This window comes from Musca domestica, unplaced genomic scaffold, assembly GCF_030504385.1.
Source record: "Musca domestica strain aabys unplaced genomic scaffold, Musca_domestica.polishedcontigs.V.1.1 19, whole genome shotgun sequence".
Lineage (NCBI taxonomy): Eukaryota > Metazoa > Arthropoda > Insecta > Diptera > Muscidae > Musca > Musca domestica.
Window position 1 is genome coordinate 2,090,757 of NW_026712245.1, and position 66,299 is coordinate 2,157,055.

The 66,299-nt window shown below is 33.5% G+C and overlaps 2 protein-coding genes across 2 annotated transcripts; both read right to left on the reverse strand.

Moving 5' to 3' along the window:
• Window positions 1–25,180: 25,180 nt before the first annotated feature.
• LOC101893753 (glutamine synthetase 1, mitochondrial) lies at window positions 25,181–26,940 on the reverse strand. The gene has a single exon (XM_005181766.4). The coding sequence runs from the start codon at window positions 26,623–26,625 to the stop codon at window positions 25,414–25,416; it is 1,212 nt and encodes a 403-aa protein (XP_005181823.1). The 5' UTR covers window positions 26,626–26,940; the 3' UTR covers window positions 25,181–25,413.
• Window positions 26,941–42,884: 15,944 nt separating this feature from the next.
• LOC101893922 (glutamine synthetase 1, mitochondrial) lies at window positions 42,885–44,728 on the reverse strand. Its single transcript, XM_005181767.4, has one exon. The coding sequence runs from the start codon at window positions 44,365–44,367 to the stop codon at window positions 43,162–43,164; it is 1,206 nt and encodes a 401-aa protein (XP_005181824.1). The 5' UTR covers window positions 44,368–44,728; the 3' UTR covers window positions 42,885–43,161.
• Window positions 44,729–66,299: the final 21,571 nt, after the last annotated feature.

The following is a 66,299-nucleotide window of genomic DNA, read 5'->3' on the forward strand; positions in this document are numbered from 1 at the left end:
CTCATGTCAGACCCAACAAAGTATATATATTCTTGATCAGCGTAAAATTCTAAGTCGATTTAGCCATGCCCGTCAGTCAGTCTGTCCGTCTGTTGAAATCACGATATCTTTCGAACGAATTGAGATAGAAGGCTAAAATTTTGCACACATGTTTATTTTTCCAGTAGGCAGGATAGGTTCGAAAATGGGCTATGTAGGTCCACGTTTTCATATAGCCCCCATATAACGGTACCTCCCGATATTTGGTATTTTGATGATTTTAGCGACATTATTCACCGGAATTGTTTCAACTTTGGTATTTGAAGTTCGAAATGGATACTACAGCCTATGACAGAAAATTATCTGGGCAGGTCCACGTCTTCGTATAGCCCCCATATAACGGTACCTCCCAAAATTCGGTATTTTGATGATTTTAGCGTCATTATTCACCGGAATTGTTTCAAATTACGTATTTAGAGTTCGTAATGGGAACTACAGTCTGTGACAGAAAATTGCCTATGCAGATCCAGGTCTTCGTATAGGCCCCATATATCAGTACCTCTCTATATTCGGTATTTTGACGAGTTTAGGTACAATACCCACCGAAATTGTTTGAAATAACGCATTTGAAGTTCGTAATGGATGCTACAGCCTATGACAGAAAATTGTCTATGCTGGTCCAGGTCTTCGCACACCTCCGATATAACGGTACCTCCCTATATACGGTATATTGATGATTTTAACAGTATTGTTCACCGTTCATTTCAAGTTTCGAATTTGAATATGGTAATAGCTAATGGCAAACAATGCCTATGTAGGTCCACGTCGTATAGACCCCAATTAAACGGCTATGTTCGGTATTTTTAAAATTTTAAAAGAATTTTTTAAGGATTTTATTTTTTGGAAATTTTTAAATGCGTTCCAAATGGTGGAGGGTATTTGAAGTTCGGCTTACTGCTTTTTAACTTGTTTTTAAATATAGTTAAAAATTCTGCTAGAAATTTATTATACCTTCCACCATAAGAAGGAGATTATATAAAATTTGTCGCTTATAACTCATCGAAGTAATCATTTTAAACCCAATTACAGGGCGAGATAAAAAAAACTACAAAAAAGTCAAACGACATGATTTTTACATTTTTTTTTTCAATTTTATTGAATAAAAGCAAAAAATGTCGGAAATAGAATCACATTTTAGAATAAGTTTAGATTGACACTTTGGTATTTTTTTGTGCCAACCTTGCTTTCCAAAATACTCCAGACATAATAGTCTAACGGATTGGTATCCGGAAATTTTGGTGGCCATTGTGCGCTGGAAATAAAGTGTGGAACCTCATTTTGTAACCATTCTTGGGTGTGCGTGCTGAGTGTCCTGTTGGAATGTCCAAGGTCTGCGGCCAAAATGTTTGCGTGCCCAAGGCTTTATACACTCTCCAGAATATGTTCGCGATAATATTCAGCATTTATTCTGATGCCACCCACGGTAGATTAATTCGAGCGGAGAGCGATCATCGGCTGTTATGGCGACCCAAACCATCTCCATGGCCGGCGCTTGATTGCCGATGGCCAATCGAAGGTATACATTTTCAGCTGACCTTTTTGGCAAGTAAACTCGATCATATTGTTTGTTTACAAACTACTGGACAACGAATGTTCGCTCATCGGAGAAAACCTAATTCGGCAGTTCACCACTTTCGGCCAAGCGAAGCAACTCTTTAGCTCTTTTGAGTCTATTTTCTTTATGTTGCGGTGTAAGTTCTTTCACTTTTTAAAATTTCAATGGCTTTAAACCGAACTCATTTTTCAATATTTGCCGAATGTAATATTGCGATATGTTCAGCTCGCGAGCCATTTTTTGGCCACTGCGACGCGGGTTTCAATCAAGTCGCTTCTTCATTTTTCGAACCATTTCTGCTGATGTTGTTGTTTTCTTCCGTCCATTTCCTTGACGTCGGGCTACGCTACCAGTATCACGGTAAGGATCGATGGTACGAAACACAAAAGATTTATTCGCATTTAAATGCTGGAGTGCTCTAACGATAGCCACTTGTGGTTTTCCAGCTAAATATAAAGAAATCACACTATCACGCTGGAATTCCATCACGAATAACTTTTTTTCTGGAAAATTCTCACAAAAATGCTATTGTACGCTTGTAAACAATATAATGAGCTGTCACTGGAATAATTTTAACAGCTGTCGGACGAGTGGCTTAGGAATTACAGCAGTCTGAAGTTGATGGCAGTTTTTCCATTTTACCCTATATATATATACATACATATTCACTGATCGAATGCTGAAGGCAGAATTTTGAAATTTGCTATGAGGGTCACTGATGGAGATTGATATACAAAAGGATTTTTTTTTGGAAATTCGAACTTTAAGGTAAAGTTGTGAGAACTGTGAACGGGTGTAGCTTGGACGGGTAAACGGATGTAGCTTAAATTTCCAAAATTTGTGTTGGGGTCCCTGTCGGTGGTAGGTTTGTAATAAAAGGGTGGTTTTTCAAACTGTGTATTTCAAGGACACGAAAAGTACAAAATAGTCCTTTATTTGGTACAATTTAGTATTGGGTGAACAGATAGTGCTTCAAATCTTAAACTTGGGGTCAGGAAAAACATTCGGATTATTTGATAGTTAGACTACTAATAGTATGTTTAAAGATTTGGCGGTGGTTTGGAAATGTGTACTATATTTGTACAAAAAGAACTAAATGGTACTAAATTTGGTATTGAGTGAATATATAGAGCTGGAATCTTTAAATTTAATATAGATGTCACTGTTGCTATCTGGAATTGAGATAAGGAGGCGGTTTTGGAAATGTATACCATAATTATACTAAAAGTACCAAATGGTACTAAATTTGGTATCGGGTGACGGGATAGAACTGGAATCCCGAAATTTGATATAGATGTCTCTGTTGATATCTGGAATTGAGAAAGTGCTAAATAGTACTAAATTTTTTATTAGCTGGTGAAATGAAACGTTCAAATTTGATATTGAGGTCTCTGATGATATCCAGTGATCGATCACTGAAAAAATGGAGAGATGTAGACTGTTTTCGATATGCGTACTAAATGTTATAAAATTTGATATTGGGTAAAGGCATAGGGCTGGAATCCTCAAATTTGATATTGAGGTCTCTGTTGGTACCTGGAATTGAGATATGAAGTTAGTCTCGGAAATGTGTACTATAATTTTACGAAAAGTACTCAATGGTATTGGGTGAAACAACTGAGCTGGGATCCCGATATTTGATATTGAGGCCTTTGCTTGTATCTGGTGATGGTTTTGAAAATGCATACTATAATTACTCGAAAAGTACTAAATGGTACTAATTTTGGATCACTGTTGGTCTCTTGGATGGAGAGATGTAGATTCCTTTGCAAATGCGTAAAAATGTTATTAAATTTTGTATTGAGTGAAGGGATAGATTTGAAATTCTTAAATTTGATATTGAGATGACTGTTGGTTTCTGGGGTTTACATATGGAGACGTTGAAATAGTTTTGGATCGAAAATTGAATGTGGGTCCATTGTGCAATGATTTTATTAATATCCTCATAGGTAATTTGAAAAATGAAAGATTTTGAAGAGTTTTTAGTGTAAAAGGTAAACATTTTCCTATAATTCTATCCGACAAAAGAAAAAAACTTGAATAATATAAAAAAAGTCTGAAATTCAGCAAAATGTATGAAGCTTTGATTAATCAAATTTACCAATCTGAACAAATTGCGAATTTTGAATAAACGAGGCTAAAATTTTAAGGTGGAATTTTCGCTGAAGAAGTAGTGGGCCCTTTTTATATAACGATGTATTTCAAATTGACTCTGTTTTCCTGCGCAAATTTTTCAAATTGCATTTCCTAATTTCCCCCCTTCCAGAATTTCATTTTCCGTTTTGGGAACATTCCAGATATGTTTTTTGTTGGATTTAAATTTAATAATAGTTAATATAAGAAAAACTTATTTGGAATGGGGGTTTTTTTCACATTCATTTTCACATCGTCATAGAGAAACCGGCCCTTATTGTTCTATAGAGTCTTTAATATTTATTTAGACTCCCATTCTATTAAATGTCTCTCACAAAACCTAAGATCACTGACAATATTCCCACATTCAATTTCTCCCACTCTCTTCAAATTTCTCCCCGTCATGGAAATTTCCACTTAGAAATTATTGAGCTGGTCAGTTTTCCTTGGCAGGGTCAGAGAATACAAAACATAACTAGAATATTCCAGACTCTATGCGCTTTCATATCTTGCCTTTGTTATCATTTAAAATTCTGGGCCATAGCGAACTGGTCTTCCCAGTGGAATTTTCCACAAGATATCAAATCTGGAAATGCGCCTACTTAAAAAAAACCCAACCAAACAAACAAAACAAAAAACAATTCAAAACAATAACTTATGTCCTAAAAAAGAGAAGAAATGACCCAAAAAAATATTCCATGGCAATCAGCTGTTTTGAAAGAAAGAAAACAATAAAGACGTCAAGAAAAAAAAAAAAAAAACAACAGCAATAAAAAAGGTTTCTCTTCTAATGCATTCTTAATGGAGGAGGTGTGCATGGTAGATTAAGAGGAACGGCACCCATGGTGCCTGATATGATTGGGTTCGTTGAGCCTATGTCGATGGATGAATGTTGTTTATGGGCATAACAGGTAGAGATCTGAGGGCCATTGTGTTGTTTTTTGAACAACAAATTGGAAAAAATATAGAAAAAAATAGTAATGATAGAAATTTCCAATTAATGGTTTAGTAGAAGGAGAAATATTGTCCGCAAGTCTGTAAAGCAAACGACCTTTTCTTGAGAAATTTATATATACGATTTTTTATTTTGACATCTCAAAAATTGAACCACGATATTTTTTATTAAAACTCTATCATATCTAAAAGAAGAATTTCAAACCAATCTTCTTACTATAAAAAAATTTTGAAAGAAATTATTTAAAAAACTTCAGAAGATCGTGAAGATCTATTGAAAGTTTGTTAAATCCATCGAAAAAGGTCTGACGTTCTTTAAAAAAATATTTTTAAAATTGTCCACTTTGTTAGATCCGATTCTGTTCAAAAAAATTGTCCGCTAATTCCTTAGCGAAAAGTCCACCTTAAAATGTTGGATTCTTTGCAACAGTGCGTGTTAGGCCTTTTTAGTACAAACAAATAAAAAGCTGTAAGTTCGGCCGGGCTGATCTTTGAATACACTGCACCATTTGAAACGATTTTGGCAATTTTCGAAAAAATAAAATTCTGTTAAAATCTTAAAAATGCCGAATGTAGCCGTTATATTAGGGTCTATACGACGACTTGCATAGGCACCTTTTGTCATAGGCCATTACAATATTCAAATGCGAAACTTGAAAAAAAAAAAATACGAAGACGTGGACCTGCACATACAATTTTCTGTCTGTGGCTGTAGTACCCATTACGAACTTCAAATACCAAATTTGAAACATTTTCGATAAATAATGTCGCTTAAATCACGAAAATACCATTATATGGGGCCTAAGCCAAAACGTGGACCGACATGACCCATTTTCAATACCAAAAGTCCTGCAGACATAATACATATTTGAGTAAATTTATCGACATAGAATTTTATGCTGATCAAGAATATATATTCTTTGTGGGTGTAAAATGTATATTCCGAGGTGTTACAAATCGAATGACAAACTTAATATACCCCCCATACTATGATGGAGGGTATAAAATGAACAATTAGTTAAGCTGGACAATTTTTTAAATCAAAACTTCATATATCGCTTTAAATTTTCAGATTCTTAAGGTTTGCTTTTATTGAAAAAAAAAAATTATAAAATTTTAAAACCAAAAAGTCTTAAACATTTTCTATTTAGAAGTTTAATCAATTCACAATGGGTCAACATCCAATTTTCCTGTCCAAACCCATTTCAACGTCTGCCTATGTAAACCCTAGATACCAACAGTGACTTCAAAATCAAATTCCAGGACTTCAGCACGGTAGTTTCTACCATTAACAAAATTGTACCATTAAGTACAATTACAATACGATTATCGAAAACCAGCTCCTTCTCATAACACTAAAAGACACCAACAGTGACATCCATATCAAATTTTAGGATTTCAAACCTATTCCTTCACCCAATTTCGAATTTAGTACTATTAAGAACTTTTCGTACAATTATAGTACACATTTGCAAAACCTACTCCATATCCCAATTTCATGTATCAACAGAGATCTCAATTTCAAATTTCAGGACCCCAGCACATTCCCCTCACTCAATACCAAATTAAGTACCGTTTAGTACTTAAAATTATACTACACATGTCCAAAACCACATCCATATCTCAATTCCGAGTACCAAAAGAGACCTCAAAAGCAAATTTCAGGATTCAAGCCTTATCACTTCATCCACTACAAATTTAGTACCATTTAGTAGATTTCGTACAATTGTAGTACACATTTCCAAACCACCTCCATATCTCAATTCCAGATACCAAAAGGGACCTCAATATCAAATTTGAGTATTTCAACCCTATTCCTTTACCCAATACCAAATTTAGTAGCCTTCGTATAATTATAGTACAGTACACATTTTCAAAAACCACTACCACACCCTAAGTCAAGCTGTTGCAAATTTAGAACCATTTAGTATAATTCGCACACTGAGCACACATTTCCAAAAACCAACCTTAATTCTCATACCAAATTTAATGTTTTTAATGATATCTAATATTTCTTGAAAATAAAAATTTAAGGTTTGATAATAAAGATTTTTTTTTGAAAATCTCATTCCTTGAGAAATCCACCTTAAGAGGTCTAATATTCTTCGAAAAATATTTTTAAAAGAGTCCACTCTGATAGAACCGATTTTTCTTAAAAAATATATTTTTATAACGAATTAACATTCCACTTGTTATAAATATTAAAAAACACGTTTTATAGATCTGACAGACTTGAAAGTTATTTAAAATACGTTTCCTTGTGCTGATAGTCCTTGAAAAATATTATAAGTCCAAATTTTATAGTTGTAAATTGTGTTTAAAAATGTAAAATATCCACGTTTTGTAACTCAGATAGTGCTTGAAAAATATTTTTCAAGTATACAGCTTTTGTAGGTCTAATATTGTTCAAAAATCCATGCTGAATAGCTCTTAAATTTTTCGGAAAAATTACTTTAAAAAGTCCAGGTTGAGAATGTTTCATATTAATTGAAAATGTACTTCATAAATGTTTTTTTTTCAAATTCCAGATCCATTTAATCGGAGCAAAACGGATCTGATACTTGATGCTTTGCCTCTATCACGCCTATGATTGACAGTTCAACTAAATAATGTTTTTCTTGAAAAATAAGAACAAACATTACTGATTATAAAATCTTGTTTTTAATGTGTCACAGCTTGTCACACAGACACGCACACACACACTCCTACATAGACTTCAACAGAAACTTACAGCGGCCTAATTAATCTTGCAATCTTAAAAGTTACTTAATCTTCTGTTGCTGTTGTTGTTGTTTATTCGAATTCAGAATGAAAAACAAGAAATTGGGTCAAGTTTTGTTGCCAGCTAACAGAGTGCAGAGCAGAGATGGATCGGTCATCAGTCGGGGGAAATCTATCAACAAGTGAGAAGCCCCACTATTGCTATGCTGTTTCATTCTCTCTCAAGCAGCGTGTTGTACTGATCTGACTGATAATTGTTTTTTTGTTTTTGACTCGACTTTTTTTTGTTGTCTTATTAATTTCATTTGTTATTTGTCTCACTTTTGTTTAATGAACGAGCGAACGTGATATGATAAGAATAAACAAAAAACCGGCGAATATCCACTCAACATTTGTTAAATTCAATTTATTTAATGTCTGAAACTGAAAGTGTCGAACAAAAGTTATTCATCATTTTTTTTGAGTGATATTCTATTTTGGCTTTAGAACCACTTGACCACTTGGCCCGTCCGCACATTGACAGACTGGCGTGCTCTGTTGGCCATTCCAAATTCTCGAGGGTCTTCGTGTTGGCCGATTACAATTCTAGATTGTTTCAGGTGATTGAGGGAGTGATGGAGTGAGCGCGTGTGTGTGTCCGACTTGTCTTGAATGTCATTTGGTTTTCAAGGTTAATGTGACCTTGAAGAATAAATTCATATTTAATTATGGATATGTTTAATTGAATTGGTAAATGATAATTCAACTTATGATATCTTCAAAGAACACGTACATATCGTCCGGCATATATTTCTAGTTCTATAGTTGGAACTGTTTTGTGGATTTTGTAGAGAATTTTTTTAACTACAAAAGAGTTACAAGACTTACAGTACGTTTATATATATGAGGGTTAACCCACTGGATTTGGATTTAAATTGTCATTTCCATTACTTTTACTTCAAATAAATCCTCTCAAAGTAGGTTAACCCTACAAAAAGTTCTAACGTAAACATGGCATTAGATTTCAAGAAATATATTTTGAAAGCTATCGGAGATATCAAACATGGATTGTTGAAGAATGTATATTTGAGGGAATTTTTTGTGGATTTACAAAAATATTTTTTCAAGAAATATCAAAATAATTAAAGTATTTTTTTTTGTCTCTTATGTCACAGTATTAAAAATTTTCAGGGTTTATCAGAGTTATAAAACATGAATATTTTTCAATAGTTCGTCGAAGACTATACGTGGATATTTATACCCTACAACACTATGTGTTGGGGGTATTATAAGTTTGATTGGGCCAAAAATTATGTAACACCTCGAAATATTGATTTCCCACATAGGAAAGTATATATGGATCTTCCTATCTCGCCGAGCTGAGTCGATCTAGCTATGTATGTCCGTCCGTCCGTCTGTCCGCCTGTCCATGTTAATTTGTAATCACTCTACAGGTCGCAATTATGGCCCGATCTTCACGAAATTTAGAATGGAGGTGGGGCTAGGGTCAGAATAGAACCCTATTTCTTTTGGAGATGATCGCATAATATTTAGGGGTCGAAATGGACCAAAAACTGAAAAATGTCGGATTTTGCAGTAGCTATACAGGTCGCAATTATAAACCAATCGACGCGGAACTTCGCATGTAGCTAGAGTTTAGGGAGGGGAAGAAGCTTACCAATTTGGGTGGTCATCGGATAATATTTAGCGGGTAAAATAGACCATATCTTTTGTGTTGAAAAAATTCAAAATTTTTCATTAAACCGCGAATATTTCAAATCCTGGCGAAATCACAAACCCATGACAAGGTTACTTCTGATCTTTACATTGATGTTAACATCCAACAAAACGGATATATAGCAAAATATGTGTGATATATATGTCTATCAAAGAAGATATGCTTGAAAGATCTCTTATATGTCGAGAACGGCTGAACTGATTTCGACAGTTCTCATTAATTCAGAATGGCCTCTTGGCAGGAAAGAAAAAGCGTCTAAAAAATCTCATAAAAATATCTCTCTAAAGATGAAAATATTGATTTTGTAAAATTTTCTCATATTTTTTCAATTTTGTCATATTTTTGGCATATTTTCATTTTGAATTAAACATTTGGTAATATTTCTACAGCTAACAAAACTAAGTAGTTATGACATCAGAATATCATATACAGATCGCATTTATGGCCCGATCCTTACGAAATTTTGCATGGGGATAAGATGAGGGTCAGAATAGAAGCTTACTCTTTTTGGAGATGATCGCAATATATTTAGGGGTTGAAATGGACCAAAAAACGGCAAAATTGTCGGCAGGTCGTAATTATCGCCCGATCCTCACGCACATTTGAAAGGGAGTTACCGGACATTGCAAAAGCCAAGCAGTTTTGGATGGCCATCCAAAAATATTCAATGTGTGAAATAGTTTGCCAACTTTTGTAGACAAAATACGAAAATGACCATTCCAGTGACATTTTGGAGAATTCACAAATACAGGAAAGACGCACTTCTGACTATTTCGTTAACGCTGATTTCGTTGAAGAACATAGTCAAATGACTGTATCTCATATAGATGCGTTTCAGTCAAAAACCAATAATAAATGTTAATCTTTTGCCACTTCTGAGAGATTATAGGTCTTTGGGAAATATTGGTTCCAGATCTAGGAAGACCATTTACGTGCAACATCTACCAATAAATTGGAAATGAGCAAATTAGTTTAAGTTGCTATTATTCGAAAATTAGAGAACGAAACCTGATGGTGTTCTTTTATTATTTGTCACAATATCTTGTGGAATTCTTTCGAGTATCTTGCCTATATAAACTGTATCGTTTATTATAGTGTTGTAGGGTATTCAACGGTCGGCCCCGCTCGACTGTAGCCTTTGCTTACTTGTTTTAAATATATTCTTGAAACTTTCTCAAGCTCTATTAGAGCTTCAATGCGAATAAATTTTTAAATAAAATTTAAAAGGCCATAAACAATTTAAAAAGGAGCATTTCTTAAGTATTTTCGATGGAAAATCAGATTTTTTTTAAAATAATTTTTATGAAAGGAGCTAAGGAGAATTTTTTTTGGAAATTTATGTAAAATGTGTATTTTTTATAAATATATTGCAAGGACTATTAAAGCAATGAAACAGTGTTTTCTTTTAATATTTTTTTAATGACCAAACGTAAATATTTGTAAAACATGTATTTTTTAAATATTTGTTTTTAAAGATTAGATATTTTTCAAGGATTAAACGTGGATATTTTTTCCAGGACTAAATGTGGATATCCCTAAATATTTTTTTCAAGGACTATCAAACTGTAAAATATTTTTTTTTACTAAACGTGTATTTTTAAAAAAAAATTTTTCAAGGATCAGACCATGATATTTTCAAGGACTAAATGTGATTTTTTTTGAATAGTTTTTCAAGGGCTTAATGTGGACATTTTTTATACCCTCCACCATACTATGGAGGGTATATTAACTTTGTCATTCCGTTTGTAACTCCTCGAAATACTCATGTCAGACCCAACAAAGTATATATAAATTCTTGATCAGCGTAAAATTCTAAGTCGATTTAGCGATGTCCGTCTGTCTGTCTGATGTAATCACGCTATCATTCGAATGAATTGAGATAGATGGCTAAAATTTTGCACACATGTTTATTTTTCCAGTAGGCAGGTTAAGTTCGTAAATGGGCCATGAGGTCCACGTTTTCATATAGCGGTTTTTGATGATTTAAATGACATTCTTGTCCGGAATTGTTTTAAATTTCGTATTCGAAGTTCGAAATAGATACTTTAAGCAACCAACCACGTCTTCTATATTCAGCTCCATATAACGGTACCTTCCTTTTTCGATTTTATGAAGATGCCAACAGAATCGTTTTAAGTTGGTCTACATATGGAGGAATTAAATAGTTTAGAAAAGAAAAATGCTATGTGGGTGCATTACGCAGTGGTTTTACTAATTTTTGAAATATTTTAAAGTTATAAAAGGTAAAAATGTTCCGATTATTCTTTCCGAAAGAGGAAAACTGAAAAAAATTTTAAAAATAAATGGATCACAACTTTTGTGTGAAATTTTTTCAAATACCTATCAGCACGAGAGAGGGCTCAAACATAGGGTCAATGCCACCGGTAAGAAATCAAAGGTAACATTTTTGCAGGACCGAATGGAATTATTTAAAAAATTATCTACCAAAATGCATTTGGACCAAAGGGGGTTACAAGGTCGGTTCGTACGGCTTAGCCTTTGTTTTGTATGAATTATTTCACGTGCATTTTTAAGAATAATCTTTAAAACATTGCTTGTCGGCTTTTGAAAAAATAATCCTAAAAAAAAACTTGTAATAGTGCTAACATATCTTTGTAAATATCCTAAAAATTAAACATTTTTTTAAACACTTTATGGTAATTTTAAAGCCCCTATTTTACATATTTTGATTTGTTTAAATATACAATTTTAGTTTTCTGTGTTTTTACAAATTTCAATTCCAATTCTGATATTTACAACCTGTTGTTGTCTCGCATTTTATGTGTCGCAACAATTTTTCTTCTCTTCTCCTCTTTTCTGTAATTATTGTGCAAGAACAAAAGCGTGGAAAAAAACTATATTTAAATCAGCTGATCATCGTAAAATATGATTTTTTATTGCACTTTTCCTCTATTCCCAGCGATACACGCTTATCGAATCGAACACCACAAAATAAATAATGTCTCACAAAATGGACTGTAGATATAAACAAACAAAATAAATATGTATAAAACACATGTCTACTTTTGTTTCTGTTCTGCTGGTTCTGGTTGGTTCATGGACGGACGGACGGATGGAGGGACAGACAGACAAATTTTTGTAAACAAAAACCAATAAAGAAACACGACGGAATCTCCCCATCAAAAAAATAAGGGAAAAACATACTTAAAAAACAGACGCAGCAACATAAATTTATATGTGGGTCACACAACTAAATACGTAGTGACAGTGGGTGCTACATAATTAAATTTTCGGATAATTAATTTATTTTAACCTTAAGTAAATAAAAAAAAATAAAATATAATACTTATGCTTAATAATAAATAATAATAAAAAATTAAAAAAAAATGTATAATAATTATAATTAGAACAGCAATAAACAACAATGATCTAATAAAAATAATATAAAATACAGGTTGAAATGAAAAAACTGCAACCAACTTCAGACTGCTGTCATTTCTAGGCCACTCGTACGACAGCTGTTAAAATTATTCAAGTGACAGCTTTTTATATTGTTTACAAGCATACAAAAAAAAGTGAGAATTTTCCAGAAAAAAAGTTATTAGTGATGGAATTCAAGCGCGATAGAGTGATTTCTCTAAATTTGGCTGGAAAACCACAAGTGGCTACCGTTAGAGCACTCCATCATTTAAATGTGAATAAATCTTTTGTGTCTCGTACCATCGCTCGTTACTGTGATAGCGTAGCTCGACGTCAAGGAAGTGGACGGAAGAAAACAGCAACATCAGCAGAAAAGGTTCGAAAAGTAAAGAAGCGACTTGATCGAAACCCGCGTCGCAATGACCGAAAAATGGCTCGTGAGCTGAACATATCGCAATATTTTATTCGGCAAATATTGAAAAATGAGCTCGGATTAAGGCCATTTAAATTTCAAAAAGTGCAAGAACTTACACCGCAACAAAAAGAAAATAGACTCAAAACAGCTAAAGAGTAGCTTCGCTTGGCCGAAAGTGGTGAACTGCCGAATTTGGTTTTCTCCGTCTCCGATGAGAAAACATTTGTTGTCCAGCAGTTTGTAAACAAACAAAATGATCGTGTCTACTTGCCAAAGAGGTCAGCTGAAAATGTGCACCTTCGATTGGCCACAAGAACTCAAGCGCCGGCCATGGTGATGGTTTTTTGCCGCCATAACAGCCTATGGTCGATCTCTGCTCGTATTAATCGACCGTGGCATCAGATTAAATGCCGAATATTATCGCGAAAATATTTTTGAGGGTGTATTAAAGCTTTGGGCACTCAAACATTTTGGCCGCAGACCTTGGACATTCTAACAGGACTCATCACCATCGCATTTAACACGGGCCACCCAAGAATGTTTACAAAATGAGGTTCCTCGCTTCATTTCCAGCGCCCAGTGGCCACCAAAATCTTTGGATACCAATCTGTTGGACTATTGTGTCTGGAGTATTTTCGAAAGCATGGCTGGCACTAAAAAATATGAAAGTGTCGATCACCTCAAGGAAGCGTTTCGCCGGGAATGGGCCAAAATACCGCAGAGCAAAATTCGGGCAGCGTGTAACGGTTTCATTGGCCGTTTGAAGGCCATAATTCGTGCCAAAGGTGACCAATTCGAACAAATCTACACTTATTCTAAAAGTTGATGCTATTTCCGATTTTTTTGCTTTCATTCAATAAAATTTCAAAAAAATGTAAAAAATATGGCGTTTGACTTTGTTGCGGTTTTTTATGTCGCCCTGTAGGAGGGTACTTTTATATGGGGCTATACCAAAACGTGGACCTGCACAGACAATTTTCTGTCATAGGCTGTAGTATCCATTTCGAACTTCAAATACCAAATTTAAAACAATTCCAATGAATAATGTCGGTAAAATCATTAAAATACCGAATATAGAGAGGTACCGTTTTATGGGGGCTATACGAAGACGTGAACCAGAACAGATAATTTTCTGTCATAAGGTGTAGTGTTCATTGCGAACTTCAAATACAACATTTGAAACAATTTCGGTGAATAATGTCGCTAAAATCATCAAAATACCGAATATGGGGAGGTACCTTTATATGGAGGCTATACGAAGACGTGGACCTGCACAGACACTTTTCTGCCTTAGCCTGCAGTATCCATTACGAACTTCAAATACTAAATTTAAAACAATTCCAATAAATAATGTCGCTAAAATCATTAAAATACCGAATAAAGGGAGGTACCGTTTTATGGGAGCTATACGAAGACGTGGACCTGCACAGACAATTTTCTGGCGTAGGCTGTAGTATCTATTTCAAACATAAAATACCAAATTTGAAACAATTCCGGTGAAAAATGTCGCTAAAATCATCAAAATAAGGGGAGGTACCGTTATATGGGGTCTATTCGAAGACTTGGACCTGCGCAGACAATTTTCTGTCAACTTCGAATACCTAATTTGAAACAATTCCGGTGAATAATGCCGCTAAAATGATCGAAATATGGGGAGGTACTGTTATATGGGGGCTATACCAAAACGTAGATCTACATGGCCCATTTTCGTTACCAAAATTCCTGTAGACTAATATACATTTGAGTAAAATTTTATAAACCAACTTCATTTTTTCGGAAGATAGAGCGATTTCCACAGATGGATAGACGGACGGACATCGCTACATTGACCTAGAATTTTATGCTGATCAAGAATATAAGTACATTGTGGGGGTCTAAAATGTATATTTCGAGGTGTTACAAGCGGAATGACAAACTTAATATACCCTCCATACTATGGTAATAATAATAATAATAATAATAATAATAATAATAATAATAATAATAATAATAATAATAATAATAATAATAATAATAATAATAATAATATAATAATAATAATAATAATAATAATATAATAATAATAATAATAATATAATAATAATAATAATAATAATAATAATAATAATAATAATAATAATAATAATAATAATAATAATAATAATATAATAATAATAATAATAATAATAATAATAATAATAATAATAATAATAATAATAATAATAATAATAATAATAATAATAATAATAATAATAATAATAATAATAATAATAATAATAATAATAATAATAATAATAATAATAATAATAATAATAATAATAATAATAATAATAATAATAATAATAATAATAATAATAATAATATAATAATAATAATAATAATAATAATAATAATAATAATAATAATAATAATAATAATAATAATAATAATAATAATAATAATAATAATAATAATAATAATAATAATAATAATAATAATAATAATAATAATAATATAATAATAATAATAATATAATAATAATAATAATAATAATAATAATAATAATAATAACAATAATAATATATAATAATAATAATAATAATAATAATAATAATAATAATAATAATAATAATAATATAATAATAATAATATAATAATAATAATAATAATAATACTAATAATAATAATAATAATAATAATAATAATAATAATAATAATAATAATAATAATAATAATAATAATAATAATAATAATAATAATAATAATAATAATAATAATAATAATAATAATAATATAATAATAATAATAATAATAATAAAAACAGTAACAAAATATAGAACATGCTTAAAATATACAATAATAATATTACACAATTGTTTATATTATTATTTTTATTATTATAATAATTATTATTGATACTAATATTATTATCATTTATTTACAGTCAACATTTCAATTTAACATTAGTCATTATTCACTGTATCCCACTTTGCTTTTGTTGTTGAAAAACCACACACTTTGTTTCGTTTCCCATTGTTTTTGTTTCATTTTTGTTTTGATCGTTGTATTCTCTTCCTACTTTTAGTTGTGCCACAACTTCGTAAATTAATCAATGTTAGCACACCAAATAAAGAGGGGGAACTGTTGGATATGAAAACGTGAGAAAGACAAAAAAAAAACACACACACACACAAATTGTTGTATATCCAAATGCAGCGGGAGCTCTATACCAATCGAAAAGTCTGAGAGGAGGGAATTTCATTACGACGCAATATCATAATGACCCGAACATTAACTCTAATGTAAGTCGGCCGACCGCCAGACATAGCAAGTTAAAAAGAATAAAAAATGCAGTTTTAGGGAGAGGGGGTTTTTGTAATTTTTTCCTCATGTCCGATGAGCCATGAACTAGTGAATTGATTTAAAATCAAGTCAATAACGGAGATTATGAAGCAGTACGACTTAATGTTTATTGTGTATTGATTCAGAATTCGATTTTATTAACCAAAAGAAAAGAAATCTATATTTCCATTAAAATATGTTTACATTTTTAGCAACAAATCGCCGAAATATGTAATACTGTTTCAAGGAATTTTCTTCAATCCCTTTTCGAGTTGGTGCATGAAACTGACATAAAACGGGAAAAGTAAATGGGCCATGTAGGTCCACGTTTTCATATAGCCCCCATATAACGGTACCTCCCGATATTCGGTATTTTGATGATTTTAGCGACATTATTCACCGAAATTGTTTCATATTTGGCATTTGAAGTTCGAAATGGATACTACAGCCTGAGACAGAAAATTGTCTGTGCAGGTCCACGTCTTCGTATAGCCCTCATATATTGGTACCTCCCAATATACGGTATTTTGATGATTTTAGCGTCATTATTTACCGTAGTAGTCTCAAATTACGTATTTAGAGTTCGTAATGGGAACTACAGTCTGTGACAGAAAATTGCCCATGCAGGTCAAGGTGTTCGTATAGGCCCTCAGTACCTCCTTATATTCGGTATTTTGACGATTTTTGGTACAATACTCACCGAAATTATTTGAGATGTCGTATTTGAAGTTCGTAATGGAAGCTACCGCCTGTGACAGGACAATTGTCTATACAGCTCCAGGTCTTTGTATAGCTCCTATATAACGGTACCTCCCTATGTACGGTATTTTGATGATTTTGGCTACTTTATTCACCGTTTATTTCAAGTTTCGAATTTGAATATGGTAAAGGCTTGTGACAAACAATGCCTATGTAGGTGCTTGTCGTACAGGCCCTAATAAAACGGATATATTCGGTATTTTAAAAATGCTAACAGAATTTTTAGCGAATGTTATCTGTTTCGAAAATTTTTAATTTTGTTCTAAATGGTGGAGGGTATTCAAAGTTCGGCCCGGCCGAACTTCCCGCTTTTTTACTTGTTTTTTTTTTTTTTTTTGAAAATTTCGACCATTTCTTGGGGAGGTGCCAGAAGGAGTAGATCGATATATTCCATCTTAACACCAGACCTAGGGTTAATAAAAATATTGGGATGTGTGAAATTTGAAGACAATCGGACTTTTACCTCACATTTTATAAGAGTTGTAATTATTCAAATTGTTCACCCTTTTTGGTGGAGGTACTCGATGGAGGGGACCGATACTCTCCATTTTTGCACCTGACCTAGAACTGATGCAAATATAAGGATTTGCAAAGTTTTATCTTTACTGTTTTTGTGCAGAAAATATATGTTTTAAAAATTTCGATCATTTGTGGGGCAGGTACCAGAAAGAGTGGACCAATATTGCCCATCTCCGAAATCGATTTAAGTTTGACAAAATATTACGATGTACCAAGTTTGGACCAAATCTGATACTACCTTCTAGAGTTATCGTGCGCACCAGCCACAGAAAAAAAGAGAATCTGATTTCCAATTTTACTAATCTTAATTTTTGCATCAATTCTATGTCAACTGCTAAAATGGACAATATCGGTGGACTCCATCAAGCACCTCTCCCACAAAGGGTCAAAATTTTGAATAATTATAACTCTTATAGACTGCGATGTAAGAGTCCGATTGTCTTCAATTTACACATACAACAATATTTTTATTAACCCAAGGTCTGGTGTGAAGATGGTAGATATCGGCCCACCCCTTCTGGTTCCTCCTTCAAAAAGGGTCAAAATCTTGAATATCTATGAGGCTCATATGATGAGAAATTAACATCCGATTCCATTCAGACTTGACACAGCTCAATATTTCTATCAACCCAAGATCTGCTATAAGGGTGGTAGATATCGAACCATTCTACCTCCCCCACAAATGTTCAAAGTTTCGAATAATAAAACAATTATTAAATCCGAAATAAGCATTCGGTTCTCTTTATATTTCACACATCCCAATATTTGTACTAACACAAGATCTGCTGTGAAGATGGGATAAATCGGTACACTCCTTCTGGTACCTGCGCCACATAGGTTCACAATTTTGAATATCCATGTAGCTCCTGAAATGCGAAATTAAAATCCGATTTCATTCAGATTTGGCAAATCTCAATATTTCTGTCTGTTATAAAAATGATAGATATCGGATCATTCCTCCTGGTACCTCCTCCACAAAGAGTCAAAATTTTGAAAAACCAAACGATCATCAAATCCGAGATAAAAATTCGGTTCTCATCATATTTCACACATGCCATTATTATACCCTCCACCTTGAAAAGGAGGGTATATTAACTTTTTCACTTCGTTTCTAACATCCCTAAATATTCGTTGTAGACCCCATAAAGTGCATATATTCATGATCAGCATGAAAGTCGATTTAACGATGTCCGTCTGTCTGTCCGTCTGTTGAAATCACGATACAGCTCACATTATTTGACGTAGAGCTTCAAAATTTCGTAGAATAATTTGATGATTTTTCGCCACAGTTTTCCAGGAATTTGTCTAAATCTTGGTATTTGTAGGTCATAATTGATTCTAGCTCTGGTGGCGAAGCATTGTATATATAGGTCTACGTTTTTGGTATAGCCGCCATATAACGGTACCTCTCGATATTCGGTATTTTGATAAATTTTTGCCACATTTTTCCACATTTTTTTGTATTTGTAGGTCATAATGGGTTCTAGTTCCGGTGGCAGAACATATATTCGGTATTTTGAGAATTTTTGCCACATTCTTCCATGGCTTTGTTCAAAAATTGGTATTTATAGTTCGCAATGGGTTCTAGCTACGGTGGCGAAACAAAGTATATATAGGTCCATGTTTTGATATAGCCACCATATAACCGTACCTCCCAAAATTCGGTATTGTGATGATTTTTGCCACGTTTTTACTCGGATTTGTTTAAAAATTGGGTTCTAGCTCCCGTGGGGGAACATTATATGTATAGGTCTACCATAGGTACCCACCGATTTTCGGTATTTTGATAATCCTAGTCACATTTATTCACGAAATTGCTTTAAATTTGGTATTTAAGAAGATTTGATAGATGGCAATCCTTGAAGTATAAAATTGTTTATAGAGGTTCCCGCTTTGATATGGCCCCCATATAACAGCCTCACCCACTTTGAAAAGTTTAACAGCATTATCAAAATGGTCTTAATGGTAATTGCAGCTTGAAGTGGAACATGTTTGAATTCAGATACATTTATATAAAAATGATTTCTTTCCCAATGGTGGAGGGTATTAAAAGTTCGGGAGCAAGTTGAGTTTAGGGGCTATGCTCGGATCATTTTGAAATTCTTACTGCAGGTGGGTATTTTTAACTTGATTGAAGAAAATTAATTTTTTCGTGGGGGAAATGCCCGGTTACCCGGCTATTTGACCCGAAAGTTCGAATACAATATCCGGTTTTTATTCGGTTCTACAAAACTGTGAACTGTTTTTATAAGAACTTTCGGGTCGAATAAACGGGAACCGGGTATTCCCCCACAAAAAAATTACTTTGCCGTAATCAGGTTAAAAAGATCTACACGTGGTAAAAATTTCAGGTCAATCAGAGCATAGGCCCTAAAATCAACTGAAGCCAAAGTTCGGCCCGTCCGAATTTAATGTTTTTTTTTTTACTTTTTCATTTTCAATTTATTTTATATTTTATATTTTATAAATTATTCAATTTATTAATTATAATCTACCAACGAAAATTCGATGTACACCCATATATATATTTATATATACATACGTACGTGCAACTAATTAAACAAATAATGTTTGTTGTATATTCTTATGCCAAACACTGAAAGCTTCTCGAGAAGAAATGGCTTTATTTATAAAAAGCGCCAGAAATTCATTGAAATGTCACTCATCCCTCTCTCTCTCTCTCTCCCAGAAAACAACAGTTCTCCCACCACAAAACTTTAAAACTGTTTGTCGTAAATGCAAACAACTGCCTGTGGGTGCATTTGTTACAAACGAGATCATAAATACATAATATTCCAACAACAAACAAATACACATAAATTATTATCAACAGCAACAACCACAAAAAATATTTGTGTTCTGGTTGATCGTGGCCCGATTTTCTGCTGTTTTCGTTTGGTTTTTCGAATTTATGTTTTGTTGTTCTTTTCGTTTAAATCTTTGTTTCTTTGCGACGCCGTGCAGTGGAAATTTTCCGTTTGTCAGATAACCAAAACTAAATGCCTAAATGGAAAATTAATTGTCAACGACGATTGAAAGCCGAGTCGGAAAATTTTCCATGGCAAATGACAAATCACAGGCGAAGAAGCAGTCCAAGAAAAGCGACCGTATTGGTTGCCGGCATGATGCCACCTGCTGTTTGTTCGTTGACTTTTCTGCAGAGATGTCAGTGGGAGAGGTCTCTTCTTTTTGCAGGTAGTGAAAAAAAGTAAAATAGTGTTATTTTGGGAATTATTGGATGCTAGGTAGCTGCTGGTCGTGTGGAATTGATGGATGTTAATTGCGGATTTATGTGCGGAAAAACATTTGTGCGGGAAATTGATATAGAAAAAAGTAAAAAAGGTTGGCCAAGTATATTGGGAATTCGAATGAGATTTCAATAGCGAAATCAGCGTAGTTTTTCCATAAAAATCAATCCTGCTTATTTTTATACCCTCAGCCATATGGCTAGAGAGGGTATGTATCATCTGATACGACCAAAACGTGTCTCATCGAAATAATGGTTTTATACCCTAGGTTTCTTTGGATCAAATCCATTTCAGGACATTTGGAGTCGATCTAGTGATGTCCGTCCGCCCGTCTGTCTGTCTGGCTGGTGCGCACGATAACTCTCGAAGGGAGTATCAGATTTTATCAAAATTTGATACATCGTAATATTATTGTCAAACTTAGATTGAGATCGGAGATGAGCAAAATCGGTCCACTCCTTCTGGTACCTCCCCCACAAAAGGTCGAAATTTTCAAAAACATATATTTTTTTGCACAGAAGGAGAAACGATAATCCAATTTTGCTCCAACTTGGAGAATCGTAATATTTGTGTCAGTGCTACGCCAGGTGCACTCCATCAAGTACCTCCCCCACAAACGGTCAAAATTCTGAATAATTACAATTCTTATAAAATGTGATGTGAGAGTCCGATTGTTTTCAAATTTCACACATCCCAAAATTTTTTTCAACCCAGCGTCTGGTGTTAAGATGGAATATATCGGTCCTCTCCTTCTGTTACCATCCCCAAAAAAAGGTAGAAATATCCATTAAGCTCCGATTCCATTCAAACTTGGCACAACTCAATATTTCCATCTACATAAGATGTGTTATAAAGATGGTATGGATCGGACAATTTCTTCTGTTACCTCCCCAACAATAGGGTCATAGTTTTTGAATAACCAAATCGATCATAAAATCCGAAATAAGCATCAGGTTTTCTTTAAATTACACATCTCACATTATTTTAATCAAGCCAAGGTCTGGTGTAAAGCTGTGATATTTCGGTCCACTCCTTCTGGTACCTACTGAATAATCATGAACCTCATAAAACGCCAAATTAACACCCGATTCCATTCAGACTTGGTACATCTCATCTGTCGGTAAAACTGACTAATACTATTTTACTTGTTATTATTAAAAAAGAAAAATTATGATTTTTTATAAAAATGTCAAAATTTTTTTAAAGTATCTCTCAGTCTCCTCATGTGAAGAAGAAATTGACATCCAAAATTTTCCCTTCGTTAGGTATTCAATTTTTATCAATTTTGACTTACCCATTGATGCATCCCATCTTTTTCCCACGAGGTAAATGTGTATGTCAATTTCTTCCCCCCAACCTAATTTATATTCATTAAAATGTTTCTATTATTTTTTCTTAGGCTCATGCATGGCTTATTGCAGATGGCCATGAAGAAAGGATATTTCTGTCCGCCAGAGCTTGTCTATGGGCTTTGCACACATATGCGGCCATATGGCGTGGATATATTGCAAATGTGTCTTAGTCGGCAAATTTTTTGCCATACCTTCTAAGGATAGATGGTTTGCGATAAAGGTTAATGTAGGTCAAGGGTCTTGTAAAAGTCAATCGATACAGCTGTTGTGGGTGTCAAAACACTTGTAAGCACTTGTGGGAAAAATAGGCATGATTTCCATAACTAAAGGAGGAGGAAAATAAGGAGAATATGAAAAATCGATTTTATTAAAATGTAAATTTGTTTTAAGACATATTTTATACAATATTTATATCATAGTTTTGTTAGGCAATTCGAAATTAGGAAATATGAAATTGTCAAGTATTGACAATATGAAAGTAAGCATCCTGGAACTGAATATCCTCAACAGAGAACGGAAAAAAGTACATTTTTGGAAACTTTTTGTTTAATATGTTCTTTTTTTTAAAGTCAGCAATGGGAAATTCTTGGCACTTAATGTATGAATAACAAAATATAGCTAATTGCGAATATGAAAGTTCTGCTCCGTAAAATTCGGGAACTAAAAAAATGACAGATTTATACCCTAAGTAAATTATCGACTATATATGTTGTCGAAGAAGTAGTCTTAATGGAAAATTCATGATTTTTGAACTGGAAGGTCTTTACACTCACAATGATTTCCTAGAAGACAGATTTACAAAATACAAACATTTTCCCATGAACAATATTTATAAAAAGTCTCTGACTTTGTGCAGAGAAGGATCGTTTACAAAAAAAAAAAAAAAAAAAAATACCAAAAAAAATATTCGAAAAATAATTCAACATTTTTTGGAATTTTAGTCCAAGAATAATATCTTCCTCACAATTTTTTACAGAAATCCTTGAGAAAATATAATAATAATTACATGTTTATTCACAGAAAATTCTTGATTTTTAACAAATTATTAAAAAAAAAAAAACAATAAAGAACGTAGACAGTTTCAGATGGTTCTGTATAATCTTTTCGGGGTATTTTCATGTTTATATTTGGTACATTTCATTTATGACTGCCATGACTACTTAAAGGTTGCTTATCTTGGATTGGATATCCGGAGCCACAAGACTATGCAAAATTCAATGACAATTGCCCTATATTAAAGAACTCAGACACACTATACAATTTGGCTATACATCGGATATATAACTACTAAAAAGTGCCCGAAACTTCGTCAGCTGAAAGTCTACCTTAAAATTTTAGATTCGTTCTAAAAGTTCGCGTTAAGCCTTTTTAGTACTCAAAAATTCACATTTTTTCAGTTTGACATTTTTTTTATTAAAACTTCTACATTTACAAAATCCATCATTTTGAATTTTTCGGAGGAGAATATTAGTCACACCTTTGCACAATAGACCCACATTCATTTTTTTCTGTCCAAAACTATTTCAACGTCTCCATATGTAAACCCAGCCTTCCTTCACCTGATACTCAATTTAGTACCACTTTGTACTTTTCGAACACGATTTCCAAACCGCCTCCATATCTCAATTCCAGATACCAAAAGAGAGACCTCAATGTCAAAATTGAGGATTCCAGTCCTCTCTCCTCACACAATTCCAAACATAGTACTATTAAGTACTTTTCGGACAATTATAGTACGCATTTCCAAAAGCATCTCCATAGCACAATTCCAAATATCAAGAGAGACGTCAATATCAAATTTGTGAATTCCAGTTCTAACCCTTCACCAAATTCCAAATTTAGTACCTTTTAGTACTTTTCGTACAAACATAGGACAGATTTCCAAACCATTTCCTTATCTCAACCAGAGACATCAACAGTGACGTCCATATACAATTTCAGATTTAATCCTTTACGCAATACCTGCTATAGTACTATTTAGTACTTTTCGTACAATTTTAGTACATCTTTTCAAAATCAAAACCATATCTTTATTCCAGATACCAATAGCGATCTCAATATCAAATTTCGGAATTTCAGTTATATTCCTTTTAATAGTGCCTAATATAGTACTATTTAGTACTTTTCGTACAATTTTAGTATACATTTTCAAAATCACCTCCATATCTAAATTCTAGATACCAACTTAATATATCAATATCAAATTTGATCATTCCAACTCTTTTCCTTCACACGATACCAAATTTAGTACCACTTAGTACTTTCCCAACAATTATAATACACATTTTTAAAACTGCCTCCATACCTCTATATCTATATCAAATTTAAGGATTTCAGTTATGTTCCTTCGCCCAATATTAAATTAAGTACTATTAAGTTATCCAACTTTTCGCACAATTGTAGTACCCATTTTCAATATCTCAATCCCAGATGCCAAAAAAGGCCTTAATATCAAGTTTGAGGATTCTAGCCCTATCCCTTTACCCAATTCTAAATAGAGTAACATTTCGTACTTTTCGTACAAACATAGAATAAATGTCCAAACCACCGCCAAATTACAGACACTGATGATTTCAGCCCTATTTCCTCACCCAATATCCAATTTTGACCTATTAGCACTTTTCAAACAATTATGGTATGCGTTTCAAAAATAAAAAAAAAACGTCCTGACCTAAGGTAAGATTGATGTCTTCTGGGACCTATAGTAGAATTTTATAACATTTTATTTTCTAGAATATTTTGACTTGCTACGATGCTGTTTAAGGGAGTGTTTTGGAGAAAATTTCCAAAAAGACCCATTTTGGGACGTGCCTCCTCGTCGTATTGCTGTCGGACATTACATACCTAAAAAGTTGATGATTTTAAGAAATCTTAATTCGAAAATTTGAAAAAAGTGTAAAAGTTGTGTAACGTTGCCACTTCTATTTAGCTTTTTTTTTGATGTGAACTTTCAAAACGCTGATGCACTTGGCTATTATTTTTATCTCTATTTTCAAAATCAACCGAGTTTCTTGTGAATATTTTTTTTTATAAAAAAAAATCCCTCCCCTCACATTACCCCCTAATAGAAAAAAAAAACTAAAATCGGTTTTTCTTCAATATTCTTTTATTAAACTTAAAATAGGATTTTTTAATGGAAATGAAAAAAAAAATAAAAAAAATTCACTTAAATGCTACATAAATGTTGTTTTTTTTTTTTGTTTCATATAAAGCTTAATACTTAATAAAATTAATAATTAATGTGATTAGCATTATTCAGTTCTTGTTTGTATTCTATTTACACAAAGATCAAAGAGGGAGAGCGAGAGAGATCCCGTTATTTACTCATCCAGCAGACATGTTCTAATTAGAGCATCACACACAGCATAGGGATCACAATTGGAACTGGGGCGACGATCTTCAAAGTAACCTTTGCCGGCATTGGCCACACCCTGAGGAACCCTTACGCTGACACTGCGATTGGCCACACCCCATGAGAATTTGTCAATGCTTGAGGTCTCCAGGCGGCCCACCAAACGTCTTTCGTTGTCCTTACCCTCCTTGGGATCATAGGCTTTGATATGGCGCTCATGATGTTTGCTTAGCTTTTCAATGGCTTCCTCAATGGCCTTGATGCCACCTTCCGCCCTGGTGGCTTTGGTGGAGAAGTTGGTATGGGCGCCAGCGCCATTCCAGGGTCCTTCCACCGGTTTGGGATCAAAGGTGACCACAATGCCAAATTCTTCGGCAATGCGTTGTAGAATGTAACGTGATACCCATAGATCATCACTGGCCTTGATGCCTAGACTAGGGCCGACTTGATATTCCCATTGGGCGGGCATTACCTCGGCATTGGTGCCGCTGAAATCAATGCCGGCATAGAGACATGCCAGGGTGTGGGCCTCTACCAAATCCCGGGCATAGACACGATCAGCACCCACACCACAGTAGTAGGGTCCTTGGGCAGCGGGATAACCATTGGCAGGCCAGCCAAAGGGACGACCATCGACATCGAGCAGGGTGTATTCCTGTTCAATGCCAAACCAGGGTTCTTCATGACCCACCTTGTCAATGGCACTTTGTAGGGCATTTCTCTTGTTCGATGGTGTGGGCCTGCCATCAGCCAAATAGGTGTCACACATAACAATAATGTCATTCTTACCCGGCTTGAATGGGTCGCGATATATGGCCCTTGGCACCAGGGTGGTATCGGAATTCTCTCCCTGACTTTGATATGTTGAACTGCCATCGTATTGCCATTTGGGTAGATCGGAAACCTCTTTGGGTATTTTATTCAAAACACGATCCTTGACACGAATATTCTCGCCAGTGCCATCGATCCACAGGTAGGTGGCCTGCAAACGATCACTGGGTGTTTCCAAGTGCCTGTAACGGCCCAATATCGATTTGTCCAGGGCATTGTTGGGGGAATTTTTCAGAAAATCACTGGAAAATAAACGTGACGAGGAACTCAAAGCACGAGTTTGCCGAAGGCCAGAGAAAGAGGCGGAGAGTTCTTTGCTTAGCAGCAGACCAACACAACGAAGAGCCATTTTTTTGGGAATGGGAGGATATTTTTCAAGGATTCAAAATTTTTTTAAATATTTTTTTTGTTTTAAAAAATTTCACTTTTTTCCTTGGTCTCTTGAGATCTTGTGCTTTGCCTTTCACAAAAATGTTCCTTCTTTTTTTGTATTCCGTGGTATTTTTTTTCGAATTCTATGTTTTTTTCTTCTCCTTTTTTTGGGTTCTTGTTTTGTTGGAACAAAACAGATGCGCGACGTTAACACGATAACGTTAAAATGTCTTGTGAGCGCCTGGGCAGTGCGTTGATCTCCTTTATTTGAAAACCCCGAATGCCGTAGAACGCCAAACAAACAACTTTGCCGGCGCAGTGGCCACGCACTTCTTCTTTTCTAGATTTCTTCGTTGCATTCTCAATTGTTCTCTTCTGTTTTTGGGATGGGTACCTGGTTTGGTGCTGAAGGCATATCACTTACATTAGTCATGTTTTGTTGGTGTAAATAAACAAAACTTGAAATTATCAAAAATTTGTATCGAAAAATAAAACAAAAATAAACCTTGTTTACATTGGAGGCATTATTTATGGGAGAGATTAGTATTCTGGAAAATTTTCCAGAAAAATATGGTGATATCAAAAATATTAATATCAAACAAATTTTTCAAATTTTTAATAATATTTATTTTTTATTTTCCAATTAAAGTTCATATATTCATTCATTCAAATATTATTATTATTATTGTTATTATTATTATTATTATTATTATTATTATTATTATTATTATTATTATTATTATTATTATTATTATTATTATTATTATTATTATTATTATTATTATAATTATTGTTATTATTATTATTACTATTATTATTATTACTATTATTATTATTATTATTGTTATTGTTATTATTATTATTGTTATTATTTTTGTAGGCAATTCAAATATTATTATTATAATTATTATTATTCTTATTATTATTATTCTTATTATTATTATTATTCTTATTACTATTATTATTATTATTGTTATTATTTTCGTTTCTAAAATATATAAAATTAGCAAAAAATTTTTTTTAAATTTAATATTTTTTTGAAATTTAAAATTTTTTAATTTAACATTTTTTTCTTTCCAACAAAAAAAAAAAAAAAAAAAAACTCCCCTATTATTGACCGCACAGCATCTTTTTTCTAATTTGAATGCATACATTGTTTTTGACTCTCAAAAAACAAACCACTGGGATCTCCATATTCTCTTACTTTCTCTTACTCTCCCTCTCTCTGTAATATTTCAAGATTTTAAGTGAATAGCCATACATATTTAATATATGTACATACTTGATGTACATAAAAACAGATTTGTTTTTTTATTTTGTTTTTTCGTAGAAAGCCAGATCAGCAAGTCATGGTATTTGAAAAACAAAAATAATGTATATTATTTAATACATTTTGTTTATTTTGTATTTCTTTAAAAGCCATTAACAATTTTATAAGAATAGCAGAAAAGGTCATCAGTATTTTTACAAAAAAAAAAAAAAAACAAGTGAATCGGCAAACATTTTTGGCCGTGAAGAAATGCATTCACTTTGAGAAAAATTTGCAAGGTATTTTCCAACTATAAAAATAATATTTTTAAAAAATGAATCTAATCAAGTAACTTAAAAAAGTCGGTTCTGACGAGAGATGTTTACCTTCAGGATATGACAGTTTCTTATTTCCTCAGCCTAGAGAGGGCATATATCATTTGATTGGGCCAAAACGTGCCCCATCGAAATAATGAGAAAAATAAAGACCCTAGGTCTCTTTGGACCAAATCCGTTTTAGGATATTTGAAGTCAATCTGGCGATGTCCGTCCGTTCGTCAGTCTGTCTGGCTGGTGAGCACGATAACTCTCGAAGGGAGCATCCGATTTGGCCCAAATTTGGTACATTGTAATATTATTATTAAACTAAGATTGAGCTCGGAGATGGGCAATATTGGTCCACTCCTTCTGGTAAGAGCCCCACAAAAGTCTGAACTTTTCAAAAAAAAAAAGAAAAAAAAAAAACAGTACTGCTCAGAAAGCGGAAGGATAATTCGACTTTGTTCCAACTTTGCAGGTAAAAGGTCAAAATTTTGAATAACCGTGAAGCTCATTAAACGCGAAATTAACATTTGATTTCATTCAGATTTGGTATATCTAAATATTTTCATCAACACAAGATCTGTTATAAAGATGGTAAAGATCGGACCATTCCTTATGGTACCTAACCCCAGAAAGGGTCAAAATTTTGAATAACCAAGACAATCATAAAATCCGAAAAAAGCATCCGGTTCTCTTCAAATTATACACATCGTAGTATTTTTATTAACTCAAGGTGCGATGTGAAGATGGAATATATCGTTCCACTTCTTCTGGCACCTCCCCCACAAAGGGTCAACATACTTTGCCCACAAAGGGTCAAAGCTTTGAATAACCAAAACTATCATAAAATCCGAAATAAGCCTCCAGTTCTCTTCAAATTACACACATCACAATATTCTTATTTACCCAAGGTCTGGTGTGAAAATGGGATATATCCGTCCACTCCTTCTGATACCTCCCCCACAAAGTTTCCAAATTTTAAATGCCCATGAAGTTCATAAAACGTGAAATTAACTTCCGATTCCATTCATGCTTGGTACATCTCAATATTTTCTTTTTTAGTACCTCCCCTCCCATTTCTTTTGGTACCTCCGCTACATAGGGTTCAAGATTTTTGAAAAAACGCTGAAAGAAAGCAATATTAGCAACACTACACACCAATTCTGACACCAACCTTCGGATATCTAATATACACTCCCACAGTAATCCCAATTTCAAAGTTCAGCATTCCATCCTTATCGATTTGCCTATAATTGTACCAAATTTAGTACCATATAGTACAGATAAGTATGAATTTCCAAAACTTCCTACATAACTAAATCCTACACTCCAACAGTAATCTTATTACTAAGTTTCAGGTTTCCAGCTCTATCGGTTCACTTAATTCTAAATTGTACCAAATTTAGTACATATAAGTACAGATTTCCAAAACTACCTACATATCCCAATCCTACACTCCGACAGTAGTCCATTTTCCAATTTTCAGGATACCAGCTCTATTGGTTCACCCAAATCCAAATTGGACCAAATTTAGTACCATTTAGTACAAATTTCCAAAACTACCTACATACACAGCCGAATAGAAATCTTATTTTCAAATTTCAGGATTCCAACTCTAACAGTTCAACCAAAATTTAAATTGTACTAAATTTAGTACCATTAAGTCCACATAAAAACGAATTTCCAAAATTACCTACATACCTGAGTCCTACAATGCGTTAGTAATCATATTTCTAAATTTCAGGATTCCATCTCTCTTGATTCACCCAAAATTCAAATTGTACCAAATTTTGTATCCTTTAGTACACATAAGTATGAATTTCGAGCACTACCTACTTTCCTCAGTCCAAAAATGCTATATGTCTTATATCTAATGATAAATTTCAGAATTCCAACTCTATCGGTTCACCCAATTCGTAATTGTATCAAATTTAGTACTATTTAGTACTTTTCGTGCACATAAGTACAAATTTATAAAACTTTCCCCATATCCCAATGCTACACTCCACCAGTCATGTAAATTTCACATTCCAGCTACATCCGTTCCTCCAAATTCAAATTGTACTAAATTTAGTGCCGTTCAGTACTTTTCTTTCAAAATTAAATACTTACATTGACTCTACTCCTAAACCTTGAGTTCCATTCCAAATTTCAAGTTTTTAGTTCTACCCCTTTACATGATATGAAATCATACTAAATATTACATTTGAGTACTTTTCATACACAAAAAGTACGAATTTCCTAAAACTGGTACATTGATCATATACTTCATCAGTGACCCTTAGAGATGAAAAAACTGCAACCGACTTCAGACTGCTGCCATTTCTAAGCCACTCGTCCGACAGCTGTTAAGCATATTCCAGTGATAGCTCATTATATTGCTTACAAGCGCAAAAAGCGTTTTGGCGAGAATTTTCCAGAAAAAAAAATTATTCCTGCTGGAATTCAAGCGTGATAGTGTGATTTCTTTATATTTGGCTGTAAAACCACAATTGTCTATCGTTAGAGCACTCCAGCATTTAAATGTGAATGAATCTTTTGTGTCTCGTATCATCGCTCGTTACCGCGATGCTGGTAGCGTAGCCCGATGTCAAGGAAGTGGACTAAAGAAAACAGCAACACCAGCAGAAATGGTTCGAAAAGTAAAGAAGCTATTTGATCGAAATCCGCGTCGCAGTTGCCGAAAAATGGCTCGTAAGCTGAACATATCGCAATATTCCATTCGACAAATATTGAAAAATGAGCTCGGGGTAAAGCGATTGAAATTCCAAAACGTGCAAGAACTTACACCGCAACCGAAAGAAAATATACTTAAAAGAGCTAAAGAGTTGCTTCGCTTGGCCAAAACAAAATGATCGTGTTTACTTACCAAAGAGATCAGCTGAAAATGTGAACCTTCGGTTGACCACCAAGACTCAAGCGCCGACCATGGTGATGGTGTGGGCCGTCATAACAGCCGAAGGTCGCTCTACGCTCGTATTAATCGATCGTGGCATCAGAATAAATGCCGAATACAAACATTTTGCCCGTAGACCAGCACGCGCCACCAAAGAATGGTTACAAAATGAGGTTCCTCGCTTCATTTCCAGCGCACAATGGCCACCAAAATCTTCGGATACCAATTCGTTGGACTATTGTGTCTGGAGTATTTTGGAAAGCAAGGTTGGCACTAAAAAATACCAAAGTGTCGATGACCCCAAGCAATCGCTTCGCCGGGAATGGGCCAAAATACCGCAGAGCAACAGTTGGGCAGCGTGTGACGGTTTCAATGGCCGTTTGAAGGCCATAATTCGTGCCAAAGGTGACCAATTCGAACAAATCTAAACTTATTCTAAAATTGGATGCTATTTTTTGCTTTCATTCAATAAAATTGAAAAAAAAGTAAAAATTATTGTGGCGGTTTTTTTACTTCACCCTGTATAAAATATTAAGTAAAGAACGTAGTCGATATAGTCCAAACTTGGCACGTCGCAATTTTTATATCATATTTATTTAGTTCCGATACGAAATGGACAATATTGGGTCATTCCTTTGGTGCCTACTCCATAGAGGATCAAACATTTGAATAATCATAACAGAAGTCAAAATATATTGAAATATTCGAACATTAGATGAGGATATACATCTGTCGGCAAAACCGACTGGCCGACTGATTACCTTGTTTTTTTTTTCATGTTTAATTATTAATTCTATATCAGTAGAAAATGGTTCTCCTATTATTGGAAGAAATTTTATTTTCTATAGGAAGGAGGTTGGTTGGTTTATCTGAGAAATACACATCGGAGGTTCTCATCAGCGTAGAGAAGATTAAAACCATCTCCAAACTTATCGACCCCACTGCCTGTTATCCGAACATTATTGGACTTTGATATGCTTATATCTTCCATTTAGTTGTCCATTCCATATCAATTCTAAATCACTGTCCATGATAAGTACAAAGTGCATTTCCAGATATATATTTGCCCCGAGTGCCATGTGCGTCCGTGTGTGGTATTTTCCGCATAGATAAATAATTCGTGGATTTTTCTTTCTTTCCTTTATTCACAATTTATTTAATTTATTACCAATCACATCTCTGATAAGAATTGCATTTGGTGGTCGTGGTGTTGGAGGAGGCCACAACTGGGCAAAGGTTGCCGTTCGCATTAGTCATTCAAAAAAGCAATATTATTTTTAGATGATTCGTATTTTTGCGGTTTTATTGGTTCTTTTTTTCTTAGAAATGAAATTGCATTTCCCATGGCGTTGATGTTTACTTTTGTCATTTCTGTTTTCGTTTCGCATCTATTTTTCGCAAAAAGTGTGCCAAAATTTCTGTTTGTCTAAATATCAATGCATGAAAGTGCGAACTTTCATTCATTTTCTGAGTGCTGAAATTGAGGAAGTCTAGCAGTTATAATTACGTTGCGATAAATTCATCAATGCTATGTGATTTTCCTATCGCAGCTATGTAGATAGATAGGAGAATATAGTAAAGAGATAGAATATAGTATAGAGACATTTATCATACGGAAACCACTTTGACATTGACATTAGGAAAATGTAATTATGGCAAAGCGATCCATAGTTTTCTCATTGATAATACTGCACAGCAAGGAAGGGGATGGGCATGTAGGTGGAAGAAGGGAAGCTTCTATTGGTAGCATTAAAAAAAATGCTCCGAATGGCCTAACGATTTCATCTTCACAACAGATATTGCCGGATGTGCCGAGTTTGAAAGAATTGCTCAATCGCTTTTTATGAGCTTCATGGTTGTTCAAAATATTGACCTGTTGTGGGGGAGATATCAGTATGAGTGGCGGATTCTTTTCGTTTTTCAACCAGATCTTGTGTTGGTACTAATATGTAGACATGCGAAATTAGAACACAATGCGATTCTTATTTCACATTTTATAAGAGTTATAAATATTCAAAATTTTGACCCCCTGTGGATGCACTTGATGTAGTGGGCATTTTCGCACCTGACCAAGCAATGACAAAAATATTAGCCAACAATATGGGCGGACAAACCTCCCAGATTGACTCTAAATGTCCTGAAACGGATTTGCTCTAAAGAGATATGGGGTTGGAAACCTTTATTTCGCAGGATGAGGGTGAGAATCCACTTTGGTCCGTTATTCTTGAAAAAAAGTTCTTTTTATATCCTTTATCCGTGAAAAAAAAAAATAATTTTCAAAATGTTGAAAAAAAACAAACATGTTGATCCTTTATCATTGAAAATATATTATTAAAAATCCACGGTGGTCCTGGATTAAAAAAATTGACTATTCATGATAGACCGACATATTAAAAAAATAGAAAATGTTGTTTGTCCTTTATCCTTGATTATTTATTTAAATCCGTGTTGGTATTTCAAAAAAAAATATTTTGAAAAATCTCCTTTATGTTTTGATTTTTCAAGATACGCAAAAAAAACAATTTTAAAAATTTACGTTGGTCATTGATACTCGTAAAATATTGTTAAATCCCTAAAAAATATCCTTGAAAAAAATATTTTTAAAAATCCACATTGCTCCTATATCCTTGAAAAAAAAAAAATATTTTTAAACATCCTTAAAAAAAATCCTTGAAAAAAATATTTTTAAAAATCCACGTTGCTCCTATATCCTTGAAAAAAAAAATATTTTTAAACATCCTTAAAAAAAATCCTTGAAAAAAATATTTTTAAAAATCCACGTTGCTCCTATATCCTTGAAAAAAATATTTTTAAAAATCCACGTTGCTCCTATATCCTTGAAAAAAATATTTTTAAAAATCCACGTTGCTCCTATATCCTTGAAAAAAATATTTTTAAAAATCCACGTTGCTCCTATATCCTTGAAAAAAATATTTTTAAAAATCCACGTTGCTCCTATATCCTTGAAAAAAATATTTTTAAAAATCCACGTTGCTCCTATATCCTTGAAAAAAATATTTTTAAAAATCCACGTTGCTCCTATATCCTTGAAAAAAATATTTTTAAAAATCCACGTTGCTCCTATATCCTTGAAAAAAATATTTTTAAAAATCCACGTTGCTCCTATATCCTTGAAAAAAATATTTTTAAAAATCCACGTTGCTCCTATATCCTTGAAAAAAATATTTTTAAAAATCCACGTTGCCCCTATATCCTTAAAAAAAAAATTTATTGAAAATCCACCTTGCTCCTATATCTTTGAAAAAAATATTTTTAAAAATCCACGTTGCTCCTATATCCTTGAAAAAAATATTTTTAAAAATCCACGTTGCTCCTATATCCTTGAAAAAAATATTTTTAAAAATCCACGTTGCTTCTATATCCTTAAAAAATATTTTTAAAAATCCACGTTGGTCCTATATCCTTGAAAAAAAAATATTATTAAAAATCCACGATGCCCCTATCCTTGAAAAAATTATTTTTAAAAATCCAGGTTGATCTTATATTCTTGAAAAAAATATTTTTAAAAATCCACGTTGCTCCTATATCCTCGAAAAAAAAATATTTTTTAAAAATCCACGTTGCTCCTATATCCTTGAAAAAAATATTTTTAAAAATCGACGTTGCTCCTATATCTTTGAAAAAAATATTTTTAAAAATCGACGTTGCTCCTATATCTTTGAAAAAAATATTTTTGAAAATCCACGTTGCTCCTATATCTTTGAAAAAAAAATATTTTTGAAAATCCACGTTGCTTCTATATCCTTGAAAAATATTTTTAGAAATCCACGTTGCTTCTATATCCTTGAAAAATATTTTTAGAAATCCACGTTGCTCCTATATCCTTAAAATAATATTTTTAAAATATTCCTATATCCTTGAAAAAAATATTTTTAAAAATCCACGTTGCTCCTATATCCTTGAATAAAATATTTTTAAAAATCCACGTTGCTCCTATATCCTTGAAAAAAATATTTTTAAAAATCCACGTTGCTCCTATATCCTTGAAAAAATATGTTTAAAAATCTACGTTGCTCCTATATCCTTAAAAAATAATATTTTTAAAAATCCACGTTGCTCCCATATCCTTGAAAAAAAATATATTTTTAAAAATCCGTTGGACTATTTTGTCTGGAGTATTTTGGAGGGCAAGGTTGGCACTAAAAAATACCTCAAGCAAGCGCTTCGCCGGGAATGGGCCAAAATACCGCAGGCAACATTCGGGCAGAGTATGTGGCCGTTTAAAGGCCATAATTCGTGCTAAAGGTGACCAAATCGAACAAATCTAAACTTATTGAAAAAAATATATTTTTAAAAATCCACGTTGCTCCTATATCCTTAAAATATATTTTTTAAAAATCATCACATTGCTCCTTTATTGAAAAAAATGTTGATTAGTTATTTATCATTGAAAAAAAAAATATTTTTAAAAATCAACTGCAGTCCTGGATTCAAAAAAGAAAAATCCAGGATCCATGAATATGTCGGACATATTAAAACAATTAGTTTGTCCTTCGTCCTTGATTTTTAAACCTATGTTGATCCTTAAAAAATATTTTGAAAAATCTATGTTGATCCTTAAAAAATATTTTGAAAAATCAATGCATCAAGGACAGGATTCGCAAAAAACAATTTTAAAAATCCACATTGGTCCTTGATACTCGAAAAAATATCCACGTTAGTCCTTGATAAAGCAATTGTTTTTTAATCCGCTTTGATCTTTAATCATTAAAAATAGTTTTTCTAGTCCTTAGAAAATAATGGTGGTCCTTGAGACTAAATAATTTTTTTAATTGCCCAAGGTGATCCTTGATCCCTTTATCAATGATAACATCTGTTTTGATCCTCAAAAATAGGTTTTCAAGTAAAATAATGAAGGTCCTTAAGACTAAATAATTTTTTAATGGCCAAGGTGGTCCTTGATCCATTATCAATGGAAAAAATCTATTTTGATCCTTAAAAATATTTGTATAATCCGTTGGTCCTTGACCCTTGGAAAAATATTTTTAAAAATCCTCGTTGGTCCTTTATCTTTTAAAAATATTATTAAATCTCTTTATCTTTTGGTCCTCGGGAAAATATTTTCATAAAATCCTGTATTTTATTTAGGATATTTTTTAAGAACATATTCTTTCCCATTTAAATTGTTCCTACAAAAAATATTTAATTTTGTTCTTTAATCCTCATCGATGTTGGTTCCCAAGGAATTTCCTACTCATATTTCATTGCGGCAGCCTGCTGTTCTACTGATTTCCCTGTTCATTCAGACCTTTGCTTTTATACAAATATTTTTTTGATACTCGAAAAAATATAGTTGGATCCTTAAAAAATACATCCTTGATTTTTTTTTTAAATTCCACCTTGAAAAAAATATTTTTAAAAATCCACGTTTTCCTTGAAAAAAATATTTTTAAAAATCCACGTTTTCCTTGAAAAAAATATTTTTTAAAATCCACGTTTTCCTTGAAAAAAATATTTTTAAAAATCCACGTTTTCCTTGAAAAAAATATTTTTAAAAATCCACGTTTTCCTTGAAAAAAATATTTTTAAAAATCCACGTTGCTCCTATATCCTTGAAAAAAATATTTTTAAAAATCCACGTTGCTCCTATATCCTTGAAAAAAATATTTTTAAAAATCCACGTTGCTCCTATATCCTTGAAAAAAATATTTTTAAAAATCCACGTTGCTCCTATATCCTTGAAAAAAATATTTTTAAAAATCCACGTTTTCCTTGGAAAAAATATTTTTAAAAATCCACGTAGCTCCTATATCCTTGAAAAAATTATTTTTAAAAATCCACGTTGCTTCTATATCCTTGAAAAAATATTTTAAAATCCTCGTTGTTCCTTTATCATGAGCGGCAATGACACTAGATAATTTTGTTTAAAAGTCCAAGGTGGTCCCAAAATGTGGAACAAATGTTTTTGAAAAATCCATGTTGACCCTTGCTCAATGAAATAATCTATTTGATCCTTTTTATAATTTTGTTGGCCCTTATTACTAGGAAATACATTATTAAAAAACCTCGTTGGTCCTTAAACCTTGAAAAATATTTTTAAGAATACAAGTTATTAGCTCCTAGGCCTCAAAAAAATATTTTCAAAAATTCTGTATTATATTTAGATTATTTTTAAATAAAAAATCCTTTCTCAATTAAACTTTTTCTACAAAAAAATTATTAAATTTTTTATCGATGTTAGTTCCCAAGGAATTTAAGCCTCATCGATGTTGGTTCCCAAGGAATTTCCTACTCATATTTCATTGCGGCAGCCTGCTGTTCTACTGATTTCCCTGTTCATTCAGACCTTTGCTTTTATACAAATATTCTCTGCACTGCGAATACGATATCCTTACAGTTCTCGTGGCTGAATTTTCAATGAAAAAGGAAACATTTTCCTTGTCGGAGGGAGGAGAGGGAGGGTTAAAGACATTGTAACAAAAAAATACAAATATGTACAGAAATATGTGGTGGAATGTATGGGGGTAGGTGGGTGTTATATCGTATAGCTTAGCATATGGCGGTCGATTTTTTGTCCCACATAAATGCGACGCGTGTGAAGTGAAACGACTTGTTGATGTAACCACCAGAGAAAATGAGAAACAAAAAAAAACGACATTAAGAAATCCTAAACTGTGCAAATTATAATAATAATGACTATGAATGTCTATTTGAATGATGATGAGATGGTGATGGGGCACAGGCACGTTCTTTGGGGAAAGCTTTCCAGGAAAGGGCCCAAAATGTTGAAATCGGCTAGCCAAGATGCCGATCTATTTTAAATTTAAATGCATCCATATTTTTTAAAGAAAAATTATTTCTTTGATAAATGAAAAAAAAAAAAAAAAATAAGTTTGAGTCGCTATATTTAAGGACATGATTTTTATAATTTTTCTTAAAAAGAGATAAGGGGCCCTTCAGGTGTAATATTTTAGTTCTAAGGATCAAATAGAGAGACCGACAATTTGGGCTCAATCTCATTGGGATTTTGTTGAATTAGAGCCCCATTGTTTGTTGAATTTGATCCTTACATCTGGAACATTAGACCTGAAGGGGACTGAATCTCTTTTTAAGAAAATCCTTATAAAAATAATGTCCGTAAATGTAGGGACTTAAATTTCTTTTTATTTTCATTTATCAAAGAAATAATCTTCTTCAAAAAAGGTTCAGTCCCTTAACCTTTTCTTGATAAAATCATTAAAAAATATCCTCCAATCGATATTCCCTCAAAAGGCCCTCATCTGTGTGGGCCCTTTCACATTTGTTTCCATCGCCAGAAAATTATTTTCCTCACAATTAGACAAACAAAAAAAAAAAATGGGTAATCACGAATGTTTTCTTTCAAGATGCTTAACGAACGACAGCGAAACATTAAAAGGTTGAGCGGAGAGATGACAGGAAGACAGAAAGAACAGAAGAAAATCTTAAATGGCTTCATTAGATTCAGTTCATGTTTATTTAAATACATTTCAAAGGATGCTTATCGGAGGTTGTTTTTAAGGTTAGTTAAGTGAAAGGCATTTTTTGGTTGTCAGATCGATAGTTTGATGACTAAGTTTAGTGGAAAGACCAGACAGTACGAATGTGGAATCCCTAGAAGTCATTGAGAAGATGCTTGGGACAATAAAGGTCATTGACCATTGTAACCCGTACTATCCTTGAACAAATACCTCTTAAGAGCTACAGCTCTGTTGATCTTCCAAAAATATATATATATATATATATATATATATATTAAATAATCCGAATTTATAGCTGTGTTGGTTCTCGAAAATATTTTTCAAATCCCTTTTTACAGCTCCACGTCCTCGTCCATTAGTCATTAAAAAATATTTTACAAATTCTGATTTAAAGATGGTGTTTGAAAAAAAAATATTAATCCAATATCGAATCAAATCCACGTCTGTTAATCCGTAAAAATATGCGGGGAAATCCACGATATTTTTAAGAAAACATTTCAAGGATGATCTGAAAAAAAGCTTGGATTTTAAAAAATACTTTTTTAAAGGAACATTTATTAAAAGTTTTTAAGATTTTTTAAATAATTTCTCAGAGATCATTTCAGCAATAAATATTGGATTTTTAAAGATTTTTTTTAAATAACCAACAGATAACCAAAACGCGAATTTTTTAAATATCATTTCTTCAGGGATCAAAACACAAGAAAAACCCAACAAGCCAGAAAAAATCCGGATTTTGCAGTTTTTCTACAGTCACAATTAAAGACCAATCGACAAGGAATTTCGCATGAGGTTAGAATTTAGGACAGGCAGAATTTAGGACTAGCATTTTGTACTGCCATTGGGTAATACTTAGCGGATAAAATGGATGACAAATTCTGCGTTAATTTTAAATTAAATTAAATTAAAATTTTTAATTAATTAAAATAAATTAAATAAAATATCGAATATCGGGGGTAACTTTATATGGGGGCTATACGATATCGTGGATCTATTTAGATAATTCTCTTCTAGGGGATAAAGTACTCATAAGGAACTTCTTGTGAGAATTTTCATACGATTCCATTGAAAAATGTGGCCAAAATCATCATAATACCGAATATAGGGGGTACCGTTATGTAGAGCCTATACGATATCGTGGACCTTCTTTACTCTTTCAGGGGGTAAAGTACTGACAAAGAACTCCTTGTGTAGAATTTCAGACATTGGAAAATGTGGCTAAAATCACAAACTTTGATTACAAAAATTGAAACAATTCTATTAAATAATGTCGCCAAAATTATCAAAATACCGAATATGGGGGCTATACGAAAACATGGACCGGCATGGCCCATTTACGAACTTAGCCTGCCTACTGGCAAAATACACACGATCAAAGTTTTAGCCTCCTATCTCAATTCGTTCGAAAGTGTGTTTACAACAGACATACGGACAAAGGATCCTACTCGACTTAGATCGATTGACTTAGAATTTTACGATGATCTAGGGACTATCACGAGCTAGAAGCCATTAGGATACACAAATACCAATTTTTAGATAAATGCGTGAAAAAATGTGGCAAAAATCATCAAAATAGCAAAAATCGGGAGGTACCGTTAAATGGGGACTATACCAAAAGGTGGACCAATATATCTCATTTTCAATACCAACCATCCTATACACAATAAAAATTGTTCTGCTAAATTTTTACGTTTTATTTTCAGCAAAGAAAGCCCAAAAGTCGACCCTACACCCCATTGCATATTTAGTAGTTTCATGTAATAAATAAAAAATATGACATATCGGATGAACAGTATATATGGGAGCTATACATATGTTTGAAATGATTTTCACTAAATTTGACATATTTGTTTCTAGACTCAATTAGGTCGCAAATGCCAAATTCCATACCGTTTAGGCTATGATGACACGTTTGGTGCACAATAAAAGGCAAATCGGACGAAGACCTATATCCAAATCTGAACCAATCTCGATAAAATTTGGGAAAGGTATTTCTGTGCCAAATATCGTTGTTACAGAGTGCTTATTACGGTTGCGGAGGGCTAAAATATCAAATCGGATGAATAATAAATATTGATCAAACTTGGGTATACAAATCCACGTAGGACCTTCAGCTTTCTAGAAAATGTCCCTTAAGACTAAAGTGTAGAAGAGACTAAATTTATAAAATATTAAAGAAAATATAAAATATTAAAAAGAAAAATGTTTGGGCATTTTAAATATTTTTTAGATCCTTGATTCTAGAAAAATATTTTTAAAAATCCATATTTACAACTCCTCTGGAAACAATTTTTTAATAATCCCCGTAGGTCCCAGGTCTTAAAAAATATTTTACAAAACACACCTCAAAAAATAATTTAAAAATTCACTTTGGTCCCTCATTTTCAAGTCTCCACGGTGCTCTTAAAGCCTTAAAGAAATCCACTTTGGTTTCTAATCATTAAAAATATTTCGGTTAAAATCCACGTAGGACCTTCAACTTTCTAGAAATATTTATAAAGAGTAAGGTGTAAAAGAGCCTTAATGAAATATCTATTTTTTTAAAAATTAACATAGGACGTTCAGTTGTCTAGAAAATATTCCTAAAGGCTATTTATAAAAAAATAAATTTTTTTCAAAAAAAAAAAAAAAAAAATTTAAAATTGTTTTTGTGTATTTAAAATATGTTTTTTAGATCCTTTTAGGTCCTTGAAAAATATTATTTAAAAACCATATTCGCAACTCCTTAAAAATATAAAAATTTAAAATTCCGTCTTTTCAAAAATTGACATAGGTTATTTCGCTTGCCTTATTGCCGTCAAAATTCTCTTAGCGTCCTACCTTCCTCAAACCGGAAAGAAATACCAGACTAAATATTACTCTATTATCGATGGATATCGTTCGCATGGTGTTTTAATTTATGCCTTTGAATTTGGCCAATGACCCCAGCAAACGACGACGACGACGAAAAAAAACTAAGTCTTGAAAAGGAAAAGTGTGTTTGTTTAAGGCCATGGCGAAAACAGCACCAGCACCAGCAACAACAACTACAACCTATGTTAACGTAATGTAAATTGTTACAACACATTGGTAAAAGATAAATTTAACATTGGACATATGGTTTGATTGATGGAGCAAAGCAGACGGCCTCCAGTTCTATGCTCCACACATGTAACAATCCCCGCTCTCTCTCTCTTTCGCCCCTCTCTGTTGGGGTGATAAGGGATATGTATCTTGTTGTTTTAGCTGTTTTTTTTTGGGAAAAGTGTTGCGCAAAGTTTGCCATGAAAAATTCCAATATCAGCAAAACTCAGACAAGAGAATATCATTTTTTTTTTTTGGTTTTGAAATTTTATTGACACCCAGAGTGTTTTTTTTTTGTTGGTTTCCTGTGAAAATTGAGTACCCACATGAGGGGCCATATTACAACCACCACGAAAAAAAATTGCCTCTTTTGTTTGCCAAATGAAACACTTATTTTAATTTTAATTGTTGTTTTAAATATATGTATTTTTTTTTTCTTTTTTTGCTTAATTATTTTTCTTTGTAATTTTGTTGTTGTATATTTTTAAATGGTATGTCTTGTTCGGTGTGTTTTCATTATTTTTTTTGTTTTTTTTTTCTTTGTTGTTATTACTAACACTTAGAATATGTATGGATTTCATTTTGAATATATGAATATTATTATTTTTTTTTTTTTGTTTAAATTAAAATTTATCAGTTTGTTCATTATTTCAACAATTATGAGTTATCTTTTGTTTTCTTTTGAAAATTTGTCAACAATACATTTTTTTAAATATTTTTTTTCTTTAAAAATACACACATATAATTTTTTTTAATTTTTTGGAAATATTTCCTCTCTAAGTTTCTTGAACTCCTGATTTTTTTGGCATTGTGTGTGTGTGTGCAAAAGTTTTCCAAAAAAAAATTTTTTTTAATTTTTTTCTGACTGCCTCTTATTTTTCTTCTTCCGTTTCATGTTTTTTTTGTTTATAAAACAAATAAAATCATCTTGCTGCAACATTTATATCCAATAAAAAAATAATAAAACATAATTTTGTTTTTGTGCTTAATTTTTTTTTAATATTTAAATATATATTTTTTTAAATTAAAAAATACATTTTCTTGTTTTTTTTTTCTAAAATTTGTCGTTTTTTACAATTATTGTAAATATAATGTTTTTGTTTTTTTTTTATATTTTATATATAAAAATTATTATGGCAGATTTAACTTAAATGCTATGCAAAAAAATAATAATAAAATAACACAAAAAATAATAATAAAAATAATTAATAATGAAGGTTAGTAACAAGTGTTTGGATTGATTTTCAGTTTTTCATTTTTGACGAAATTTAAACATTTTCTTTATGTTTTTTTTTAGTAAAATTTTCAGCTATTTACAATTTTTTTTTTAATTTTATTAGATATTTGAAATTTCGTATTTTTTGTTCTTGAATGTCCTAATGGAATATATTTTTGTCAATTTTTATTCAAATCTTAAACAGGACTTGCAGCTGGCGTTTAACTAATTCTAATCCAATGGAATTTTTACTCTTTTCTTCTCCTCTCTCGCTCTTGCTCTCATTTTCTCTCTTTCTCTTCCAGAACCTTATTCATTCAACAAACAGGTTCTAATCAAAGCATTGCACACAGCATAGGGATCACAGTTGGAGCTGGGACGACGATCCTCCAAGTAACCCTTGCCAGCATCGGCAACACCTCGTGGTACACGAACACTGACACCACGATTGGCAACACCCCACGAGAACTTGTCAATACTTGAGGTCTCCAAACGGCCAACCAAACGACGCTCATTGTCCTTACCCTCCTTGGGATCGTAGGCCTTGATGTGGCGATCGTGACGTTTGCTCAGCTTCTCAATGGCCTCTTCAATGGCCTTCATGCCACCATTGGCACGCATGGCCTTGGTGGAGAAGTTAGTGTGGGCGCCAGCGCCATTCCATTGTCCCTCCATGGGTTTGGGATCGAAGGTGACAACAACACCGAACTCCTCGGCAATGCGTTGCAAAATGTAGCGAGACACCCACAAATCGTCACTGGCCTTCATGCCTAGACTGGGACCCACCTGGTATTCCCATTGGGCGGGCATGACCTCAGCATTGGTGCCGGCAAAATCAATGCCAGCATACAAACAGGCCACGGCATGGGCCTCTACCAAATCACGTGCATACACACGATCGGCACCCACACCACAGTAGTAGGGACCCTGGGGAGCGGGATAGCCATTGGCAGGCCAGCCAAAGGGACGACCATCAACATCCAACAAAGTGTATTCCTGTTCAATACCAAACCAGGGTTCTTGATCGCCTACCTTGTCAATGGCCTCTTGCAAGGCACCACGCTTGTTGGACTCGGTGGGTTTGCCATCGGCCTGATAGGTGTCGCACATGACAATAATATCATTCTTGCCGGGCTTGAAGGGATCCTTGTAAATGGCACGGGGAATTAAGGTGGTATCGGAATTCTCACCACGGGCCTGATAGGTGGAGCTGCCATCATACTGCCACTTGGGCAAATCTTGGACTCCGGTGGGCACCTTGTCCAACACACGATCCTTCAAACGGATATTTTCACCAGTACCATCGATCCACAAATAGGTGGCCTGGACCCTGTTGCTGGGGGTTTCCAAATTGCGGTAACGGGCCAAAATTGATTTGTCCAAGGAGGTATTGGGCGAGTTTTGCAGGAAACTGGAGCCCTTCAAGGAGCTAGAGGTGCTCAAGGCACGCATCTGTTGGGACAAGGTGGAGCTCACCTCCTTGCTCAGGAAAAGACCAGCACAACGTAAAGCCATTTTTTGTTTTTGTTTTAGGTTAACACTTTTTTTTAATTTTCGAAAAACAGACTAAAGGTCAAGGACGTCAAGGATGCTCTTTTCGTTTTTTTGGAAACAGGAAAATAAATTTGTACTTTGTTGTTGTTGTTCAATGAGAAGAAAAGGTACTCGTTTTAGTTTTGAAAATGTTGTTCTGTTCTTTAAAACATTTCACTTTAGTTTTTTTTTGTGTTTCTTTCAATACACTTTGTATTAGAAATATTTTTTTTTTAGTTTTGGTTTTTTTGTGAATAAAAAAACTCAATTTTTTTGGTTTTAACGCGACGTTAGCACGAGAACTGGACACCCATCCTCTTCGAAGTTAGGATAGCTTGTGAACATTTTCAGCTGTGTAACATTCACTTTTTCTCACTTTGAGACTGGCTGCGCTGGCCTAGCGTTATCACAAAACCAGCCACAACAACGACGGGAACAACAACAACACGGTCACAGAACAATAGCCGCCGCAGCGGCAGCAGCAGCAGCAGCAACAACAGTTCAATGTTATGTCGGCACAGTGGAGGAGATAGGTAGAAATAATGCGTAGAGTAATAAATGTTAATAACAGCATTAATAAAAGTTAATGAGTTTTTTGGTTTGGGTGTGTGTGAGTGTGTGTGTGTGAGGGAAGTCATAATGACAAGGAATATTCTAGATACGACGCGGGCATAGATATAATTTTTGATCATTTTGGGTAATTAAGCAATTTTTTAGATATCAAATTTTTAAGATAAAAACAAAAATTTAACATTTTTTATGTTTGATTGATTTTTTGCCATTTTTTAATTGAAATCATTTATTGCTTGCATGATATTTCTGCAACCTGTTCGGTCTTTGTCGGCAAAAAAACACATGTGTAAAAATAAAAAAATAATTAAAAAAATCTATTTGATACATTTCCAAACTTTAACAGGTCCTGAAAAAATATTTCAAAGTCGATAAATTGATTGGTATTGAAAAAGTATTTAAAAAAATACACAAAACGAGTAATTAAAAAAAATCCTCGATCCCTCAGCTTTGAAAAATGAAAAAACAAACAAAAAATATTTGAAAATAAAATTTCTCGAACTGGTAAAAGTAAAAAATGCCACAAAAATATTTAAAAAAATACAAAGACCTAAAATGGTAAAGACTAGACAAAATGCATTCTGAGCTAATGGTTTGTGTCTATACTATCTAGATAACAGTTCATGGCAGGACCATGTTAATATAAAAAACACATTTATAGAAAAAAATGACGAAACAAAAGTTTGAAAAAACCAAAAATTGGGTTTCAAAATTATATTCCAAAGACTTTCCAAATTAATTGCATATTGCCTAAGCGGTTCAAATCTCATAACATTGCTATGTTGTTACGATATCATAACAACAGAGGTATTTTCACAGGGTTGCCATATCTTGACTTTGTCTTGTCCCATCTTTATACTTCCATGTCTTTGCCGGACGATCTGAAAAGCCTGATCGCCTACTTAATAGTGGTAAACCATGAAAAATATCTAATGATTTAACTAAAAACAATTAAAATAAGCGTCGGAAAATATTGATAAATTAATCCAACAAAATTAAAAAATCAACGATCCGAAGACCGAAATAATTTTTTAAATAAAATCCCTATATCCGGTGACATTGGAAAATATTAAAAAATGACGAACTAATAGGTCTTCAATGTTTTTATACCCTCCACCATTCTACTGAGGGTATATTAGCTTTGTCATTCCATTTTAAAACTCCTCGAAATATGCATGGCAGACTCCACAAAGTTTATATATTCTGGGTCAGCGTAAAATTCTAAGAGGATTTAAAGATGTCCGTCTGTCTGTTGTAATCACGCAACCTTTCGAATGAATTGAGATGGAAGGCTAAAATTTTGCACACATGTGTGTTTTTTAAATGGGTTAATTCGTAAATGGGCCGTGTCGTATAGCCCCCATATAACGGTATCTCCCGATATTTGGGATTTTGATGATTTTAGCGACATTATTTACCAGAATTATTTCAAATTTCGTTTTTGAAGCTCTTAATGGGTACTACAGCATTTGACAAGAAATGTCTTATGCAGGTCCACGTTTTCGTATAGCCCCCGCATAAAGGCAATAGCTTAAACGGTATTTTTCGGATTTTTTTTTTTTTTTGAAAATTTTCAAGTTCCTTCCAAATGGTATTAAAAGCTCGGTCAATGAAAATATGCCTAAAACAAATTTCAAAACGGCATTGGAAATATTAAACAAAAAACTACGAAATAATATACAGTTCTAAACTATATTTGATTTGTGGTGAGGTTCTCTAACTAATTTTTGGAATTAACAAAAATTTGTAAAATTAAAATACTTATAATTTGGGTAATTATACCCTCAGCCATATGGCTAGAGAGGACAGTATTAAATGATATAGATACTGCCAATACGTACATCATCGAAATAACGGTTTTAGACCGTAGCTCTCTTTGGACCAAATCCACTTCAGAACATTTGAAGCCGATCTGTCTGTTTGGCTGGTGGTCTTGGGTCTCAACTTAGATCGAGTTCACTCCTTCTCCTCCCCCACAATAGGTCGAAATTTTCAAAAAATCACAATATTTTTATTAACCCAAGGACTCGTGTGAAGATGTGATATATCGGTCCACTCCTTCTGGTACCTCCCCCATATAGGGTTCAACATTTTTTTAAACAAAACTCACCCATATTTTTTCAACTTTCACACATACAAACATTTATGGTAACACAAAATCTGTTGTGAAGATGATATATATCTGCGAAATCCTTCTGCTACCTCGCCCACAAAGGGTCACAATTTTTATCTTTCATAACTTGCGAAACAAGACAATTAAATTTTCGATTTTCTTGTAATTTTGCCCATACCAATATTTTTATCTGTATTAGATGAAGTATGAAAATGAAATACCTCGGTCGATTATATCTGGTACTTCAAGCACATTTTAACATTTTCCAAAAATTCTAACATATATCATATAAAGTGAAGGAAGAAGTTGATATGGTCCAAACCTGGCACGTAAAAAGATTTATATCATATTTATTAAGGTCCGATATGGAATGGACAATATTGGCCCATTCCTTCAGAACCTACTCCACAGAGGGTCAACAATTTGTATTATCATAACAGAAGTCAAAATATATTTAAATAGTCTAGTATTGGGTGAGGGAAAACCGACTGATACTTTTTAACCTGTTTTCTATTCCTATAAAGAACTATTTTATTTGCAAATAATAATAAATGCTAATAGACAATGGGCTTGGTACTTTTATAAATTATTTTAAAGATTTTTTTGCTGGTATCAGAGGTTTAAGACCATTGAATAAGGATTTTTTATTTATATTAATAACACCACCTGAGCAAAAGATCCATATTGCTTTAAATTATTCGAAATTATGTTTCTATGTCGTCAATATTTGCTAATTCAAAATTATGGAAATTGCTATTATAAAATTTTCCAACATTTCCGCCCACTGTGTCACACAGCGTATACACTTGCAAATTCATTCACACAGATACTGCTGCCATTTGCCGTCTGATACTATTGCAGCGCACAGCAGCAGCAGTTAACATTGGGATATCTCCGCTGCTGTTGGATTTATAACATTGTAATTGGGTGGGTGACACTGGCTGCATAGTAAATACACAGGGGGCTACAGTGGTGTGAGTGTGTTTATATGTTAAAAAAAAAACAATAATAATAACAATACACTTTTTTTGCTTGATAACAATGTCATAGATACAGTGCGAACGAAAGAGGGAGAGTGAGAGCGACAGAGAGCAAGAGATGGCGCATGATTTAGAAGAGACTAGAAGAGTTGGTTTGTAACTGCAGTTACAGAGCAAATGAGAACGATGAGATGATACCTGTATTAATGGCATTAAACAAGAGAAAGGTCATTACAACTACTGCTACTGGGAGAGAGAAAGACGCCACACAAAACAAAAATAAAAACAAAAACGTAAAAGTGTTTCGTTTTTGTTGTGGAGATGTCTAGAAAATGTTGTAAAGCCAAAAAGAACAACAAATGCTCTCTGTGTGTGTGCGTCTCGTCTGCCAGTTTTACATGGTCTTGGCCAATCATCACGTAGGCATTTTTGTTTGAAATGTAAGGCATGTGTGTGTAAAACACAAATAGCCAAACTAAACATGCATATGTATGTCAAAATGCACTTGTTTTTGTTTGTTTTAATCGATCAATTGGCCAAACAAAAATTTAAAGTTCAATCGCCTTAGGTGATTTTTATTTTGCTTTGGGAAATACATATTTCAAAGTACACATTTTTATTTACATACATACAGACAAATGCACACACACACACACACACAAACATATGGGTACACATTGTATGGATGCAAGAAATGTTTTTGTTTATACTTTTATTTTGGCAATTTTGGTTTGTTGTTATACTCATGCTCATCGAGGTGTTTGTGTATTCTCTTGAATTTTTATTTCTTTGTCTCTTTCAGATAGAATTAACTTTGAACGTGTGTGTGTGTATGAGTATCTCTTATTATGGGGGGCTGCCATAAAAATGTCGGTGTGATAGATTTTGCATTATGTTTGCCATACAGACACCGACAATAAGGGGAGAATCAAAGTCGACCTATGTAACACCCTATGAAAGTTGAAATATTCAATTGACCATCAATTAATTAATTACCGATTTTGTTAGTTAATTAAAAAATGAGTTAGAGTTCGAGTTTTTAGAGTTTGTTAGAGTTAGAGATTTTGTTAGTTAATTAAAAAATGAGTTATTTTTATATCTTGAGTGTGTAAAATTGGCTTTCACTTTTTACCAAGTTAAAAAGTATCAGTCGGCTTTGCCGATAGATGTATACCCCTAGTCAATATTCAACTATTCAAATATATTTTGACTTCAGTTATGGTTATTCAAATTTTGAACCATCTATGGAGTAGGTTCCAAAGGAATGGGATTATATTGTCCATTTCGTATCGCACCGAAATAAATATGATATAGATATTGTGATGTGCCAGGTTTGGACTACTTCGACCACTTCCTTCACTTTATATGAGATATGTGATTATTTTTAGTAAATGTTAAAATGTGCATGATGTGCCAAGTATAGTCGACTGAAGTATTCCAATTTCATATTTCATCTAATGCAGCTAAAAATATTGGTTTGGGCAAAACTACAAGAAAATCAAACATTTATATCTAATTTTATGCGAAATCAAAAATTCCACACTCATCTCAGGATTCTGGTTGAGAGAAATATTCAGATATAGCAATTTGTAAATAATCGCTAACTTGTTTCGCAAGTTATCACGGATATAAGTATTGGAAATTGTGGGCCTGTGTAGGTAAGCTACCAGAGGGGGTTCGCAGATATATATCATCTTCAGAACATATCTTGTGTTAGCAAAACTATTTGGATGTGTGAAATTTGAGGAGAGTTATATTTGAGCGTTTTGTTTTTTTTTTTCAAAAATCTTGAACCCCATGTGTGAGAGGTATCACAAGGAATGGTCCGATCTCTACTATCTTTATAGCATAATTTGTATTGATGGAGATATTGAGATGAACCAAGTCTGAATAGAATCGGAAGTTAATTTCGCGTTTTATAAGCTTCATGGATGTTCAAAATGTTGATCCTTTGTGGGGGAGGTATCATAAGGAATGGGCCGATATAGCCCATCTTCACAGCAGATCTTATGTTAGTACAAATAATGAGATGTGTCAAATATGAAGCGAATCGGAAGCTTATATCGAGTTTTAAAATAGTTCTGATTAATCAAAACTTTGAACCTTTGTGGGGGAGGTATCAGAAGGAACGATCCGATCTCTACCATATTTATAACAGGTCTTATGCTAATGGAAATATTTAGATGTATCAAGTCTGAATGGAATCGGATGTTAATTTTGCGATTTATGAGCTTCATGGATGTTCAAAATTTTGACCCTTTGTGGGGGAGGTACCAGAAGGAATGGACCGATATATCCCATTTTCACAGCAGAACTTGTTAGTAGAAATTATGGGATGTGTGAAATATGAAGACGACCGAATGCTTATTTCGGATTTTATAATCGTTTTGGTTATTCAAAATGTTGAATTTGTGGTAGAGGTACCAGAAGGTATGTTCCGATCTCTACCATCTTTATAACAGTTTTTGTGGTGATGGTAATATTGAGATGTTTCAAGTCTGAATGGAATCGGATGTTTATTTTGCGATTAATGAGCTTTATGAATGTTCAAAATATTGACACTTTGTGGGGGAGGTAGTAGAAGATGTGGACCGATATATTCCATCTTCACGGTGGATTATGAAGTAGAGTGAAGTATGATGAGAACCGGCTGCTTATTTCGGATATTATTATCGTTTTGGTTATTCAAAACATTGACCCTTTGCGGGAGAGGTACCAGAAGGTGTGGACCGATACATTCCATCTTCATGCCAGACCTTGGATTAATAAAAATATTGTGATGTGTGTAATTTGAAGACAATCGGAATTTTACATCACATTTCATAAGGGTTATTCAAAATCGGATTATCCTTTCCCTTTTTGTGCAGTAAAATATTTATTTTGAAAAGTTCGGCTTTTTGTGGGGAAGGTTCCAGAAGAAGTTGACCGATATTGCCCATCTCCGAACTCCATCTAGGTTTGATAATAATAATACTACGTACAAAGTTTGGACTAAATCGGATACTCCCTTCGAGAGTTATCGTGTGCAGTACCCAGATAGACAGACAGACGGGCGGACGGATGTACGAATATCGCTAGATCGACTCCAAATGTCATGAAACGGATTTGGTCCAAAGAGACCTAGGTTCCAAAACCGTTATTTAGATGAGGCACGTTTTCGCCGTATGAAATTATGTATACCCATTGTTGCCACATGCCTGAGGGTATAAAAAGCCAATTATTACAAGTGCAATTATCAACTGAAAAAAGTCCAACTTTGAAAGATCCATTATTTTTGAAAGAATACTAAAATAATGGTTCAAAAGATATATAATGATGAACATTTTCTGAATTTCATCACCAGACTCGTCAAAATTTAATGGTTTCCTCAAAATTTTGAAATTAATTTCCTGGCGCCCAACGTTCCTAAAGCAATTTGTAGGGTACAACCATAAAGTTTATTACTATATCACACAGAAACGATAATATTTGACACCATAAAACTACATAACGAGATAAGCTGCAATCAGGCTACATTTTTATTTTATGTTCTGTTTCTTTCTTTTATTCGGTTTTGGTTCAGTTCCATCACTTGAAGTGGCACGCAGCGATCATTCATTTCAGCACAGGCTATCAATCTATTCAGTTAATTGTGAAAATGTCAATTAATTTTTGGTTTTTTTTTTCTAGTTTGCGGTAAAACTTAATGTCGTCGTCGACGATAAGCGTGTTCGAAAACAGATCCTTTTTAATAAATTATGTAACGACTAAGGATTGTGTAATTTCATTGAAATCCATTTTTTACGAAACGAGAAAATAGGGAGTCTTAATAAAAAATTATTGCAACAAAAATAGTTTTAAAATGTTAAAAATATAACATTTGAAACATAGCCATGACAACATTCTTGTGGGACACTCGATCCGCGGGAATTCTAGAGGGGTTTCTCTTTCGTTTGAATGAAAAAGAAATATTTTGAACGATCTAAGCAAAAATACATCCAGTGAAGATGGGATATATCGGTCCACTTTTCTCGCATTGTCATGTTTGTATCAAAAATAGAATAGACGAAAAAACGGGGATATTGGTCTAATCCTCCAAAATGGGATATTACCCACCTGGATTTCGCAAACGCAGGATCTGAATTTCAAAAGTTTTTTTTTTTTTGAATTTTACTGAAAAAATTAAAAATTTGGAAAACTCATTTTGAATTGTGCCTTTATACGTTATTCACTTTTGTATTGTCTGTTTTGTTAGAAACAGATCCTTATTTTATACCAATATTTGCACCCAAATTAGGCGAAGTGTAATAATGGAGTATTCAACATAAATCCTTTTGGCATCTTCTTCACAAATAGTCAAAATTTTCGAAAAATTATAAATACTATAAAAGGCTATCAACATGGGCCCATACAAGCAATTATCAACATGGGCCATACTTCGAAAATCAATATTTTTAACTAGTTTTGCAAAAATGGCAATTTCTACCTACAGGTCAAATTAAAAAAAGAATGAAATCTTCTATTCTGGAGGACCTCGATTTCCTCAAATTTTCAAGCATTTTAAGATGTTTGTCAAACTTGGACTGGGGTGTGGATATTAAAAAAATATATATATATTTTTTTGAAAATTTTCTCATTTTTAAAGACTTTCAGATAAAGAATCGTAGCTTTTTAAATAAACTTTTAACATTTTGTAAAAAACTTACTAGCCTGGATTTTTTAAAAACATGTTTTAGGCCCGAATATGATGGTATTTCTGGTACTTTTAAGGATTCCCTGACTAAGCATTATCGATTTTTAAAAACATGTTTAGATGGCAAAAATCTTAAGTCTTTTAAGAAAAACCATTTTTAAATACTAAATTTAAATTTAGCAATTAAAAGGCCTAAAATCATGTTTCTTAAGATATTTTTAAAAATTCTTATACAAAAATTGTATGTTTCCAAAGACTTTTTGAAAAAACCTGATCCTGACAAAAAACCCTAAATATTTTCGAGATCTTTTGCCCAGTGGATTTTCAAGGATTTTGTGATAAAAAGCATATTTATTCATTCTTTTTTTAAGATTTTTTTAAGTACTCGTAACCTAGTTTCTTATGAATATTTTTAACTGAAAATCCTGTTTTCTTCAAGCACTTCCTGGTAAAAACTTATTTTACCGGAATATTTTTAGATCGTTTTTGTTGAAAGTTCCTGGTTGAGAGTCTTGAAGTTTTTGTTAATATTTTGAAGGACTTTCCCGTTGACTTTTCAAAAAAAAAAAAAAAAAAAAAAAAAAAATATGGGTCTTTCTGGTCAAATATATTGATTTGTAAGAAACTGTATTTCAAGGAAATCCTGAAAAAATATTTAAAAAAATCAAAATATTTAAAATGTTGTATGAAAATAATTATAATAGTTTCAGGAGGTTCATTGGCCAAGATTCATGAAAATATTTTAAGAGACTTATTAGCCAACAAACGTACTTTTTGTTAAGTTATGTTAAAGGTGGTGAAACTTTAAAGAATATTTTCTTTTTACACAAAAATAGTAATTTCAAAGCCACCCTGACAAAAAATTATGGATTGAAATAAAAATACAAACAATTTTGATTATTTAAGAAAATTATTTCAAAGACATTTCATGACCAAAATCGTGGAATTTTTTTAGGAAAACAAAATAATATCAAGAATATCATCCAAAAATATTAAATATTTTAATGAAAATTAATGGTGCCTTTTTAAAAGGATTCAGGTGATTTGGTTTTTTTCAAATATTTGTAAAAATTTTTTTTTGAATATTCAGTTTATAACAATATATGTTTTTAAATATATCTTGACCTTTCTAAAGAATACTTTTATGACTTCCTACCTAGTAGTCGTGGGACCTTTCTAGGAAAATCCAGGTAAAAGCTCTCGTTATAAACATTTATTATTTTTTTTTTATTTTTGTCAAAAGGACTTCCCGCCTTCAGGGCAACTACTTCAAGGACCTCCCAACAAAAAATTGTAGATTTTATAAAAATCTAAAAATTTCAGACTTAAAAAAATATTTCAAGAACTTCCTGACCCTATTTCAAGGACCTCCTCACCTCCTGTTTTTTTAGAATATCAATCCTGAATTTGCTGAAAGTCTTCTTGGACAAGAAACATTGAACATTTTTTTTCAGACTTTAAAAAAAAGAAAATTTCAAGGACTTCCTGACCCGTTTAGAAAACTATTTCAAGGACCTCCTCACCTCCTGTTTTTTTTAGAATATCAATCCTGAATTTGTTAAAAGTCTTTTGGGACAAAAAACATTGAACATTTTTTTTTCATTTTTTTAAAAACCTTTCTTGTCACTCTTCTGTATTTAAAAATAAAAATCCTGGATTTCTTAAGAAAATGTATTCGAATGATAATTTGTCGAAAAATTCTGGAGTTTTTAAGAATATTTTTATAAGATCGTCCTGAATAGAAATTGTGGATTAAAAAAATATTTTTTAGGACCTCTTTACAAAAAAAATGTGTTTTTTTTTTTTTTTTTAATTTTGTGAAGTTAAAAATAGTAATCCATGGACTACCTGAAAAAGTATTTTTTCTGAGTTCTCCTGACAAAAAATCCTGGACTTTTTAAATAAATTCTTTCAAGGAGTTCCTGCTCACTAATCGAGGAGTTTTTAAAAATATTTCTGAGATTTTTTGAATTTTTTTGGTTTTGTGAAAAAACATGGGTAGATTAACAACTAAAATACCTCCAAAATACCGGAAGTCATGAGTTACCCTTATATACCCAAATGTGTTCCAATGTGTATTTCCGGTGCAGTAGTAAACATTCTAGGAATAACATTAATGTACAGCGTTGCCCATATTTGACGGACCTTTGGGCCCATTCCAATCGACGAGGCTTGTCCGCAGGCAACATTCTTTGCGTCAATTGAATTTTGTAAACAAATGCAAACTTTGGAACAAATGCAAATCAATGCGAATAATCCGTTGTAAAGTGGACCGAGCCATGCCCAACTGCTGAGAACGGCGTCTTTGGGATTTTCTTGGGGACCTCTCAACACTGGCTCGTACGGCAGCGATATTCTCGGCCGATCGCCTTGGTCGACTTTTATATGGCCTCTTCGGATTAGAAAGAGCCTTACCAGTCGAAAATTTTTCGTATAAACGCTTAATGGTGTTCTTAGAAGGCGCACTTCTCACATTTTTTAATGTTTTAAAAGCACCTTGAGTTTTCACAATTGACTTCTTGTAAATTTCAACTATTTCAGGGCGCTCGCGTGGTGTGTATTGGTTCACGGTAAAAATCTGCTTGGACTGACGCTTCAAACACGGTATGCCATTAAGTGATGTGACATCTCTGTCAAAAGTTATGGTCTTGCCAGATGGGTCCGTCGAATATGGGCAACCCTGTATATGAAACAATTTATAAGCTCTAGGTTTAATAATGCCTACTTTATCGACATTTCAAGAGATGGATGGACGGACGTGGCTAAATCGACATAAAATTTTCACGGAACTGATCATAAATCTATATACTTTACCGGAATTTTGACGAATATTCCTAGGTGTCGCAAACGCAATGATAAATTGAATATACCCTTAATTTTGGTATAAAAATAAATATAGGAAAATATTTACTTTGAAGTAAATTTATGCCCTTTCCAATATCGAGAAGTTCTAGAAAGATTACATACTTTTTGAAATTTTGTATGATAAAGTTAGTTGTGGTAGGATGGCTCTAAATGTATATTCATTCCTTTATTCATTGAGAACAGTCAAGTTTTTTCAATAACCGAATCTTCTGGAACCAGACAAAATGTCTATGTACCTAGTCGTCGCATACTTGGGGAAGGGGTCATAGTATACAACAATGAAAAAAGTAAGCTGCAATTATGTTTCAAAATTTTTACGAGCACTGCATCTGTTATCCACAACCACCATCTCCATCTAATGAAATGACATCTAGGTTAATGTATATGTTCTCTTGGCCTTATTTCTCATTTCGGAATGAGAGGGTCGAACCAAAAGTGGCGCGAAGTTTCCTTGTTTGTGCGTAGTTTGTAATGCGTAGTAAATTGTTTGTTTTGAGAATGCCACAAGTAGTAAAAATGTCGCATACATACACAAAACATATTGTAACAATCTCAAAATAATAAATGCCTCTCTTTTTTGGATGTTGTAACTTTTTAATAAAAAGTTTTTATGTATTTGAGAGAGAGAGAGAGAGAGAGAGAGAGAGTTATATGCGACTCTCTTTGGCGCATGTCATATGCATATCATAGATAGTTAAATAGATGTAGATTTAACATTTTAACATTTAAAAGCTTTCTAACATAGTTTATGAAAGCTCAGGCCGCCCTCATGTTAGAATGTAATTTATAGAAAATATAGGACATATTTACAGTGTGACCTTTTTATACCCTCAGCCATATGGCTACAGAGGGTATATACAATTTGATACGGTCAAAACGTGTCTAGTCGAAATAACGGTTTTCGACCCTAGGTCGCTTTGGACCAAATCCGTTTCAGAACATTTGGAGTCGATATAGCGATGTACGTCCATTCGTCCGTCCGTCCGTCTGTCTGTTTATCTGGCTGATGCACACGATAACTCTCGAAGGGAGTATCCGATTTGGTCCAAATTGGGTACATCGAAATATTTTTGTCAAACTTAGATCGAGTTCGGAGATGGGCAATAACGGTTCACTCCTTCTGGCACCTCCCACACAAAAGGTCGAAATTTTCAAAAAAAAATATATATTTTTTGCACAGAAAGAGAAAGGATAAACAGATTCTGCTCTAACTTTGCAAATCCTAATATTTGCGTCAGTGCTAGGTCAGGTGTGAAAATGGACAATATCGCTCCACTCCATCAAGTACCTCCCCACAAATGGTCAAAATTTGGAATAATTTTAACTCTTATAAAATGTGATGTAAGAGTCCGATTGTCTTCAAATTTCGCACATTCCAATATTTATATTAACCCAAGGTCTGGTGTTAAGTTGGTTAACATCGGTCCACTACTTTTGGTACATCCCCCACAAAAGGTCGAAATTTTCAAAAAATATATTTTCTGCACAGAAAGAGAAAGGATGATCCGATTTTGCTCCAACTTTGCATATCCTAATATTTGCGTCAGTGCTAGGTCAGGTGTGAAAATGGACAATATCGGTCCACTCCATCAAGTACCTCCCCCACAAATGTTCAAAATTTTGAATAATTACAACTTACATAAAATGTGATGTAAAAGTCCGATTGTCTTCAAATTTCATACATCCCAATATTTATATTAACCCAAGGTCTGGTGTTAAATTGGTCAACATCGGTCCACTCCTTTTGTTACCTCCCCCACAAAAGGTCGAAATGTTCAAAAAATATATTTTTTGCACAGAAAGAGAAAGGATGATCCGATTTTGCTCCAACTTTGCATATCCTAATATTTGTATCAGCGCTAGGTGAGGTGTGAAAATGGACAATATTGGTCCACTCCATCAAGTACCTCCCCCACAAATGGTCAAAATTTTGAATAATTACAACTCTTATAAAATGTGAAGTAAAAGTCCGATTGTCTTCAAATTTCACACATCCTACTATTTTTATGAACCCAAGGTCTGGCGTTAAGATGGACAATATCGATCCACTTCTATTGGTACCTCCCCCACAAAAGGTCGAAATTTTCAAAAAATATATTTTTTGCACAGAAAGAGAAAGGATGACCCGAATTTGCTCCAACTTTGCATATCCTAATATTTGCATCAGTGCTAAGTTAGGTGCAAAAATGGTCAATATCATCCCACTCAATCAGGTACCTCCCCCACAAAGGGTCTAAATTTGGAATAATTATAAATTTTATAAAATGTGTTGTAAGAATCCGATTGTCTTCAAATTCCACACATCCCAATATTTATATTAACCCAAGGTCTGGTGTTAAGGTGGACAACATCGGTCCACTCCTTCTGGTGTCTCCCCCCCAAACGCTCAAAACTTTGAATATCCATGAAGTTCATAAAAAGCGAAATAAGCATCCAACTCTCTTCAAATTTCACACACACAAATATTTTTGCTAACACAAGATCTGTTGTGAAGATGCTATATATCTGCGAACCCCTTCTGGTAACTCACCCACAAAGAGAGAACATTTTCAATACTTTTATCTGTCATAAATTGCGAAACAACTCTCAATAAGAGAAACGATAATCCGATTTTGCTCTAACTTTACATATCCTAATATTTGCATCAGTGCTAGGTTAGGTGTGAAAATGGACAATATTGGTCCACTCAATCAGGTACCTCCCCCACAAAGGGTCATAATTTGGAATAATTATAACTCTTACAAAATGTGATGTAAGAGTCCGATTGTCTTCAAATTTCACACATCAGGTCTGTTAAATTACAACATAAGACTATCAACGCCATCTATTGAATGGAACCGACAATGAAATGTCCTCCATATAAGGGTATAAAAACACAATTATATAGCAGATTTACGAATAACATTTTGGAAAATTAAAAATAGAATTTGCTGTTAAAACTACTTAACATTGGTGAGGATGTTCTTATGATATCATAAAAGCATAGCTTGGTGTCAAAATTGTGACTGACTTTCTTTGACTCTTATATTTCTATGGCATTGTTATGTTATGCTGAAGGGGCGTTTAAGGTCGTCCTTTCAGACTTTATTTTAGATATCTGTAAATAACGGAGAGAGAGAGAGAGCCTGTTAAATACTATTGCAAACATCTGTGAAACAATTCTGTTAAGATAACATTAAAGTTTGTAACAGCTCGAATCTCAGCTCTGCCAACTTAACATTAACAGCTGTAAGAGAAATAACATTTATGTTAGCAAAATGCATTCACTAAAACATAAACATGTTAATTTGATATGCATCTCTCGTTAAAATTCTCTCAACGCTTTTACTGCAAAAGAGTGTTGAGTGACCCAAAACGGCGACAACAGAACTTTGACCTTTACATTGTAAAACCACAAACCAAGGGAAGAAATGCATAAATTTCTCTGCAATGCATCAGAATGTGGGCAGTGATGCAGACGTGTGTGTTTGTCTGTTTGTATGTAAATCGAATGAAAAGAAAATGCAATAAAATGAAATGAAACGAATCGAACGATTGTTGCATTTTAAACTGACACAATCATATGTTTGAGAGACAACAACAACAACAATAGTGTGTACGGGATCAAGACCAGCACCCCACAACACAAACCTGTTACACAGACAGTCATTATTGAAACAAAACATGTTTACCTTTTATGAGAATGGAAGTTTGAGTGGCAAGGGGCGATTGTGGAACACACTACTGTGGGAAATTATTTAGTTTTTGAATGTGTGGGACATTAATCCAAATTTAAGACTTCGATAGATGTCTATTGAATATTTTCGAAACTAACAAGTGCCTGCTACTTTGTCAGCGAAAAATCCAGCTTAAAATTTTATATTTGTTCTACGAGCTCATTTTAGTACTGAAAATTCAATATTTCTAAATAGAACTTCATACAACATACTAGCTTCTCACCAGTACGATAACATTTTAGTCACATTCAAGTTTTTTCCTTCCTCGTAAAGGATAATCGGAAAATGATTACTTTTTGCAACAAAAAGTCTTAAATATCTTTCGCATTGAAGTTTAAGGAAGCATTTTCGTAATAAAAATTGGCCAGCACCATGTATATTATTCCTAGAAGCCATCGGTGACCTCAATATCAAATTTCAGGATTAAAGCTCTATCCATTCAATCAACGGAAAAACGTTGTTTCATTTAGGACTTTTTGAAAAAAGTACGCATTCTCAAGTCCATCTCCATCTCTCAAAATTACGTACCAACAGTAGACTCCATATCAAATTTCAAAATTCCAGCTCTAATCTTAGACCCAATCCAAAATGTATTTCCATACTTTTCGTACAGCTGCACTGCACATATCCAAATTCTTCTCTCCACGCAAGACAACAACAGCGAAATCTATAAAAATGTAGGATTTCAGCTCTGAAATTTCCCCATTATCAAATTTAGTACCCTTTAGTACAGTTATTGTACTCATATCCCTAACCAGCTCCTTCTCAGAAACACACATAGTAACAATGACATCCATATAAAATTTCAGAATTGCAGCTCTTTCCCTTCACCAATGTCAAATGGGTACTTCTCGTAAAATTATAGTACACATTTCTAAACCACATCCATATCTCAATCCAAGATAACAACAGAGATCTAAATATTAAATTTTGAAGATTTCAGCCCTATCCCTTCACACAATGCCAAATTAAGTACCACTTAGCAGTTTTCGAACGAATATAGTACACTTTTCCAAAACCACCTTCTGTGGGCACCAAGAGTGAAAACTATATTAATTTCAGGACTTCAGCTCTATTCTTTCACCCAATACCAAATTAAGTACTTTTAGTACAATTATAGTACGCATTTCAAAAGCACCTCCATATCTCTATCCTAGATACCAACAGAGGCCACAATATAAAATTTCGGGATTCCGGCTCTATCCCTTCAGCCAATACCCAATTTGCAAAATCACCTCCATATCTCAACCTCAGAGGCCAACAAAGTCCTCAATATCAACTGCCGGGATTGCAGCTTTAGTCCTTCACTCAATAGTACACATTTCTAAACCACATCTATATCTCAATCCCAAATAGCAATAGAGACCTAAATGTACCCAATACCAAATTTAGTACCAACTATTACTTTTCGTACAATTTCCAAAATCACTTCCATATCTCAATCCCAGGTACCAAGACAGACTTCAATATCAAAATTCGTGATTTTAGCTCTATCCCTTCATCCAATACCAAATTTAGTACCATTTAGTACTTTTCGTACAATCATAAAACTATTTTTTAAAACCACCTTCATATCTTAATTCCATATACCAACAGAGACCTCAATGTAAGAATTGTGGTTTCCAGCCCTATCTCTTCACCCAATACCAAATTTAGTACTATTTAGTACGTACAAATATAGGACGTATTTCCGAAACCACTGTCAAATCTCAAACACAGATACCAATATTAACCTAAATATCAATTTTTGGGAATTTTATCGCTACCCCTTCACTCAATACCGAATATAGTAACATATAGTACTTTTCGTACAATTATAGTACACATTTCCGAAATCACCTCCTTATGCTCAGGCTATTCGTGAGCAGCGACCCCGATACTAAATTTCAGATTTCAAGCACTATTTATTCACCCAATACCAAATTGTACTAAATATAGTACTATTTAGTACTTTTCGTGTATGAGTACACATTTCCAAAACCAGCTCTTTAACACAAACCTACCACCAACAGGACTCCAATACTCCGTTCACCCTAAACCAAACTTTTCCAACTTTAGTACCATTTAGTACTGATAGTACACATTGCAAAATTCTTTTCATTACTTACTTTCCAACCTTGATTCTCAAAGCAAATTTGAAGTTTTCAAGCTCTATCCGTTCTCATAATACCAATATAGAGGTTTAGTACCAGTTAAGAATTTTTCGTAACCCTAAAGTTCGAATTCCCAAAAACTCTATAGCATAACTATTCTGCACTTCATCAGCGACTCTCATTCCAATTTTTAGCAAATTTTAGTACTTTTCTTACCCTTCTATGAATAGAAGACCTTGTTAGGCTCTTCTATGAGCAGAAGACCTTGTAGGGTATACTAGGGATAGAAGACCTTATAAAGTGTTTTTATGGAAATAGGACCTCATAAATATCCTCTTTAGATAAAAAAAACTCATAAGAGTCTTCTATAGATATAGTTTAGTACCACTTAAGAATTTTTTGTAATCTTAAGTTTCGAATTTCCAAAAACCCTATAACACATCTATTCTGCACTCCATCAGCGACTCTCATTGCAATTTTTAGTAAATTTTAGTACTTTTCTTAAGCTTCTATTAATATAAGACCTCGTTAGGGTCTTCTATGAGCAGAAGACCTCATAAGGGTCTTCTTTGGATAGAAGACCTCAAAATAGTCTTCTTTGAACAGATAAGGGTCTTCTATGAACAGAAGAGCTCATAAAGATTTTCTATGGATAGAAGACCTCGTAAGGGTATTTTATGAACAAAAGACCTCGTAAGGGTATTTTATGAACAGAAGACCTCGTAAGGGTCTTCTATGAACAGAAGACCTCATAAAGATCTTCTATGGATAGAAGACCTCATAAGGGTATTTTATGAGCAGAAGACCTCGTAAGGGTATTTTATGAACAGAAGACCTCGTAAGGATCTTCTATGAAGACCTCATAAGGGTCTTCTATGGATAGAAGACCTCATAACGGTATTTTATGAGCAGAAGACCTCGTAAGGGTGTTTTATGAACAGAAGACCTCGTAAGGGTCTTGTAGGGACAGAAGACCTCATAGGGGTCTACTATCGATAGAAGACCTCATAAGGGTCTTGTAGGGATAGAAGACCTAATAGGGGTCTTCTATGGATAGAAGACCTCATAAGGGTCCCTTCATGGATAGAAGACCTCACAAGGGTACTTTATGAACAGAAGACTTCGTAAGGGTATTTTATGAACAGAAGACCTCGTAAGGGTCTTCTAGCGATAGAAGACCTCATTAAGGGTCGTCAATGAATAGAAGACCTCATAAAGTATTTTTTTGGAAATAGGACCTCATAAAGACCCTCTTTTGATAAAAGACCTTATAAGAATCTTCTATGGATAAATAACCTCATAAGGGTCTTTTATGGATAGAAGACCTCATAGGGGTCTTCTATGGATACAAACCTTCCTATGAAGATTTATTTAAGGTATGTGCAATGACATGTCACTTTCAAATCGACTGGGCTTCGAATAAGTCCCATATTGACATTATCTGGGATAAATCTACCAACGAATTTTAAATGCCGTTTGACATCAAATGACAGATTATATTCCAAATTTTCCACTAGATTTTCGTTCATTTTCATTGAGAATAAATCATAATTTCTATGAGTTTCAAATGAAACGACTAGCCTACAATGCCACCAAATACCAGTGTAGAGTTTTGAAAAACTTGAACTATTTATAAAAAAAACAAGTGTTGGAGTGCTGTTTGTTGGGTGTCGATGCCAGGCTTGGCTGGTCGCCAGACCAACCAGCAACGAGGTAAACAACTATGTAATAATAGCAAAACAACAACAACGACAACCACAACAACATTGCATGAAAACAGCTGATGACTGCATTTTATGGCATTGTAAATGTTGATAAACAAAAAAAAAAAACATACAAACATACTCACTCGTACCTCCAAATGCATGTTTTTTTTGCGTTTTATTTTTCTTTTTTTTTTTGATCGATGAAATTTGAAACATTCTGTCGGATAGAAAAAGAAAAACCTGTTGTCCAACAGACTGATGATGTTGCATGGTGGGGGCTCTGAGATTTCATAATTGCATTGGATTCTTCGTGTCAAAAATAGAAGTGAACGGGTTTTCGTATAGAGCTTCCTTAAATCGACATCATGCATGTGTGTGTGTGTGGAAATCCATCAACATGGCCAGCTAGCTATTGACTGGTCAAAACATTACTGACACGCAATAAGTGAAACGGAACAGCAAAACAATTCGATCGCTGGCTATTGCTTAAATATTTATTGTAAAGAAAAATAGCAACAACAACAAGAAAAATAATAACAAGAAAATATGTTATTTATAAGCCATTGAATAGTGTGTCGTCGTCGTTATAACATTTCTCTTCAATGCAGCCATTGTTTTTGTTTGTCGACATTAATGGGGTTTTTTGTTTTTCTTTTTATTAAAAATTCGAAAAAAGTAAAAAAGTTTTCCTCATTGTTTGACTGCATTATCCTCCACCATCATCCACCTTTGTAATGGGCCTTTGTTATGTAGCAGCAGATAAATATGTATCGAAAAATATATTATCGATTAATATCTTATATTACTCAACGAATTCCTTTGTAATAAAACAATCAACAATATCCAATAAGATTTCGAACGATTCGAACGATTCGAACAAAGAAGGAATTATGTGGGGTAATAAATAAAGAGTAAAGAGGGCACAGCGAGGATTTCAGCAAACATTTGTAACCGGTTCATACGAAATGAATCATCAATCCACATAAAACATCATTATGAGGCCTCTTTTTCCAAGAAGACAACCTCATGAGGGTCTTTTATAGATAGAAGAACCCAAAAATCTTCGATAGATAGAGGAACTCTTAAAGGTATCCTATAGATAGAATATCTCGCAAAGGTTCCCATAAAATTCTGCTGATAGAGGTGGTGGATAGAGGTTCTTGATAGAGGTGTTTTGTCAAATATAGATAACCACTAAAAGTTCCTCCACAGATGGAAGACCTCATAAGGGTCTTCCAGGGGCTTTTATGGATATAAGATGACTTCAATTGATTAAATACCCCATAAAGGTATTTTATGGATAAAAGACCTCCATGGATAAAATACCCTGTAAAGTTCTTCTATACATAGAAGACTTCATAAGGGTCTTCTATGGATAGAATGCCTCATAAGGTTCTTCTGTGGATAGAAGACCTCATAATGGTCTCCTAGGGATAGGAAACCTCATAAGGTTCTCTTATGGATAGAAGACCTCATAAAGGCCTTCTTGGGATAAAAGTCAAAAGATCTTCTATTGATGGAAGACCTCATAAGGGCCCTCTTTCATGAATATAAGACTCATAAGAGTCTTCTATATATAGGAGACCTCATAAGAGTCTTTTATGGATAGAAGGCCTCATAAGGGTCTTCTAGGGATAAAAGACCTCAAAAATGTCTCCTATAGATAGAAGACCTCAGAAGAGTCTTCTATGGATAGGAGACCTCCAGGGTGTCTTCTATGGCTAGAAGACGTCATAAAATCTTCTATGGATAGAAGACCTCATAAGAGTCTTCTATGGATATGGAGACTCATAAGAGTCTTCTATGGATAGGATATGGATATCCTACGGATAGAAGGCTTCATAAGGGTATTCTATGAATAGAAGACCTCTAAGGGTCTTATAAGACCTCATAAAAGTCCTCATATATGTCTTCTATGGATAGTAGACGTCAAAAGATCTTCTATGGATGGAAGACCTCATAAGGGCCCTCTTTCATTAATATAAGACTCACAAGAGTCTTCTATGGATAGGAGACCGCATAAGGATATCCTACGGATAGAAGGCTTCATAAGGGTATTCTATGAATAGAAGACCTCATAAGAGTCTTCTACGGATAGAAAACCTCATAAGGGTCTTCCATGGGTAGAAGACCTTGTAATGATCTTTTATGGATAGAGGACTTCATGAAGACTTTCTAAGAATTAAAGTCTCATAAGGATCTTCTATGGATAGAAGATCTCATAAGGGTTTTAGAAGGCCTGATAAGGATCTTTCATGGGTAGAAGACTTTATAAGGATACATGGATATAAGACCTCAGAAGAGTCTTCTGTGGATAAAAGACCTCATAAAGGTCTTCTAAGGATAGAACACCTAATAAGCGTATTCAACGCATAGAAGACCTCATAATGGTCTTCTATGGATAGAAGTCCTCATAAAGGTATTCTATGGCTCTTCTACGGATAGAAGACCTAATAAGGGTCTTCTATGGATAGAAGACCTCATAATGGTCTTCTGTGGATGTAGACCTCATAAGGGCCTTCTGTGGATGCAGACCTCATAAGTGTTTTCTGTGGATGCAGACCTCATAAGGGCCTTTTGTGGATAGAAGACCTCATAATGGTCTTCTATGGATAGAAGATCTCATTAGGGTCTTCTATGTATAGAAAACCTCATAAGGGTCTTCTAGCGATAGGAGACCCACAAGTGTCTTCTATGAATAGGAGACCTCATAAAGGTCTTCTTTATATAGAAGACCTCATAAGTGACTTCTATGTATAGGAGACCTAAAAAGGTTCTTCTATAAATAGAAGACCCCATAGAGGTCTTCTATAAATAGAAGACCCCATAAGGGTCTTCTATGAATAGAAGACCTCATAAGGGTCTTCTATGCATTGAAGACCTCATAAGTGACTTCTATGGATAGGAGAACTCATAAAGGTCTACTATGGATAGAAGATAGAAGAGTATTCTATGGATAGAAGACCTCAATTGAGTCTTCAATGGATAGAAGACCTCGAGACTTCTATGGATAGTAAAACTTATAAGGATCCTCTTCTATGAATAGAAGACTCATAAGAGTCTTCTATGGAGAGAGGACCTCATAAGGGTATCCTACGGATACAAGACCTCTTGAGGGTCTTTTATGGATAGTGGACCTCATAAGAGTCTTCTAGGGATAGAATACCTCACATAAGTCTTCTATAGTTAGAAGATCTCA

Excerpts from the sequence above, each read along its gene's own strand:
- LOC101893753 (XM_005181766.4), bottom strand. The coding sequence starts at position 26,625 with ATGGCTCTTCGTTGTGTTGGTCTGCTGCTAAGCAAAGAACTCTCCGCC.
- LOC101893922 (XM_005181767.4), bottom strand. The coding sequence starts at position 44,367 with ATGGCTTTACGTTGTGCTGGTCTTTTCCTGAGCAAGGAGGTGAGCTCC.